The following is a 72,089-nucleotide window of genomic DNA, read 5'->3' on the forward strand; positions in this document are numbered from 1 at the left end:
AAGTGTGTCGGTGCAGTAAACGTCACCTGGCCTGGCAGCGCCAAAATCACCACACTCCGGACACGCTCCTTTTGCTGCGGGTGCGTGTCCATATACGTTCCTCACCTCAGTAGAAGGGACGGGTCTGGTCTGCGGGCAGTACCGGCGTAACATTATGTCGAGCCCACAAGACGCAGACCAGACTGATGTGGACTCTATGATGACGGCCATGTACCAACAGATCCAGGCCTTAACGGATCAAGTGACTCTCCTCTCCCAACAGGTACAGGACCGTACTCTACAGGCACCACCTGCGGCTGCGCCACCGGTGCAGTCTGACTTACAGTAACTTTCACTTCATCCTCAGTTCCGAAGATTCCGGCTCCGAGGCCTTACGCAGGGGACCCCCACGCCTGTCGTGGTTTTCTCAACCAATGTGAGATCCAGTTCGAGATGGCTCCGCAGTTGTATACCACTGGCCGGAAAAAGGTAGCCTACGTATATAGTCTTCTCACAGGTAACGCATTGGCGTGGGCCTCCCCGATCTGGGAATTACGCCCCCTGATATTACCCGAGATTACGCGGCCTTCAGACGAGAATTCCGACAGGTCTTCGACACCCCTGCACGTCAAGAGACTGCTTCTGATTCCCTGCTGGAGCTTACACAGGGACGTCGGCCTGTGTCTCAATACGCCTTGGAATTCAGAACCATAGCAGCTGAGACTCATTGGGGTCAGGAGGCTTTAGTCTCCGTCTTCTGGAGAGGTCTATCGGATTCCCTGAAGGATGAACTTGCTTCTCACCCCAGGCCAGGACTACTGGAGGACCTCATCTCCCTGGCCAATCGTATGGATCAGCGCCTCCAGGTACGCCGCGCTCAGCGTCAGCATTCCCGGTCTACGCCTTTCCGTGCTTCCTTTTCCAGGTTCTCTGCTACCCCGAGACCCGTGTTCTCTCCGCTGCCGGCGCTGGAGGCCCCAGAGCCGATGCAACTCGGGGTCCAGCAACCACGGACATCATTACTTCAACTTCGCTCTACTGGAGAGTCGTGCCATCATTGCGGATCTTCTGAACAGCGTACACGTAACAATCCACCATTTCCGGGAAACGACTAAACCCAGTGAGTACGAAGGGGCGCTCGCTGGGTGCTAAATCTCCTTGTCCCCCTCACGAAAGGGAACTTCCCAAAAGACTGACCATTCCCGTCTCCCTTTCAGGGCCGACTTTCCGCACCTCCACGGCAGCATTTATCGATTCCGGCGCAGGAGGAAACTTCATGGATCAGACCTTTTCTGAACAAAATCAGATTCCACTTTCCAAAAAGAACTCTCCCGTTGCCTTGGTTGGGATCGATAATCAGCCTCTCACTCCGGCTTATATCTCCTTGGAGACCGGACCTATCACCCTTTCTACTCATTCGCACAAAGAGACTCTGGGCTTTGACGTTATTCACGCCCCAGGAACACCGATTACGCTCGGCTTGCCCTGGTTACAGAAGCATAATCCACTTATCGATTGGGTTTCTTCTAATCCTATTAACTGGAGGCCAAGGTCAGAGGAATCTTCTGTGTCTACCGAGCGATCATCATTCCTATTAGGTAATGCATCCAGTTCTCTGAGAGAGTTACCTTCTCCGTACGCAGAATTTTTGGACGTTTTTAGCAAGACACAGTCTGAGCTCCTACCCCCTCATCGCTCCTACGATTGTCCAATTGACCTGGTACCTGGTTATACCTTGCCTAAGGCCAAATCTTACCCTCTCTCGTTGCCCGAGACGGAAGCTATGGACGAATATATTCGTGAGAATCTCAAACGGGGTTTTATACGTCATTCCAATTCTCCTGCGGGGGCCGGATTCTTCTTTGTCAAAAAGAAGGATGGTACTCTCAGACATGCATTGATTTCCGGGGTCTGAACCATATTACGGTGAAGAATCGTTACCCACTCCCACTCATCTCCGAACTCTTTGACAGACTTCAGGGGGCCAACCTCTTCACTAAACTGGACCTTCGTGGGGCATACAACCTCATCCGCATCCGTGAGGGCGATGAATGGAAGACTGCCTTCAACACCCGTAGTGGACACTACGAATATCTTGTGATGCCCTTCGGTTTGTGCAACGCACCAGCAGTTTTTCAGGACTTCATCAATGACATTTTTCGGGACGTCCTCAATCGCGTTGTCATTGTTTACCTGGATGATATCCTCATTTTTTCTCAAAACTTACAGGATCATATCATTCACACGAAGTTTGTACTTTCACGCCTCCGAGAGAACCGGTTGTTTGCTAAAATGGAGAAATGCAGTTTTCATCAGTCCACCACTGCCTTTCTCGGATACATCATCTCCAACAGAGGTTTGGCCATGAACCCAGAGAAACTGAAAGCCGTCGTGGATTGGCCGCAACCCAATTCCCTCAAATCTATTCAACGGTTTTTAGGTTTTTCTAACTATTACCGGAAGTTTATCCATAACTTTTCTACCATTGTCGCTCCTATCACAGCACTAACCCAAAAAGTTGCAGATCCTTCAGCTTGGTCTCCTGAGGCACTTACGGCATTCGAAACACTGAAACAAGCTTTTGTCTCTGCTCCCATCCTTCGACACCCAAACACTAATTTTCCATTCACCCTAGAGGTTGACGCTTCGGATTGTGGGGCTGGTGCGGTTCTGTCTCAGAAATTTTCTCCCCAGGATAAACTTCATCCTTGCGGGTTTTTCTCCAAAAGATTTTCATCGGCAGAGAGGAATTATGACGTGGGCAATAGGGAACTTTTGGCCGTCAAAATGGCTCTTCAAGAATGGAGACATCTTCTGGAGGGGTCAAAAGAGCCATTCACCATTCTTACGGACCATAAAAACTTATTGTACATTGAGAATGCCCGTCGCTTAGGTCCTCGCCAAGCTCGCTGGGCGTTATTTTTCTCTAGATTCAATTTTGTTCTCTCATACATTCCCGGCACTAAGAACGTCAAGGCGGATGCTCTCTCCCGGCAATACTCTTCTGAAGAGAGATCAGAGAAATCCACTGAGTCCATCCTCCCTAAACAAAGAATCTTAGCAGCCGTGGCATTCAAGAATCTTGAGAAGATCATCAAGTCTCAAGAGAACCTCCCGTCCGGTCTTGTGGTTCCTAAAGACTCTTTGTATGTGGAACCCAAATTTATCCCTGAAATACTGGACTGGGGACACGCCGTCCGTTCGGCAGGGCATCCTGGATTCAAGAAAACCTTGGATCTCATCCGTCGTACCTTTTGGTGGCCCAATATGGTTAAAACCATTCTGGAATTTACACGGGCCTGTCCGGTATGTGCGCGTAACAAGATTCCTCGTCAGAAACCTCAGGGTCTTCTCTTACCTTTACCTATTCCGGAGTGTCCCTGGTCCCACATTTCGATGGATTTTATTGTGGAGTTGCCTAGGTCGAATGGCATGAATACCATTCTTGTGGTAGTGGATCGATTTTCCAAGATGGCACACTTTATCCCTCTGAAAGGATTACCCTCCTCACCCGCCCTTGCGGATATTTTTTCCAAAGAGATTTTCCGGATCCATGGGATTCCCACATCCATAGTGTCCGATCGGGGTTCCCAGTTCGTCTCCAAATTCTGGAGAAATTTCACCAAGAGACTAGGTATCTCGTCTTCCTTTTCTTCTGGATATCACCCTCAATCCAACGGACAGACCGAGAGGGTTAATCAATCCCTCGAGAAATACTTAAGGTGCTTCGTCTCTAATTCTCAGGATGACTGGGCAGAATTACTTACCTGGGCTGAGTACGCATTCAATTCTTCCAGGAATGAGTCCACTCACGAGACCCCCTTCTTTATCAACTACGGATTCCATCCGGCTCGCCTACCTATTACCAAAGAATCCTCTGGGGTACCAGCCGTGGACGAACATATTGCTCTCCTACAAGACTCTTGGTCCAGAATACAATCTGCATTACAATAAGCATCCTTGACATCTAAAAATCAGGCTGATCGTCACCGTCGTTCGGCACCCGAATACAAACCCGGGGACAAGGTTTGGCTATCATCCAAGAACATCCGTCTCAAAACGCCTTCCCTCAAATTGGCTCCTAGGTTCCTGGGTCCCTTTTCCATTTTGGAGCAGGTAAATCCAGTTTCTTTTCGACTCCAACTTCCTCAAAGCATGAGAATCCCGAATGTCTTTCACACCTCACTTCTCAAACCTTTTATCTCCAGTAGCCTCTTTCCGGATCACACTTCTAAACCAGATCCTGTGATGGTACAGGGTAACGAAGAGTATGAAATACAGGCTCTACTGGATTCCCGTCTTTCAAGAGGTAAAGTCCACTTCTTGGTCCACTGGAGAGGTTTTGGACCCGAAGAGAGGTCATGGGTACCCCTGAAAGATATTCATGCTCCAGGACTCCTCAAACGCTTTCGAAAGAAGTTTCCATCAAAACCATGGAAGGATCGTCCTGAGGCCGATCCTGAAGGGGGGGGGGTACTGTGAGGATTCAGGGATCGCGGCACCCGCGCCCTGGTGCCTCCTCACCTTCATTAACCCCCGCTGCCGTGGCGCGCGCCCCTCGCTGGCGTCACTTACCTCCGGCGGCTCTGGGGGTTCCCCGCCGTCCTCTGCGTTCTCGCGCTCCTGCGGGACCTTCCCTCTCTCATGCGGCTGCTACCGCTTACGAGCGCGCGCCCATCTCTGTTACAGAGCACGCGCAGGACTCTTTTAATTTATTCACTGCTCCTGCAGTGAGGCTCCGCCCCCAACACATACACAAGGATCAATCAGGCATAAATACCACTCACCTGTATCCTCCTTTGGACAGCCTATCCAGGACAGCTCCATGCACTCCTCCAGGCCTGCCTCCTCTTCCTATTGGTCAGCCACGCTTTATATTGCCTGTCCTGTCATTCAGTCATTGCTCGACATAGTTTCCACTAGGATCACTATTCTGGCATTCTCTCTCTCATTCACTCAGGTTACGACTTGGCTTGGCGGATGTCTTTCTCTGGCTCTCGACCCCTTGCTTGGACAAACGACCTTCCGGAATTCTCCTATCCCTGACCTTGGCTAAAACGGCAACGACGACGGCACTTCTACACCGGTACCGGCAAGTATTGCTAGCTAAACGTCACCTGGCCTGGCAGCGTCAAAATCACCACACTCCGGACACGCTCCTTTTGCTGCGGGTGCGTGTCCATATACGTTCCTCACCTCAGAATAAGGGACGGGTCTGGTCTGCGGGCAGTACTGGCGTAACACTCAGCAAGTATAACGTTAACCCTTACTCACCAGGCCCGGCAACGCAACTACCACACTCCGGGCACGCCCTCACTGCTGTGGGTGGGTGTTATACCCTTACCCACCTCAGTACTGGTGACTGGCCAGGTCTGCGGGTATACAGGCGTTACATTTGTTTTTTTTATTTATATTTTTTTCATCTTGATTTTTGTTATTGTGTTTTTTTTATCTTGATTCTTGTTCAGATAGGCCCAACTCACCCTAGATTAAGACTGCTCTAGGGAAGGCCCCATTAGTTAGGGTCCCTGCCTTTAGTGGTAAACCAGATTAGGGCCACAGCTGCTGCTGGAGCATCTTGTTAACTGTAGTCTGGGACCAGACTGAAGAGAGGGAGCGAATATCACCGCAAGGGTCACTTCAGTGGGAGGTGTTCGGCTGGCGGAGGATATCGCAGGATTGGCTTTACTTCTCCTTGTCAGCGCGCCCGGGTGTGGACACACCCATGAGGTACCTGTTCACCAAACGTGCACCAACACTACTGTACAGTATGGGCAAAGCAGAGGAAGAAACCTCCAAGCCCGACACTACTAGCCTGGAAGACAGCGTGTATCACGCGCTGGCTATATTAACCCCCTATTAGCAAAGCAGAGGAAGAAACCTCCAAGCCCGATGCTACTAGCCTGGAAGACAGCGTGTATCACGCGCAGGCTATATTAACCCCCTATTAGCAAAGCAGAGGAAGAAACCTCCAAGCCCGACGCTACTAGCCTGGAAGACATCTCTTTGTGGATCTCTTCCCTCTGAGCATTACGCCCCTTTCATGTGTTTCGTTTTCACAGGGGATTTGTGTCCTGGGGGTTTGGTTAACCTGGGCACAGGTAGGCGGTATAGACCATATAAGAGTTTGATTAAGACCATTGAAACTACTCTTTGATAAAGCGCACCATGCGAGAAACGCGTTAGAGGTTTCTTTTTTAAATAGTTAATGTCCCATTAAATTTTTGTTATTTTTTCATTTTGGACTCCAGTTCTCGTTTTTTCATTGCTGTGCTCCTAGTGTTTTTCTCCTGCTTACCTGTTACTGTACAGTATGGCGCTGATCACACCTAGAAGGGAGGGTATCTTTTGGGGACACTCAGAGGGTGAGGTGACTCTGGGACTCTTCTTGTATTGTGGACACGGTGTGGGGTACACGGTGGTGGGACAAAGCCCTGCGTGGCTAGTGATAACTGTGATAGCTGTAAACAGTGCCGTTATTATATCCTCTGTGTTGATTAGTTTATATATGAGAGTAAAAGATTATTGCATAATCTGTGAGCTGTTATTATTGGTTCCTGTTCGGGGTTATCTCATAATTGGGATCCTGTGCAGGTGTAGGAGCTGCCACTTTATATATTTGTTAACCCAGGCTCCCAGTGGTGAAGGCTCAGTTCTCAGGTACTGTAACACCAGCACCAGTAATGCCTTCATGCTAGAGGGGAAAAGGGCTACACTTGTTATTGTGTATAGTGTGTATTTTATGTGTGTATTTTTTGCTGATTGTTTTTTTTACTTGTGTATTTTTGGTGATTGGTTATTTTATTTGTGCACTTTTTGCTGTTTATTTTTTTTTTTTTTTTTTTTTTTGTTTTTTGGTTGCCCATTGACTGCCAATGTGTTTATCTATGCCCATTTCGGGCTGTAGATAAATACATTGGCAGGCAATGCACTTTTTGGAAAATACTCATTTTTAATTAATTGTTATGTTTTATATTTTGTATCATGTTTTTAGATAATTGTTATGTATTTGTAGGGCTTGTTTTGATTTCATTTTTGTATTGTTTAGGTGATTTTTTTAAATTGCTGTGTCTTTTTGGTACTTTTTTTGTTTAGGTTGCCCATTGAGTGCCATAGTGGCTAATCCTGCCTCCCGGGTGGGCAGCGAGGGAGGGGGATTAACCCCTTAATTAGTAAAGTGGTTGCTAACCACTAAGTTGATTAAGGGATTTGTGGCCATGAGTTTGTATTTTTATTGTACTGTTGCTGCCCACGGAGAACATGGACGCGGAGGACAGTGATGAGGACGGCTTTCATCCTGGCAGGGGTAAGTACAACTTATATTTTCTTTACGATGGCTGGGTAATGTTTTATTTTGGATGGGCAAATGCACTATTATCCAGATCCAGATCTAGATAATAGTAATGTTGCCCATTATTGTCATGTATGAATTGAGGGTGGTTGTTTGGGGTAGAGGAGGTGGGTAGTAGGGTTGTTTTTTTAATATATATATTTCTTGGGGGTAGAGGGATTGGGTGAAAGGGGTAGTTTCCCCAAGGGTGGGTGATTAGACCTCTCGTGTGGGTAGCGGCAGTGGTTAACCCCTTCATTACCATAGCAGCTACCACCACTATGGTAGTGAAGGGGTTAACTCATCCTGCAACCTTTCCGGCAAGCCTCACCACCCACCATGGAGCAACTACCATCTTAATCCACCCCCTCAACCCCCAATAGACAGGGTATTCTGGTTTAACCCCTCATTGCCTTAGCGGCTAGACGCTAAGGTAATGAAGCTGTTTTTTTTTTATTTGAATACTAGTGTGGGAGCAGGAGGTCTCCGGAACTTAACTGCATTGATTTCAGGTCCGGGGACCCCATGCTTCCTGAGATACAGGCCTTGTTATGGGGTACCAGTATCCCTCTGCAATGTTCAAATCTCCCACGTCACGTAGCCAGGACATTTAAACAAATAGGAGATACCGACACCCCATACAATACGCCTGTATCCCAGAAAGCAGGGGGTCCCCGGACCTGAAATTAATGCAGTCCAGCTCCAGAGACCCCCTGCTCCCACACACTAGTATTCAAATTTAAATAAAATCAGTGCAATCGCCTGTGAGAGCTTTGCAAGGAGAGGTGGCTCTCTCTGTGCAGCTCTCTATGCAGCTCAGATTGCGAGAAGATCACAAGGGAAGAACTTAGAAAAAAGCTGAGTGAAGGTTTCTGCTATGCCGAGCGGTATTGGCATTTTCCTACCTCACGGTTTGAGATGGTTTCAGATTCTTTCTGCCAAACCGTTCGGTGGGAACATGCCACATCGGTCTAGATGGCAGCAAAGTTATCAAACCTAATAGAATAGGCAGATACTGTATAGGCAAAGGAGCCGGTTCGAGCTCTAGGACCGTCACAGTTTAAACATTGATTACATGTAGAGGAATTGCGCGGGTAATAAGTCATACGTACTTAGGACTTTGATCTGCTACGATGCAATTAAAATGTGCCAGATATGTTGAATGTGGAGGATATGAAAAACACTGAAGGGGTCATGTATAACCAGCATAGATAGTCCGAAGGAAGCAAATATCTTACCTCTACGTCGTCACCATGGATGGAAGATGACCCTGCGTCTCCTGTAGTCCCGGTGGGGAGTTTCTGCTACTCTTGCAATGCTTCAACTGGCCAGTGCTTGTATCAAGCATATGATGCAGACAGAGCAATACTGCCAGAGTGCGTACTTCCAATCAGAGAATGCTAGGTAAGAATAAAGCAAAGGATTGGTGGGACTGCAAACCTAGCAAAATTCAGAACTCACCCAATATAGATAAAAAGTATGAAAATGCATTAACTTCATATTAAAATACAGTGAACAAAAATACAAACAGGACAAAAAAGCTCCTCACACGCATTTCAGACCACGAAGGCGCTTTCTCAAGGTACTCCTTGAGAAAGCGCCTTCGTCGTGCGAAACGCACGGGAGATTTTTTGCCCTGTTTTTAGTTTTGTGAAAAAAATGAGGATCTCCCCAAAAAATGAGGCAAAACCTCAAAACAACCGATGCTCCTTCAATGGCAGTAATGAAATAATATTGTGAAAAAGTGAATATAAAGGCGCAAACAACTTAAAAGTGAAAAAATATAATTGTCTTCTTTCCCCTTATATGCTCCTCCTGGATTGTTTGAACATAGTAATGAAATAATGAAATAAAGAGTTTTACACAACAGTCTCTGATTCCTTCAGTTTTAAGTGAGTGTGTGGGGGAGAAAAGTTTTGTGCATGAATCAATCCATGAGGTGTGTTTGTAATGGACGCAGCCAGGGTAGGGGGCTGTATAAGCAAACGATAATCCAAATAATAGATATTGTACTGCAATGTGTCTGTAAAGTACTTACAACGTCTTTGTTGCTTCCCCTGCCGCACCCTGTGTCCCACACCCTCCGTCAGCTGGCTGGTACTCACGATGAGCTGTCCGTGTCCGCCTGTCTGTGCTGTAACAATGAAAGGACCCCCACACAAATTGCTCACAGTGCGTGCTCCAGCCGGAGGTTCAAGTAGAAAAAATGTTGGAAGAGGTGGTCACTGCCTTCCGATAACAGGAATCACCAAGCGTAGTATAATAAAAATTATTATTTATTCATGAAAAAACGAAAGAACACACAAGTAGTGTATACTCTTACGCGTTTCGTCTCAGTTGAGACTTTATCAAAGAGGGTTTTTAGTTTTGTTCAGTGTATTTTTGTATTTTAATATGTTGTTAATACATTTTCATAATTTTTTTTCTATATCGGTTAAATTCCGCATTTTTGGGGGTTTGCAGTACCACCAATCCTTTGCTCTGTTCTTACCTACTAGAATAGGCCCCTAAATATTGATTAGGACAGCTGGTCTACTGTACATGTATGAATAATATGACTGAAATTAATTAATATTAATTAATCAAGTGTATTAAGATTATTGTTTTTGATCATTTGTTTTGTTAACAATTTTTCATCCTGCTGTTACCCCTGTGCTTTTAGTACAGAAATAAAGTTTGAAACTGAGAAAGATCCTGCTTTGGTCCTTTATCGTCAAGCCTTTAGATACACTGCTTTTTCTTCCTCTTCTCCTGAATAGACCCCTATTAGTCTGTGTCAGCACTCAGGTTAGCAAGTGATTGACTATTGCTAACAGGCCAGCATTCATCTCACACAACACCCATTTTACCTTACATAAATGCTGCATTTGTTTCAATGTGAGACCTCATATTCAGGAGAAATTAATTGACAAAGTGTTAAAAAAAAAAAAATGGGTGCACACTGTGTATGCTAGTCCAAGTACGTAGAGCTGCAAGTCATTGATAACACCATGAATTCATTTTCTCAGTGACTGTAATGTTACCGGTGATGGAATCTGGCTTTTCAAATGATAACAAAGCAGTGATTCTGTCTGATTAAAAAAATACTACTTTAAAACCCTACATCATAGAGGTTAACTACATTTTAAAATGTTTTGTTTCCAATTAAAATCATGTTTTTCCTTTTGCGTCTGAGTCTTAAAAATTTTTTGGTGTGTTTGCAGGTATGTTACTAAAGTACTGTCCCGGCCAGCTTTATTCTAAAGCTTGCCGGGTTAAATGCGGGCTAACCGCGGGGCTTGTCTCCGATTTGAATCGGAGTTTCCCGCGTGGCAGCCGCTTCAATAGATAAGCGCTAATGGCGCTTATTATTGAAAGCGCCCGAGGTGCGGGACAACCGTCCGAAAATGGCCGAAGATAGCCGCGTGCCGTCCGCGGGTTAAAAATACCTGCGGAGGCAGCCGCTTTAGATTAAAGCTGGCCACAACTGTAATGTTTCCATTCAGAGGCTTTATATACACTTTGTAATTCTATATTGATACAAAAGTTGTTACATTTTTAATGTAGATATTCTGCATGGAAGTATTGTATACCAAGCCTTATAGAAGGAGGTGGAACTAGCAGTCTAGTCTTAACCAACCGAAGTTAACTTGACTGACCATGAAGAGCTGTAACTATTCAGTACAGGCATACCCCGGTTTAAGGACACTCACTTTAAGTACACTCACGAGTAAGGACATATCGCCCAATAGGCAAACGGCAGCTCACGCATGCATCTGTCAGCACATCCTGAACAGCAATACCGGCTCCCTACCTGTACCGAAGCTGTGCACAAGCGGGGAGACTATGAACCTGTTACAAATGCCGTATTTATATCAGTTATGCATGTACATGATGATTGCAATATAGTACATGCATCGATAAGTGGAAAAAAGGTAGTGCTTCATTTTAAGTACATTTTCGCTTTACCTACATGCTCTGGACCCATTGCGTAATCTAATGCGAGGTATGCCTGTATTATTCGCTGTAGAATTTGAAAATTTGCAATTCATTTGCTGATTGTATGAAATGCATAGAAGTTGTTTATTCTGGTTGATTTTGTGCAATATGCTCGAAAATCAGTTCCTGTTACTCCAAGGGGGCAGGGCCACCAAGAGGGGGGGGGCAAAGGGCACTGGTGTCCCAGGCCCCGTGAGTCAGGGGGGCCCGGCCATCCAGGCCCCTTGCGTGGCCGGGCGTCAGTTAATTAAATAAAAAAATAAAAACTCTGTGGCCCCCGCAGCATCGGGCCACCCCCCCCAGCACCCAGCAACCCCCCCGAACCTGGAAACCCCCCTCAGTATAGCCCCCCACCCCCCATACAAAGCAGGAGGATGCAGGGATTTGGGGTCTGTGTGTCCCGAGCAAAATAGACGCAGAAGGGGCAGCAGTGACAGGGGGTGAGGTTCTTCCTGCAGCCGCCCTGCTTGGGGGTAAGTACCGCATGATCACTGTGCACTGCAACCCTTTCTCCCTTGGCACAGGGTGACCTGGAGCTGACAGCTGATGTGGAGCAAGGCTGGGTACTTTCAGGTGACAAGTGATAATACTTTGCGTGTTTAGTTTCCTGCCACTTGGGTTTAGTGCATTGGGATCTGGGAGGGGCTCTGTTCAGTAGACACACTAGCAATCCAAACTGTTACCTTTATTATATCCAACAAATGATAAAATAAAATATAATATTAAATAAGACAAATAGAAAGACACCTCAGTGCTACAAACAGTTTTGGGACTAGCACACACAGCCCTCCACAGCCTCATCCAGCTGGCTCCTCACTCCCCCCCTACCAGCATCCACCTTCCCCCACCCCTACCGGCATCCACCTTCCCCCACCCCTACCGGCATCCACCTTCCCCCACCCCTACCGGCATCCACTGGACCCGGCCTGATCGCAAGGTAAGTATTTTTTTAAATATGTATTGGGGGGCTTGGGGGAATTTTTATATGCATTGGGGGCTTTTTTATATGTATTGCAGGGCTTGGGGGTATTTATATATGTATTGTGGGCTTGGGGGTATTTGTATATGTATTGGGGGGCTTGGGGGTATTTGTAAATGTATTGGGGGGCGTAGGGTTGTGTGTGTGTGTGTGTGTGTGTGTGTGTGTGTGTGTGTGTGTGTGTGTGTGTGTGTGTGTGTGTGTGTGTGTGTGTGTGTGTGTGTGTGTGTGTGTGTGTGTGTGTGTGTGTGTGTGTGTGTGTGTGTGTGTAAAATTCTTACCCCAATGCAAAAAACTTCCCCCCCCCCAATGCATACAATAAACCCCCCTACCCAATACATATAAAAAAAACAATACATAACCCCCCCATACATATATCTAACCGGGAATGTGTGTGATTGATATATATATATATATATCTCAATCAATCTCTATATATATATAGATATATATATATATATCTATATATATATATATCAATCTATATCTATATACAGTGTTCGACAAACCTATACATTTGCTCGCCCCGGGAGAGTGGATTTAACATCGTGGCGAGCTCCTATTGGCCCAAGCAGCATACGTTTGGTACTAGGTGGCGAGTAGATTTTTTTGTGTGGCGAGTAGATTTTTTGGTGATTTGTCAACCACTGTCGATATATATCAATATATATCAACAGTGGTTGACAAATCACCAAAAAATCTAGTCGCCACACAAAAAAATCTACTCGCCACCTAGTACCAAACGTGTGCTGCTTGGGCCAATATTTACTCGCCCGGGGGTTAAATCCACTCGCCCGGGGCGAGCAAATGTATAGGTTTGTCGAACACTGTATATTTATATCAAGGCACCACCTTGAGAAAGGTCCCACTGGGGGACCGAAACGTTGGTTTATGTGTCTTTTTCAATACAAAAACTTGTGATCAAACTTACCAGAGTGCTGTCTCCTTATCTCGTGCTTCAAACGGTATCGTATGGTTTATATATATATATATACATGTAGAGGTATCAGTACCGTGTTAGCCGAGCTTCAATAATCAAAAAATAAATAGATGATACCGTTCTGTGGCTAACGAAATGCTTTTATTTGTGCGAGCTTTTGAGATACACTGATCTCTTCTTCCGGCGATGTTACAATGAATGAAACTCAATCAATCTATATATATATATATATATATATATATATATATATATATATATATATATATATATATATATATATATATATGTATATATCAATCTATATCTATATATATCAATATATATGTATGGGGGGGTTATGTATTGTTTTTTTTATATGTATTTGTCAGGTGGGTTTATTGTATGCATTTGGGGGGGGGATTTTTTTTGGTATATACAGTATCTTGTGGGGGAATTATGTGGTTGGGGGAGGGAATGAGTGAGCGTGGGGTAATTGACAGAGGAAGAGGAGAGAGAGGATGAGGGAGGAAAAGAGGGAGTAAGAGTGTGAAGCAGGAGAGAGAAATACATGGGAAGGGGGGGAGGGGGAAGAGAGGGGGCTCCTGTGAAATGTGGGGGTGGCGGGCAATACCGCCGACACGGGGGGGGGGGGGGCTGCTTAAAATGTTTGTCCCGGGCCCCACGATTTCTGTTGGCGGCCCTGCAAGGGGGTAATGCAATATACTCCATTTAGGCCCAGTGCTATTTGATCCACCACTTTCGACTATATCTGACTCCAAAAGATTGTTCATGGTCCCAAAGTTCAGCAAAATGTTCGGCCGCTCCTCCTCTTACCGTGCACCCCAAAACTGGAACAATCTACCGAAGACTCTCACATTTTAAACTTGTCTTTAACTGCTACATACGTCTATAATATATAATCTCTAACTGTGCATGCGATATCTTGTATATAATATATACCCAGTTCACTTATGTAACTGTATTTGTAACTATGTATTATTTGTCATCTTAACTCTGTGCCAGGACATACTTGAAAACGAGAGGTAACTGTCAATGTCTTCTTCCTGGTAAAACATTTTATAAAAAAAATTAAATAAATATATTGACCCCTTGTGGTCATTATTCTAGTGTTTATATATATATTGAATTACCCCCTAAATCTCAGAAAATCCCAAGTAATCAGCAAGCATTTAAAATCAAAAGTCAAGGGATTTTATTTGCATTTATTTGTAAATTGGTGTTAAAAAGCACACATTGTGAAATTGTACATCTCTATCAATAACATAATTGTGAAATAGAGAACATTTTAGCTGTACAGTACCTCATAATTAGCCAAAGAAGGGATTGATGACATGTACTGTATGTATTTTTTTATGTACTCTAGTTTTTACTTTTCATGAAGACTAATTCGTTGGATCTGGAATTAAATCGACTCTTTAATGTGGCAGATTAATAGTCAAGGATAAATTGATGGGGAGGGATGATGTAATTATAAGTGCTATCATTTATTTGGCCAAGCTGGTCCAATCAGGGCCTGCTGAGGGATTCTTTTAACCTTAGCCATGTGTAAAAAGGGATATGTTTAGGTAAGAACCTCTTGGGAGAAAGTTAGTAGAATCTACAGTATGGAACAGCATTGGAATCATAAAATATTTTGAATGGTCAAATTTCTGGAAATCATTGTTAATGTCAAATCTGAAAGCATCTCTCCTGGGTTAACCTGAACAGCCTAAGAATTGTAAGTTATGTCTGTTTTATTGCATGGATATTGACATGTGCATGGAATCTGCATCACTTCATATAACCCTGACCTGCTAAAACGTGATATTTCCATGCTAAAATCTAGATTGACCATTACTTTTGAGCTTGGAACAGAAAAGCCCACCCTTTTAACCCTTCATGTTGCATGTATAGTAATCTTTCATCACTAATATTATTTCTAAAATGAGGCATAAAGACAGCACATCAGTACCATAATTTACTCTCATATATTTTGGTACATTTTGGCAAACTTATTACAATGTGACGTTTTCAAAACCTGGGATTTCAGTGAGTTCACATTTTTTTTTTAAAACTTATTCTTTATTTGTTTTTTTTTTAAGAAAAGTGGGGTGTGGGATACAGAACATAAAAAAGGGGAACATGTTACTTGTGAATCACATACATTTGTATCATGTGGATAACACATTCAATGGGGAGACAATAATGACATCACTGTTATGACAGTGTTTAAAGTAATTAATACAGAAAATTAACTGAAAAGACTTAGAAGGGGGAAAAGAAAAAAAAGGAAATGTCATTGCATAGTTACATAGTTACATAGTTACATAGTAGATGAGGTTGAAAAAAGACGTACGTCCATCAAGTTCAACCTATGCTAAATTTAGACAACAGATACTTTATTCTATATCTATACTTACTTATTGATCCAGAGGAAGGCAAACAAAAAACCCCATTAAGTGTAAAAATTAATTCCTTCCTGACTCCAAGAATTGGCAATTGGATTAATCCCTGGATCAACATTCTTCCCATGTATACTTATTTGGTATATCCCTGTATACCTTTCCCATCTAAAAAGATGTCCAACCTTTTTTTGAACAAATCTATTGTATCTGCCATCACAGTCTCCATGGGTAATGAATTCCACATTTTAACTGCCCTTACTATAAAGAACCCTTTCCTTTGTTGCTGGTGAAATTTCCTTTCGTCCAACCTTAAGGGATGGCCCCGAGTCCTTTGTACTGCCCATGGGATAAATAGTTCTTTTGAAAGCTACTTGTATTGTCCCTGAATATATTTGTATTTAGTTATCATATCCCCTCTTAGACGCCTCTTTTCTAATGTAAATACATCTAATTTAGCTAGCCTCTCCTCATAAATTAGAATGTCCATCCCCTTTATTAATTTGGTGGCTCTTCTCGGCACTCTCTCTAGTTCCATAATGTCTTTTCGTAGGATTGGTGCCTAAAATTGTACTCCATATTCAAGGTGTGGTCTTACTAATGCTTTGTAAAGGGGCATAATTATGTTTACTTCCCTTCCATCCATTGCCCGTTTGATGCAAGATAAGATCTTGTTTGCCTTTGCAGCTACTGCATGACATTGGGCACTATTGCTAAGCCTGCTGTCTACAAGCACTCCTAAATCCTTCTCCATCAAGGATTCTCCCAATATATCTCCATTTAATTTGTAAGTCGCCTTTTTATTCTTGCATCCCAAATGCAAAACCTTACATTTATCTGTATTAAACCTCATCTGCCATTTACCTGCCCACGTTTCCAGTCTCTCCAAGTCCTTCTGAAGAGAAATTACATCTTGCTCTGATTCTATTACCTTACACAATTTAGTATCATCAGCAAAGATGGAGACTTTGCTCTCAATCCCAACCCCAAGGTCATTAATAAACAAGTTAAAAAGCAGGGGTCCCAGTACCGATCCTTGAGGTACTCCACTCACGACTTTAGCCCAACCTGAAAAAGTTCCATTTATGACAATCCTCTGTTGTCTGTCCTTTAACCAGTTTTCAATCCAGGTGCATAAATTATTACTGAGGCCAACTTTCTTTATTTTGTACACCAACCTCTTGTGTGAAACCGTATCAAAAGCCTTTGCAAAATCTAAGTAGACCACATCAACTGCATTACCCTGGTATAAATTCCTACTTACCTACTCAAAGAAACAAATAAGGTTAGTTTGGCAAGATCTATCCTTCATAAATCCATGCTGACTATTACTAATAATTTTGTTTTCCATTAGGTATTCCTGAATATTATCCCGTATTAAACCTTCAAGTAGTTTCCCTACTATTGAAGTCAGGCTTACAGGTCTGTAATTCCCCGGGTGTGATCTAGCTCCCTTTTTAAATATAGGCACCACATCTGCTTTACGCCAATCTTGTGGTACTGAGCCTGTGGAAATGGAGTCCTTGAATATTAAATATAATGGTTTCGCTATTACTGAGCTTAACTCCTTGAGAACTCTTGGATGTATGCCATCCGTGCCAGGTGCCTTATTTACTTACATTTTTTCAAGTCGCTTATGAACTTCTTCCTCAGTTAACCAATTGGTCATTAATATGGAGGTTGTGGCTTCCTCCTGTGGCGCTACTATTGAACTTGATTCTTCCCTGGTAAACACAGAGGCAAAGAATTTGTTTAATACCTCTGCTTTTTCCTTATCTCCAATAATCTGCCTACCCATCTCACACTGAAAGGGTCCTATATTTTCTTTTCTCATTTTTTTGTTATTAAGGTACTTAAAGAACTTTTTAGGGTTGACCTTACTTTCTATTGCAATCCTTTTTTCATTATCCATTTTTGCTAATTTAATTGCCCTTTTGCAATTTTTGTTACATTCCTTATAATTCTGATATGATGTCTCTGTCCCTTCTGATTTAAAGAATCTAAACGCCTTCCTCTTCTTGTCCATTTCCTCCCCTACCTGTTTATTTAGCCACATTGGTTTTGATTTATTTCTTTTATACTTATTACCCAAGGGTATACACTGATAAGTGTGCTTTTCTAACAATGTTTTAAAGACTGCCCATTTATCTTCTACATTTTTCCCTGCAAAAACATCATCCCATTGTATTACTACAAGATTAGACCTCAGTTTATTAAAATCTGCCTTTCTAAAGTTTAAAGTCTTTGTTGAACCCAAGTAATCTGTTTTTTGATAATTTATTTCAAATGAGACCATGTTATGATCACTGTTACCCAAATGTTCCAGGAATTGAATATTTGTTATTACTTCTACATTGTTTGATATGACCAAATACAGAACTGCCCCTCTCCTGGTTGGTTCCTCAATAATTTGGGTCATATAATTATCTTTAAGCACCCCCAAAACCTGTTTCCTTTTATTGTAACGCTAATCTCATTGCCCCAGTCTATGTCTAGATAATTAAAATCCCCCATTATGCAAACATGACCCAGTTTTGATGCCTTCTCCATTTGCAAATGTATTTTAGCTTCCTCAATCTCACAGATATTTGGTGGTTTATAGCATATTCCCACAAACATTTTCTTTATACATTTACCTCCACTGCTAATTTCTATCCACAAGGTCTCTACATTTTCATCATTCCCTTCATAGACATCATCCCTTATAATAGGTTTTAGATCTGGTTTAACATATAGACATACTCCACCTCCCCTTCTATTTGTTCGATCCTTCTGAAAAAGAGAATACCCCTTTAAATTAACTGTCCAGTCACGAGTTTCATCCCACCATGTTTCAGTAATGCCTATGATATCATACTGCTCCCTTGTAGCTATTAATTCAAGCTCCCCCATTTTATCTGTCAGGCTTCTTGCATTAGCAAGCATTCATTTAAGTTTTTTTTCAGCCTGTACTATTATCTTATCTGCTCCTTCCTTTCTGCTCCCACTTGGTTTAGTCTTTAGAAGTTTTCTAGTTTTATCTCTATTTACTATGGGTATCTCACTGCTTGTCAAACTTGTACTTTCCCCCATTCTACCTCCATACCACCTTGTATCCTCATCTATTCCATTTAGTTCATTATCTGTTTCATTCTCCTCCCCCCTCCATCCTAGTTTAAAATCTCCTCCAACCTTTTTAGCATTCTCCCCCCTAGCACAGAAGATCCCTCTTCATTGAGGTGCAATCCGTCCCTAGAATATAGATGGCACCTCTCAGAAAAGGAGTCCCAGTGCTCTAAAAACCCAAACCCCTCCTTCCTACACCACTTTCTTAGCCATGCATTAACCTCCCTGATCTCTGACTGTCTCCCTGCGGTAGCGCATGGCACTGGTAGTATTTCAGAAAATACTACCTTGGAGGTCCTTGCCTTAAGCTTTTGGCCTAGATCCCTGTAATCATTTTTTAGGACCCTCCATCTTTCTCTAACTTTGTCATTGGTGACAACATGTACCAAGACCGCCGGGTCAATCCCAGCCCCCCCCCCCCCCAACAATCTGTCTACCTGATCCGCAATGTGCCGAACCCGAGCACCCGGGAGACAACAAACTGCTCGGTTCATACGGTCCCGGCAACAGATTGCCCTATCTACCTTCCTAATATTGGAGTCCCCTACCACCACAATCTTTCTTTGCATCTGAGCATCCTGAGTCCCCACTGTGCTGGAGGAACTATTCCCCTGGCTGCTAGAGGAATTAGTCTCCCCCAGCCTTGCCATTTCTGCCCCAACATTCCCAATATCTTCACTCAACGTGGCAAATCTATTGGGATGTGTCAGCTCAGAAATGACCTGCCTCTCCCTATTGCCCATGCTTCCCCTTCTAACTGTCACCCAGCTACCTACCTGCTCCTCACTAACAGCAACTAAGCTACCTTCCTGCTCCACACTAAAAGCACCACCATCTGCACCACTAGTCGAAGCAAAGGCCTGCTCAGTGAGCTCTAATTCCCTTTCAAGATTGCCAATATCCCTCAATATTGCAAGTTGCCTCTTCAGATCAGCAATCTCTGATTCTAAAGAGACCACATGCTCACACTTCTCACAGCGGCATGCTCCTTGGAACAGCTGCTCCAAGTGCACATACATATGGCAAGATGTGCATTGAGTGGCATTTTCAATCCTGCTCATTCTAGCAACTATGAAGTTTAGAAGTACTAACAGTAAACTGTACTTCAATAAACTATACCTTGTTTAACTGCTTCCTTGTTCAAACTGCTTCTGGTTCTAACTGCACACACTTTAACCAACCAGCACTTCAATCAACCACACAGATCAATCAGTACACGCAAGCTCAGGATTCGTTAGAAGCCTCTGTTTAAATAGGGACACCCACCAGGTGTGTTAGGTTTTCAATTATCCTAGCTAGTGTGTTTTTACCTCACCTATTTTGTGATTTTCAGGATTGGAGAGTAGCCCTCGTAAGATATCTATTTCCTATATAGGTTCTCCATGGTTCCCAGACGTCTATGTATTTCTGTACTGTGTCGTTTTGTATCCCCGTCAGTTTTTCCATAAGACAGATCCTCCATAATCTCGCTTTTACAGCGTGTATGGTCGGCTGCTGTTCCTGTTTCCAGGCTTTGGCTATTTCGCATCTGGCAGCTGTATATATGTGTGTCAGAAGGTTGTTGTCAATTTTTCCAATGTTTTCAATTGGCCTGCAGAGCATTACCTTCCAGGGGTCTAGTGGGAAGTCATACCCAAGAATTGTCTGTGTCATATCATGTGTGGCCCGCCATAGCTTTGTTACCTTCGGGCCCGTCCACCACATATGTATAAATGATCCTTGCAGGCCACACACCCTTGTACACAGTGGGGACATGTTTCTGAAAAATTTGGACAATCGTAGTGGGGTGTAGTAGTACCATTGGTGGAGCATTTTATATGCATTTTCTTTTATTAATACACATGTGGAGCTCTTTGCTATTCCTTCAAATATGTTATCCCACTGCTCCTGATCTAGTTGTTCTCTCAACTCCTCCTCCCACTTTGTCATCATTTTGGTTTTACCTCCGTTTCTGTTTTACCCTCTGCAAGTATGCTGTAGACTTTAGAGATCCGACCTTTTTTGTCCTCCCCTATAAGGCACAAGTCCTCAAATGCTGTGAAGTCACTTTATGGACCTGTCCTCTGTATGTGATCTCTCAATTGAAGATATCTAAAAAAGGCCGAGTCATGAAGGCCAATTTCTCTCTTTACTGTCTCGAACTTTTTAATATCTTTGTTTACCCATAGGTCTTTAACCCTTGTGATTTCAGCCTTGCTCCAGTCCTTAAACGCTGTTGGTTCTGTGCCTGGGATAAAGCTAATATTTTCAAATAGTGGTGTCATCTGAGATTTGAGGTTGAATAGCCCCTGTTTAAGTTTCACTGAATCCGACATGGTTAGTTTGTGTGTGATAGATTCCAGGGGTACCATCAGAGCTGGTCTTTCTTTCTTTGTTAACCATAGTATCATTTCTATAGATGCCCCTGATATCATATTCCACCCACTTTTTCCTCTGTTTATGTGCATGCCAGTGAACCAGTTGGCTTACATGTGCCGCTTGATAATATTGCCACAAGTGTGGCAAGGCTAGCCCTCCTGACTGTTTGGATCTATAGAGTGTGGGCAGCTTTATTCTCGCCTTTTTGTTATTCCATATACATTTTGTGATTTTTCCCTGTAACTCGTGTATGTCCCTAGCTCTAGCCTTTACTTGAAGTGTGTGGAATAGGTACAAGATTATTGGTAGTAAGTTCATTTTGATAGCATTTACTCTGCCTATCCATGATATATGATACCTGGACCATTCTTCTAAGTCTTTTTTCAGTGTTTTTATTAGTGCTGGGTAGTTTGTCTCAAATATAGTGTCATTTGTGTTGGTCAACCAGATTCCCAAGTACTTTATGGCTTGTGTCTTCCACGCGAAGTCAAAGTTTATTTTTATTAGCTTTAGTTGTTCCTAAGTGAGGTTTATATTTAGGGCTTCGGATTTTTCATTATTTATTTTAAACCCTGATAATTTCTGGAACTCTGATAGGTTACTAAAGAGGTTTGGGAGTGAGGTGAAGGGTTTTGAAATTGTTAACAAAATATCATCTGCAAACAATGCCAATTTGTATTCTTTTTGTTTTACCTTAATCCCCCCGATATCTGCGTTCGCCCTAATTTGGGCTGCTAATGGTTCTATCGCCAATGCGAACAATAAGGGTGACAGGGGTTCACATTTTACACAATCACAAGCACTCGCTCATTTCCTTTTACAACTAATAACATGCATATACTGTACATAAACAGAGGCACAGACAGAGTGAATCATGTATGTATGTTTATCTTTGTTTGTATAGCGCTATCCAGGTACATAGCACTTTACTAGAACAGAAATACCCGGGTGCTACCTACTGTATAAATAGTTAAATGTTGGATAAGGGTATAATAACAACCTTGGTAGTGGGCAAAGTTTCCCTCTGTTTCTTTTCCTCCTGTGACTCTAACGACCCCAAAGGAGGATCTACCCAGGATCCTTCAAAGTAAAGGAGACAAGAGAAGGGGATGGGGGAGCACTGGTGGAATGATAGAGTAGGGTACAGTCTGATTCAGGTGTGTGAGACTCTGAAGTGTTAAAGTGGATGTTTTTAAATCTAAAATAGTTTTAAACACTCACACGGCCTTGTGCAAATGCTTGCGCATCAAGGTATCTTTACGTCCTCACTTCTTTTCCTTGTGGATTCGGTCTCCGCCTCTCGTCTGAGCTCTTCCTTTCTTTCTTTTTTGGTGTGGTGTCACCCTCGGAATAAAAGCATATATATATGAACAAAATATGAACAAAATATGTGCAAGGGAACAATATAACCAGAGGTTATAATCTTAAAATTTAAGATTTTTTAAAAACACTCACACGGGCATGTGTGGGTGCGCTCTAAGGGGTGGTATCTTTGGGCTCCAAAGGGTAGTCCCACTGCTCCAAATTACAAAACTTGACTAAGTGGCAAGTAGTAGGGGAGAAGGAAAAGATATGTCAAAGTATTACTACTCACACGGCCAAGTGTGAGTGCACACTTGGAAAGGTATCTTTAGTTGTTCTTTCTATCGTCCTTTGATAGGGAATTATAGCAGCCTCTGATGTTGATTTCTCTCTCCCAAAATGATAAAATAAAGTTATAAGCCCAGGGAGTCAAGGCTAAAGTCTTTATTCAAAATAAAAATAAACAACAAACACACCGCTTACTCAACTAGTGAGCTGCGGTGTGGGATAAGATTAAAAGCCTACTCTATCATTCCACCAGTGCTCCCCCATCCCTTTCTCTTGTCTCACATAGCACTTTACAGCAGTAATACACGTGACATAATATAACATATAATGGGAATAAGGGCTTAAGACAGAAAACAATATGAAAAGGCGTCCCGGCCCCAAAGAGTTTACAATCTAAGTGGTGGGTGGGGAGAATTTACAGAGATAGAAGGTGGGTGTTCTGGTAAGTGCATCTGCAAGGGGCCAAGGTCAGTGGCTAGGAGATATATAGTATCAACCAGCAGAGCTACCCATATGCTCCATTAAGGAAGTGTGTTTTAAGAAAGGTCCTAAAGATGGAGAGAGAGGGTGCTAGTCAGATATTGAAGGGAAGGGCATTCCAGAGGTGTGGGGCAGTAAGTGAGAACGGTTTTAGGCTTTAGATACAAAAGGGGTAGACAGAAGACATCCTTGAACAGAATGCAAGAGTTGGCAGGTGTATAGCGGGAAATTAGGGCTGAGATGTAAGGAGGGGCAGAAGAGTGTATAGCCTTAAAAGAGAGGAGGAGAAGTTTGTAAGTGATACATAATTTAATAGGAGACCAGGAGAGGGATTACAGCAGGAGAGACGCTTAGAGATTAAAGACAGAGTAAAGTGTTTCTAGCAGCAGTACTGTATTTAGGATAGATTGTAGGGGAGACAGGTGAGAAGCAGGAAAGCCAGACATTAGAAGGTTACAATAGTCAAGACGGGAGAGAATGGGGGCCTGCGTTAGTGTTTTAGCAGTAGAGCAACAGAGGAAATGGGTATCTTTGCAATGTTATGGAGGAAAAAGCGACAGGTTTTAGCTACTTTGTGAATGTGTGAGGAGAATGGAGGGATCAGACAAATGTGACACCTAGGCAGTGTGCTTGTAATACTGGATGTATGATAGTACTGCCAACATGAATGTAGAAAGGGCAGCAGGGCCAGACTTGGGAAAAAAGTATGAAGAGCTCCGTCTTTGAAATGTTGAGTTGGAGTCGGTGGAGGACCATCCAAGTTTATATTGCGGAGAGTCTTTGGTCTGCACAGCAGGTGTAAGGTCGGGGTTGAAAGGTAAATTTGTATGCCATCAGCATAGAGATGATATTTGTACCCAAGAGATGTGAGAAGGTTTTTGTGTATGTTATGGTACTGTTTTGGTTTTTTTGGTTGCCCATTGGCTGCCAATGTGTTTATCTATGCCATTTCGGGCTGCAGATAAATACATTGGCAAGCAATGCATTTTTAATGAATTGTTATTTTGTATTTTTGTTACGTGTTTTTAGATAATTGTTATGTATTTGTAGGGCTTGTTTTGATTTTATTTTTGTAATGTTTAGGTGATTTTTTTAAAATTGCTGTGTCTTTTTGGTGCGGTTTTGTTGTTTAGGTTGCCCATTGAGTGCCATAGTGGCTAATCATGCCTCCCGGGTGGGTAGCGGTGGAGGGGGATTAACCCCTTAATTAGTATAACGGTTGCTAACCACTAAGTTGATTAAGGGGTTTGTGGCCATTAGTTTGTATTTTTATTGTAATGTTGCTGCCCGCGGAGGACAGTGATGAGGACAGCTTTCATCCCGGCAGGGGTAAGTAGAACTGTTATTTGTCTTTGGTCTGCACAGCAGGTGTAAGGTCTGGGTTGAAAGGTAAATTTGTATGTCATCAGCATAGAGATGATATTTGTACCCAAGAGATGTGAGAATGTCACCAAGAGAGAGTGTGTAAAGAGAAAAGAGTAGTCCCAGGACAGTCCCCTGGGGTATGCCCATAGACAAATCGACAGATGAGGACCAGGTGTTGGCAAACAAGTCACTGAAAGTACGATGGAAGAGGTAAGGGGAAATCCAGCATAGAGCTCTGTTATGGAAACCAAGAGTATGGAGAATGTGAAGAATAAGAGGGTAGTCCACAGTATCAAAGGCTGCAGAGAGGTCGTGTAATATGAGTAATGACCTTTATCTTTGGCAGCGTCAAGGTTTTAGTTATTTTGGTGAGGGCTGTTTCAGTGGAACAAGCAGTGTGGAAATCTGGAAAGAGTGTAAAGATTAGAGTAGGAGAGTAGGAGAGTAGGAGAGTAGGAGTAAGAGGTTTCCGGAGAAGAGAGTGAATGGGATCAAGATAAAAAGTGGGAGAAGGGGGAGAAGAGATCAGCAGCGACACATCCTCCTCTGTGACAGAGGATACAGAGTCAAAGAAACAGAAGAGATGTTGGAAAGAGGTGTAGAATATGAGGATACAGACGGGATGTTTATCCGAATGGAATCCACATTTGTCTTGAAATAGCCAGCAAAGTGCTAAGGGGAAATTGAGGAAGAAAAAAAAGGTAACAGATGGTGGTCTGAAAAAAAGAGTCAAAGAAGGGGTAGCATAGGTTAGACTTGTGAGTGTTGATTATTGAAGAAAAGTAGGGTTATTTAGCCTGGGAGAGGGCAGAGTTGAAACAGGATAGGATACATTTCTAGTGAAGAAAGTTTGCAAGAGTATGAGTATTTTCTGCAGAGACGTTCAATAGAGCTAGTGCAGGACAGAGCATGCGTGTGTGGCAGTTTAGTCCAGGTCTGGGGTTAGAAGGGTAAAAACGGCAGAGAAAAAGAGGAGCATGTAGATCAAGAGAGGAGGATTGAGCAGAGTTGTAGTTCATGATCAGATTGTCAGTCGGTAGCGGAGCAGAGAGAAGAGAGGGAGAAGAGGGAGGAGCGCAAAGTGGAATAAAGAACTGATAGATTAATAGAGTTCAGGTCTCTGCAGAAACAAGGCGTAGGTGGAGGTCGAGAAGGGGAGAAGTGAAAGAGAAAATGAGATGATAGTCAGAGAGAGGCAGGGTGAAATGGAGAAATCATACAAAGAGGAACACAGACCCTCAAGTGCACATAATGATACAATGTCATTCATTTGAATAGAGATTGTATATATATTTTTATCATTAGAGGCTAACAGGAAATAAAAAAAAGGTCTCTAAAACTCTTCATGATGCTACTGTACATATACAGTAAGTCTGTGAAAGTATCCAGGTGTCATAATGTAGAAATTAATAGGATTACACTATACCAAATAGTAGAACATCTATCACACTCTTAAGGCATTCGCAGTCTTGGGATTTCTGACTTTCTAAAAAAATAACTCTCTGCCACTTAGCTAGAATCTCACCTAGGACGGGATTAGAAAGGAGATTTCCCCTTGATCTACTTTTTGAAATCCAATAGCGCAGAGAACAAATTACTGAAAAGTCTCCAGCTATGATTACCATATCATACTACTGTTTCAATTAGGTATGAATAATTTGTTGCATTACCAACCCTGCATATTGGGAGCTAATTATTTCTTAACTTTTGATTCGCAATTTAGAAATGGCTTGAATTTCAAGTACAGCTATCAATATCTGTATTATTGCTGTTTATATCAGTATGACTAAACATGCACTAAATTATAATTCTTCACCCTGCAGACCCTGCAGAGGAACAAACTCTTGGGGAAAAGCAAGTCTTATTATCTAAATAATTATCCATACAGGGTGGACTGTGCCAGCTTCTTACAAGTCCTCATTAAGTATTTATCAATTCCTTAGAAAGAGTATCTACTGTACAATGAAATTCCCATCAATATTTAATATAGCATTGCCAGAAGCAGTTAATCGACTTTCTTGCTTGTGGTTAAAGTTATATGCTTCACATTTCCTTGATGGAAAGCCTTGAATAAATCCCTGGGTTTCTGTTTTTTTTTTTTCATTAACATTTATTTTATTTACTTCTGTAGTTATTGGGGATCAGCTGTTGAGCTCTGATGCTGAGACACATTTTTATCACCTTATTAACTTTAAAAGCTGCATCTGACACTATTGATTAAAGTATTTTGCTCAAGCTCCTAAAGAAATCTGTGCTGGACTAATATATTACTATCATCTGATAGCGGTGCTTAAATGTATGCCAATCTTGTCAGTTGGTGACTTATTTTATTTTTATTTTGTATAATGAAATCATCAGTTGAGGCTTTTCTCAGCCCTCTATTTTTCGGTCTCTTGACTTCATGTGCTTAAACCATATCACATTATTCATTGAGATTGAAACACTCTTTGCTTTCACTTTTAGACTTTCATCCCCTCAGAAGCTCAGGATAAATTCTTTCAGTTTTCAGCCAGTGCATTATTAGAAAATTTACACTAAGAATTGAAAGTGTAGTTATCATTACTTACTCAACATTAATAATACAGTAGCTGCCGGATGGTTACTACTTTGCATTGAGTCACAGTGACCAAACTGTAGCAGCACCTTTGATATACACAGTAATATAATTGAAAGGGTCAATGACCATCACCTTTCCAGTCTTGTGTACAACATATCTGCTGGGGACTTTTCTTATCTATTAATACAAAGTTCAGTTTCAAGATGAGTCTGTCTACATACCAAGCATAGGCCAGTTTTAAATTATGTGATTCAGCACTTTCAGTGTGTTGTAAGGCCAGCTAAATAAAGAAGTCTTAGGCTAAATAATAAATGGATTCTCCACACCATTTAGAATGAAATACATAAAATATATGGATTCACTCTTACCATATACTCAAGGACTTTTACTAAACCTTTGGATCATCCATCTCCTTAAGCACATACAGTACCATTACTCTGAGGTCCTTCAGTTCCTGTACTACCAGTAGTTTACGCCTCTGAAAATAACATGTACTCACATAATGCAGAGATGACATCAACAAACCGATAAATAATTTATTGATGTAAGTAAGTACCAAACAATTCAACAATTAATAGAAATATGATAGGAAAGTGAAGGTGAATAAAAAGTGGAAGGTTGCTTGCGATAGGCACTCGAAAAATGACTATAAATCCTCATCATGGATCACATTTCAAACCTGTGGGTTTTTTTTTGTCATGCTAGTGCTTTGTTTGAAACACAACGTGAAAACTGAGTATTTCTACTGGGGCCAGTTCATTACAATTTGATAGTCCTAAATAATGGTTTAATATGATAGCGTTAAAAAAAAATAATAATTCAATTCCTCTGTTAGTTGTCAAAATTAGGACTTTTCATTTAACAGGATCAATGTCACGAATTAATTAAATAATTTCAATTCTATCATAACCCTTCCAAGATGTCTAAATTTATTTTTCTTTATTTAAACACTTTACTAGGAGAGACACATTTTAAATGAACATTCTCAGGACTAAATATTTGTTTTTAAAGCCACTACTGTGATCTGACATCTCAAATGATAAAATACATAAAGTATTTTATCAAACAAGTATGAATAAAAACTGCAAATGTTGTTTGATATTTTAAAATAATCTATTTGAATTGAATTTTGTCCGGTCTAAAGGTTGCTAACATATAGGAACAAATGTTATTAGAATAATATTAGCAGTTTTATTGTAAAGGATTGCAGTCCTTTGTGGTTTTGTTAATTAAAGAAATAGCTATGAGAACATCTAGGAAAAATTGTAGGCCAGATTTACTAACTGGTGATTTGACACATCTTTTTGGTCATTAAAATGAATGGAGAAACTGTAAATATGGGCCAATATCGTTTAAAAATCTTGGTTTTATTGAAGACAGTTATCTGCTTCACATAAACATAATATAATACCTTAAGACTATGCAAACAAAGCCAATATTTCTGTTGATGTTTAAAAATGTCCTATTAATATACAGTATGTAAAAAAATAAAATATTTTCACTGAAAGAGCCGCACTGAAATTAATTTTTTAATTAAACTTGGCAACCAATCTTTGAACTAATAAAGAATCTGAATCTGCAGCAGAAACATTACGATTTTCTTCAAATGCTGCATTGTTATAACCTGTTACCTCTTTCTTCCTGGCCAATGGGCCATACTTAGAATTGGTTGTGTTACTAGGCAACCAGTAATCAATGGTGTATCACCGGAGTGATGTTTTCACCCTATAGTTGGTTTTGCAGGTCAGGGACTAGTGAGGACTAAGAGTACTAAAAAAAGGATAGGGGGGTGGGGGGGAATGAAACAGATAATGAACTAAATAGAATAGATGAGGAAATAGCAAGGGGTTATGGAGGTAGAATGGGGGCAAGTGCCAGTTTTGCAAGCAGGGAGACACCCATAGTAAATACAGATAATATTAGAAAACTTCTAAAGACTAAACCATATTGGCGCAGAAAGGAAGGAACAGATAAGATAATAGTACAGGCTGAAAAAAACTGCATGCATGCTTGCTAATGCAAGAAGCCTGACAGATATAAAGGGGGAGCTGGAATTAATAGCTGCAAGGGAGCAGTATGTCCCTATACAAAGCATTAGTAAAACTACACTTTGAATATCGAGTACAATTTTGGGCACCCCTCCTTAGAAAATATATTATGGAACTAGAGAGAGTGCAGCGAAGAGCCACCAAATTAATAAAGGGGATGGACAGTCTAACTTATGAGGAGAGGCTAGCTAAGTTAGATTTATTTACATTAGAAAAGAGGTGGCTAAGAGGGGATATGATAACTATATACAAATATATTCGGGGACAGTACAAGGAGCTTTCAAATGAACTATTCATCCTAAGGGCAGTACAAAGGACTCGGGGTATTTCCTTAAGGTTGGAGGAAAGGAGATTTCACCAGCAACAAAGGAAAGGGTTCTTTACAGTAAGGACAGTTAAAATGTGGAATTCATTACCCATGGAGACTGTGATGGCAGATACAATAGATTTGTTAAAAAAAAAAAGGTTGGACATCATTTTAGAAAGGAAAGGTATACAGGGATATACCAAATACTGTAGGTAAACATGGGAAGGATGTTGATCCAGGGAGTGATCTGAAGGAATTTATTTTTCCCCTTATGAGATATCATTGGATGATATGTCACTGGTTTTTTTTTGTTTGCCTTCCTCTGGATCAATAAGTAAGTATAGATATAGGATTAAGTATCTGTTGTAGAAATTTAGCATAGGTCGAACTTGATGGACACATGTCTTTTTTCAACCTCCTCTACTATGTAACTATGTAACTATGATATTGGACTCCACGTATTTTATTTTTTATTAAAATGAAATTACTTTTAGACAACTTTATTTAGATAAATAAATTGTGAGTTCTTCAACACAGGCAATTTTAATATCAATTTCTCCCTCTATTAATCCACGGGCCTCAAGCCGTAGGAGACACTTTTTTTTTTTTTGCCTGATACACCGGTGCCAATAAGATTATGGACATTGGCACTGAACATTAAGCTTTAGGCATCACTCTGTGGCATTCCCAGGTTGTCCTCAAACTCCATCACCACGGTGTTCATTAGGACTGCAGTGCTGCCTTGGTCGCATGAGTTACTTTCCTCTTCTCACTCTAACCAAGCCCTGACAGGGGCAGTCTCCATTTTTAAATGATGCAGCATTTACTTACAGGAACATTAGCCCATAACTTGAATAACTAAAGAACTCTCAGCTCTGGTTAACTCCCCTTATCTCTTTATACATCATGTTCTACCAGGAGGGCTATGATTAAGGACAATTTTTAGCCAATTATTTGTATCACAAGCCTAACACTTAGCGGTTCACAGAAGGGGGCTACAAACCTCTCTGCAGAAATCAATTATACAGATTCTCTCTCTATAGTTTGAAATGCTCCAAATTTGAACAATCATTTTAAGTACAGTACTTAAAAAATGTCCCTGGGGTATGCTCTTAATTAAAGGAGGTGGATGTGAACTATTAGCCAGTAAAAAAAGTGCCTGCTATCTTTTACTAAAATTGCAGTTCTGTAAAAGAACATTTGAACCAACATTAAGGTAATAGTCTAAAAGAAATCTTACCAATGAAAATAGCAAAGAACATTACTGGTTGTTTAAAACAATACTCAATATATATTAGCTAGGTTAAGATGAGCTAAACAACAATAGTGTGGTCACCGCACTCAAAAAGTTATAAAAGAAAAGCAAATACCAATGGAGTTTTGAGAAAATGCTTAAGTTTATATACAAGCAATAAAACATACACTGGTGGACACTATATAAACAACAATAGCCATCAATCTAGTTAATATGAAAGTGATAAAGCATACGCTTTTAACCATTATATACAACAATGGCCATTAGTCCAAATAGGTTATGCAAAGATACTGTATGACTAGCACACAGAAAGCATATGTACAAGAGAAAGACTATGGAGGATGAACCTAATATATACAAAGCATACTACAGTAACAAACAAGAAAAAGCTAGGGGGGGGGAACTAAACTACCACTATTGGTACCCAACTAATGTGAAAACCTAAACCAAAAAGGGTAAGCAACACTCAAAAAACAGAAAGTAAAACAACCAAATAAATAAACAAGTAAATAGCTATATACAACAATAGAGGTTTAAGGGGGGGGGGGCAACGTTTCAGGGGAATCCACTTTCTTCTAGCCCATTCCCAACAAGAAAATACAAGTGGTACTGCCCTTATCTCAGTTGCAATGAATGTTCAAAATCAACCTTACTGTGAGAATGCTCGGTATAAACTGTAAGAGACAGCTTGTACCTTACTGTGAGAATGCTCAGTATAAACTGTAAGAGACAGCCTGTACCTTACTGTGAGAATGCTCAGTATAACCTGTGAGAGACAGCTTGTACCTTACTGTGAGAATGCTCAGTATAAACTGTAAGAGACAGCCTGTACCTTACTGTGAGAATGCTCAGTATAACCTGTGAGACACAGCTTTAGCCTTACTGTGAGAATGCTCAGTATAACCTGTGAGAGACAGCTTGTAGTTTACTGTGAGAATGCTCAGTATAACCTGTAAGAGACAGCTTGTACGTTACTGTGAGAATGCTCAGTATAACCTGTAAGAGACAGCTTGTAGTTTACTGTGAGAATGCTCAGTATAACCTGTAAGAGACAGCTTGTACGTTACTGTGAGAATGCTCAGTATAACCTGTAAGAGACAGCTTGTACTTTACTGTGAGAATGCTCAGTATAACCTGTAAGAGACAGCCTGTACTTTACTGTGAGAATGCTCAGTATAACCTTTAAGAGACAGCTTGGGGAATAGCATGCGCGGTGACTGAGCATAGTTGTGTAACCCGACAGCTCTGAGCCCCGCTCCACAGATAACGGATATAAAACCCTCAATTTTACAGCAATCAGTTCAAAAACAACATCATCCTAGATATTAAGACACAAGGATGTCTAAGAAACCAAACAAAACCCCAAGGAATAAGGGGCTACCCGAATATTTCAGAGGATCAAGAGCAAGTGCTGCGGCTGCAGAAATGGCGACGATTTCCAACACAGGCTCTGAAGCGGAGGACGAAGGGGAAGAGGGGGATGGCAATGGTCAGGAATTACTCCCAGTGAGGAGATGTGATTTCAAAAGACTATATACAGACCTGAAGACGCTTCTTCAAGCAGAAATCAAAGAATTAAAAAGGAGGTCAGTGGCCTGGGAGAGAGGACAGGGAGACACAGCTAGATCTCACAACAAAGTCAGCCAAAAGAAATGAAAAGAAGACAGGGGATCTACAACAACAAATTAATTAAATCAGAGAGCGACAGGAGGACGCAGAAAATAGAGACAGGCGAAACAATATTAGAATTAAAGGCATCCCTGAAGCAATTGGAGACTGCGAGGATTTAGTTTCTAGATAGCTGAAAAGCCTTTTCCCTGACTGTCCAAAGACTAAGTTGGAAATGGACAGATGCCACAGTGCCCTGTGAGCTAGACCACTGACTTCTGAACAGCCCAGAGATATCATAGTGCGGCTGCACTATTACAGCATCAGAGAAGCTGTACTGCAAAAAACGAGAGCTTTACCTTCAGTAGAGTTTGAAGGTGTGCGCCTAGCTATATACCAAGATATCTCTCCGACCACGCTAGCGAGGCGGAGAAGTCTCATGCCAGTAACGAAAGTGCTGCGTGACAAAGCCATAAGATACCGATGGACATTCCCACTCGGGCTCATGGTGATCCGAAATGGGAAAGCAATCTCCATGAGAGAGCCAGATGAAGGTACAGCATTTTAACTGAAGTTGGGACTAAAAGAGAATACCAACAATGAAGCAGATGAGGCGGCGGCGCCAGAGCCTACCTTGACATCAGCTGGAAGCCCACAAACATCAAGAACAGATAAAGGATGATACACTAAATCTAGACATCTTTGTTAGAAAAAGTTACAATAAAGTTATCAAGTTTAACAGTTGATATGCCAAGAAAATTAACTATCCGAGAAAACGAAATTCCCCCGCACCGGTGGACTTAGAGTCTCTCCAAGAGTGAAAGAGATGGCTACCCAGGCATGTGGAATGTTTTGGGCCCCCTCACCTCGTGGCTGGAACATGGCGGCCGATGGAAAATGGCGATGGCACGATTGCAAACGAAGAGCCAGGCTGAAACGCTGAAACCGGAAGAGAAGGTCAGACGAGGAGAGCGGGAGAACCTGCTTCCATCAGGTACAGAGTCGCAATCCAAGATGGCGGTGAACGGATATGCGTCATCAAGAAGAGGATGTCGAATGGCGGACATCTTGAAGAGGGCGGAAGTAGCGGCTCGACAGGGAGGACACGTCATAGACGAGCGATGGACACAGAGGACCACCCCCAGAGAGAGTGGAGTGCCGCAGTAACATACGAGACTACAGTGGGAAACAAATGGACACGAGCGGGCCCAGCAGCCAGAACACAAAGAGACACTATAGAAGCTGGTCGATAAGCCAGAGAAGGACTCACACAAATTACAAGAGTAGAGGATAGAGTAGGAGGAAAAGACGATGAAAACAAGAGAGATGGATGGTAGGGGTGGGGTTAAGGAAGTGGAAGGGAACAGGATATGGTAAGAGAGTAGGTCTGAGAGCAGATGGAATTAAGCAAGTCGGAGAGCTGAAGTATGTAACATGAGAGGGTTGGAGACGTTGAGGAAGAACGGAGGAAGGACGTGATATAACTAGGTTTAAGGGAAGTGAAGAAAGTGAAGTAGCAGAGGAAAGTGTATACGAAGGGCTAAGTAGGTTGAGAGATAGGATGGTTACAACAGAGACAGAGAAGAAAGGAAGGAATATGGAAAGTGTGGTAAATAGAGGTAGGGAGAAGTAAAGTAAGGAGTAAGAAAAGAAAAATGAGGAAGAAAGAAGTAGGGAAGTTGAACAGAAAAAGAGACAATGTGCATAGTGAAGATTTGTAGAGGGAAGTGAGAAGGATAGATAGGGAGGGGATGAGAGAATCCGTAAGGTCAAGGATAAAGAGGGTCCGGAGGACAATAGAAGGGGGAAGAAAGGTTAGGCAGGTGAACGAAAACCGGTAGTCAAACAAGTGGTGAGAGGATAGATATGTGTAACGGATCGGGGGACTCGCAGTTCCCAGCATGACCCCATCACCCCAGGTTCCACAGTGCCTAGTCCCTCTGCTCCCCTACGTCCCCAATCTCTACTCTCCTCCCTCAGCCGTTCCTCCACGGCACGGTCCGCACGCCCTGGCTCACACTCTGTGCATGCGCGCGGTCCCCTCACCCAGCACGCGCATTCACGATCACGGGTTCCCTATCATGGGTCACGCGCTCCTCGGCGTGCCTCTGTCATCCCTGTCCGTTCCATACCTGGTTCCTCCGTTCCTCCTTCCCCTCTGTCTCCTCTCCCGTGCACCTCCTACGCTGGTCTTCCCTCACGCTCTGGTGCACGCGCGGTGTGTGCGCATAGCAGGGTTACAGAGGGCGCGCGCACCCGCTCCAGTTACTTGCCGCCCCCATGCTCTGTCTCTGCCCCCTGTCGGTTGCAAACTATAACTCTTGATTACCTCCCTGTTTTCTCCTCTGCTCTCTCTGACCTATCCCTGCAAGTACCCACTCAAACCTCTGCTCCTCCCTGCATCCCTATTGGCCTTCCTTCCCATATAACCCCACTCTGTCCTCTCAGTCCTTGCTCTGCATAGCTTTCCTGTAGCTCCTGTGTGTGCAGTGTCTATGCCTAGCTCCCTTGTCTGTTTCAGCCCTGGTTCCTGTCCCTGCCCCTGTTTGGATTCCTTTGGCTTGAACTTGAACTCTGCTTTGGACTTGACTACGCTGCTTTCCCCTGCCCTTGAACCCTGGCTTTCGGACATCACTACGCTGCTCTCTCCAACCCCTGAACTCTGGCACTTGGACATTACCCTCCGACCTCTGGCACCTCAGACTCAGCAAGTATTACGTTAACCCTTACTCTCCAAGCCCGGCAACGCTACTTCCACACTCCGGGCATGCCCTCACGGCTGTGGGTGCGTGTTATACCCTTACCCACCTCAGTACTGGGGACTGGCCAGGTCTGCGGGGATACAGGCGTTACAATATGACAGTAATAAAGCCCAAGATAGACAGCGTAAGAGAAGAAAGTAAAGAAAGGATTAAGACCACAAAGGGATAGATCAAGAGCCGCAGTCAGATATGATAAAATAGGTAATAAAGCCAGTAAGAGAGAGGAGAGGAGAGGGGGCCGACACAGACGGGGTGGTGAAGGCGATTGACATGGACGATCTCATGCCTAAAAAGGAGTGCATAAGGACAGTCCTGTTAAGGTGATTATCATAACTCCGCATATAGAGAGGAAGACGACAGGTTAAAAACAGCAAGCATTTAGGAAGGTTTTATTTTATAGGCAATTATAGGGGCGGGCAAAGGGTAAGGGTGAGAGACCCTGCCACGGAGTCCGTATGCGCCGACGGTCGGAGGAGACGGAGAGATGCCCCCGGAACACCGACAAAGTCCATTGGTCGGAGGGGACTAAGGAGGGAAGAGAAGGAGACAAAACCTGGGTTTGACCCACCCCTGATAGTCTGCGACCAAGGGTGATGAACCTAGGGCTGAGGCGCTTGCGCCCCGGCACAGAGGGCATTACGCTTATATGTTTAATGTGGTTGTCTTTATGTTTTTTACCCAGCCCCCCTATGTGTCCACCTATCCCCCAGCCGACCCTGACCATCAACAGAATGGAGATGAGAAGATCAGGAGCAGAGCGTACAAAAGAAATAGCTGGCAGCACAAGAACTCAGCTTGACTTTGAAGCACAGCAGATGACATGTACAGATGAGTAATGAAATAGTGATTATCTCACATAATGGAAAGGGATTCAATAGCCCGATTAAGAGACGAATTGCATTCAGAGACTACGGCCGTAAGAAGGCAGATATTAACCTCCTACAGGAAACACATTTCTCCAGACAAAATCACCCAAAATACATGGATAAAAACTTTAGGGCATTCTATCTGGCCTCAGCGGCAGTAAAGAAAAGGGGTGTGGCCATTCTGATACATAATAGACTAGGGCTCCACGTTGACGAAACATACACAGACGCCGACGGCAGATACCTTATTCTGACAGAAACACTACAAGGTCAGTTGCTTACAGTAGCTTCCATATATGCTCCATGCGAGCAATCGCCGGAATTTTTTAAGGCCTTCTTTACCAAACTACAAAACGTATCAAGTGGCAATATTATCCTGGCAGGAGACTGGAACCGCGCATTAGACCCACATTTAGATAGATGCACAAGAACTAACCAATCCCACAGACAAGACGTACTAACATTAGTCCAGGGATTAAGGGACTGCCAGATGGTAGACATCTGGAGGGAACAACATCCAGGAATACGGGAATATACCTTTTTCTCGCACCCACATAACAGTTACAGTAGGATAGACTACTTCCTAGTATCAAATAGAATGGTCCCAGTGGTCTCCCACACAGGGATTTACGACATTTCTTGGTCGGACCACGCACCGGTAGAGCTGCGGTGCAATCTAAGCTCAATAGACAGACCCGGAGCGAACTGGAAACTTAATGAGCTTCTGCTGAAAAATCCAGCAACGGAAGAGGAGATTGGGGAAAAGGTGAAGGAATATTTTAGGATCAATGAGGGTAGTGTGTCAGCACACGCCACGTTATGGGAGGCTCAAAAGGCTACCCTCAGGGGAGTTCTAATGAATTTGGCGGCTAGACGAAAAAGGGAAAAAGAGGGTCAGGTTAGAAAGCTGCAGGAGAGATTGGCACAGCTCATTGCCCTTCAGAAAGAAAATAAGCAGGGGGATACTCTGAAGGAGCTATCTGACACCAAAATTAAGCTTAATCTACTGCTATCCTCCCAGGCTGAAAAGGAGTTGTCTTGGTCTAAGCGCAAGTTTTACGACAAAGCCAATAAGCCAGATACTCTACTTGAGAAACAAGCTACGAAACAAGCTTCCAAACTTTCACATTTCCTCAATTCGTACACAAGGAGGGGACCTTACCTCCAGCCCTAAAGAGATCGTGGCCGAATTTAAATGATACTACGAGACTCTTTATAATGGAGATAAGGCACAATTACCCATATTGAGCAGAGAGGAAAGATCAATATTACAAGAGGATTTCAAGATGGAGGAGCGAGTTGAGGTAATAAAGACACTCAAGCAAGCCAAAGCCCCGGGCCCGGATGGCTTTTCAAATCTATACTATAAAAAATATGTTAAGATCCTAGCTCCTCATTTACTGAAATTATTTAATGAAATACTCGCGGGGGCCTCCTTCCGGCACAGATGCTCCAGGCGTCTATCTCTCTGATCCATAAACCTGGCAAGGACCCGGTGGACTGTAAGAGTTACCGGCCCATTTCCCTGATTAATACGGATATCAACATTTTCTCTAAACTATTAGCCAACAGGGTGGGTAGCGTCCTTCCCAGATTGATACACCCGGATCAAGTAGGGTTCATCGGAGGCAGACAGGCGGCAGACAATACCAGACAAATAATAGATTTGATTGATTTGGCCAAAAAACAAATGATCCCGTCAATGGTATTAAGTCTGGACGCAGAGAAAGCCTTTGACCGCATAGACTGGCCCTACCTCAGAGAGACCCTAGGAGCGTTTGGCTTTGGAGGATGCCTGCTAAGCGCAATTTTACCATTATATAAGGGACCCACGGCGAAAGTAAGGCACCAGGGATTCCCATCTGAACAATTCAGTATCCATAGCGGGACGAGGCAGGGATGCCCCCTGTCACCGTTATTATTCGCCCTCTGTATAGAGACCCTGGCAGCCCACATTAGATTATGCCCGGATATTGCAGGTATAACAGTAAAAGACCAGGCACATAAGATAGCACTATATGCAGGTGACGTAATCCTGACGTTATCAAAACCTCTTACCTCTCTGCCCAATGTCTTCGAGATCCTAAGAAAATTCAACCAAATTTCAGGGTTCAAAATCAATCAGACTAAATCAGAAGCCTTCAATATAAATCTACCAAAGCAAGTAGAAAAATGAATAGATCTGAACTTTAATTTTAAATGGCAAACCTCCGCTATCAAATATTTAGGGGTCTATCTCACCAATGTTTATAATTCTTTATATAAAGCCATTTATCCTAAATTGCTCAAGACACTGAGGGAGGATCTCAGGGTATGGGCGGGTTACGGTATCTCCTGGTTTGGAAGAATTCATAGTATAAAAATGAATCTCCTCCCAAGAATTCTTTATTTGTTTCAAACCCTACCAATACCCATAATTCAAGCTGACATCCTCTCACTGCAGTCACAAATCATACAATTTATTTGGAATAAAAAATGCCCACGAATTGGGAAAGGCATCTCCTTTATTAAAGTACAGAAAGTCAAAACATTTACAGTAGGATGGTGTACAGAACAGTCAGTCAGGCCTGCACAACTCCAGTCCTCGAGGGCCGCAAACAGGCCTGGTTTTCAGGATTACCTTGAAAACCGGGCCTGTTTGCGGCCCTCGGGGACTGGAATTGTGCAGGTCTTGTGTACAGTAAGTAAAAACATTTCTTTATTAATACAAGTTAAAACACGCAACATCTCCTTTATTAAAGTACAGAAAGTCAAAACATTTACAGTAGGATGGTGTACAGAACAGTCAGTCAGGCCTGCACAACTCCAGTCCTCAAGGGCCGCAAACAGGCCTGGTTTTCAGGATTACCCTGAAAACCGGGCCTGTTTGCGGCCCTCGGGGACTGGAATTGTGCAGGTCTTGTGTACAGTAAGTAAAAACATTTCTTTATTAATACAAGTTATAACACGCAACATCTCCTTTATTAAAGTACAGAAAGTCAAAACATGTACAGCACAACAGTATGGTGTTATTTAAAAAAATTCTTTATTCATAAAATTTAAAACACGCAACATCTCCTTTATTAAAGTACAGAAAGTCACGCAAATGCGATCCCCACCAGATTGTCCTTCCAGGGCCGATGCCTTTTATGGCGCAAAATGCCATTAATGGAGTCCCGAACAATTTTCCTTAAAGGATCTGTAATTAAAAAATAGCTCCGCAATTCCTCCACAATAGTCCTTCTTAAATTTTCAGGAAGCGCCCATTTTTCACGATTTCCTTCGTAGTTCACATTGTAGATCCACCCGCAGTACACCAAGTAGGACACGTGGTGCTTAAAAATTAACATGGCATACTTCTGGGGTAAACCAGCACTCATCACCCTATACTTCTCCCTGAGTGCCAGTTGTAGCTCGCGCAGGATGATGTCGGGCACCGTATCGATGCAAGCGTATGTACGTTGGGTTCTGGAAGCGGGTATTCTTCTGGGAGCGGGTGTGCTTGTGGCGGCGGGCGAGGGTAGGGTGTCTGGGAGGAAGCTTTCCTCCTGTCTTGGTCGCCGTGTTTTCTCCTGGCGTGGTCTTGACGGGGTTGTCATGTTATCCTTCTCCTCAACGGCATACATGTACACAAATTCTTCTGGTGGAGAGGGTGCGCTTGGTGTTGGAAGGCGGTCGAAGGTCCCATTCATCACATCTATGCCACCCTCCTGCTCCGGCTTTGGAGATACAGGGGCATGAACACCGAGCAAATGTTAGTCTCTATCTTCTCCATCTGTCGATCCATCTTCTCCATCCGTTGATCCATCTTCTGCATCCGTTGATCCATATTTAACATGGTCTCCAAAAGCAGATCTATCTTTACCAGCACAGTAGAGTTCCCGTGGATATCCACACTTAACCCATTCAGCATGCTGTCTAACGAGCTGGTTCTTGTGCATGGCGTGCTGTGGACATCTGGGTGGATGGGTGCTACGGAGGATGAGATGGGGGTTCCATGGAGGGTAGCGGCAGCATCGTCGAAGAAGGATGGAGGAGGTGACCTGTGGATTTCCGGGAGAGAAGCGGCAGCGTCGTCGAAGAGGGATGGAGAAAGTGACCTGTGGATTTCCGGGCGAATAGCGGCAGAGTCGTCTAAGCGTAATGGAGAATGTGACCCGTCGATTTCAGGGGCACCAGTGGCAGCGTCGTTGAAGAGCAGTGGCGAAGATGGGCTGTGGGTTTCCGGGAGAGCGGCGGCAGCGTCGTGGACGAGTAGTGGAGAAGATGGGCTGTAGATTTCCGTGAGAGCGGCGGCAGAGTCGTCGAAGCGTATTGGAGGAAGTGACCTGCGGGTTCGATGGGTTGGCTGCCATTTGTTTTGCGTTGAGTGTACATCACCGTATTTCTTCTTGACATAATAAGGCTTACATGTATTAAAACCCTTAGCTTTTGGGGTCAGCAGAAGGCTTTCTTTATGAGCCTTAGCCTGTCGCTTAGGCCTTGGCTTGGAAACGGCTGCCGCCTTTCGCTTTTTCTGCGTGACAGGCACGGCAGAGATGAGTGGCTTCTTGCGTCCGTAGAATCGGGGTTGATCCATGGAAGCAGATGGCACAATGCAGTATCTGGACAAGGGCAAGTTCAGATAAAGATCATCGAGTGGTGGGCTATGCAAAGTGTGTAACCTTTTATGCATGGCGACGAGGTACAGGTGTTGAAAGTGGGCGTACTCTAATGTGAGTCATTAACGTATAAATACACCATCCATTTTGTGGATTCATTGCACATTGAGTACACATCGACTAAACATCGAATATACATTCTTGTGTTTGTATTGCTTTCTACTCGCAGCAATGCCTATTAAAAAGATTTCAAAGGATCTCAGCATGAGAATTAAGGAGATGTACACGAGCGGACAATGAATTGCAGATATCCAACGCTGGTTAGCTGCTTCTGGCCTCGTTGTGGCATCAACCACCGTGTGCTTTCATGCACACGGAAAAACCAGACAACGCACGAGGACACCAACGGTAACTAACGCGTAAGTATATTTATATAACTATGTAATACAGTATATCTATTATCGTTTATATTGCTGCATATTAATAGAACTATATATTGTGTAGATCTATCTAATTTTATAGTTATTTCGGTATATTTATATAACTACAGTATATCTATTGTTTATATTGCTGCATATTAATAGAACTATATATTGTGTAGATCTATCTAATTTTATAGTTATTTCGGTATATTTATATAACTACAGTATATCTATTGTTTATATTGCTACATGTTAATAGAACTATATACTGCTGCGGCGCATCTTATTCTAACACATCGCCGGTTTTTTCCTGGCTTTTTCCTGGAATGCGACGCACTTCACCGGGAGCATGCCGCATTCATTTTGCGTTCTCAGCCACGGGTCATGCGCGGGTCATGCGCGGTTGACGCGCGGTTGATGCGTTTATTGAGAATGGTTCGGATTTAATAGGTTGCTATTCTTTGCGTGTCCGCCAGATGGCAGATATGCATGAATTGTAATGCGCATGTGCTTCAGTAATGTGTCGACTTTCAGGTGTTTCGTTTAAAAAAGATACCACAGTGTGCTATTGTAAATTGGCCTTGAGACTGAAGGAAGAGTTTGCAAAAATGTATCAATTTAGGCTTTTCATATTAAATAAAGACAAAGACCAGTTTCTGTTACAGTATTCTCCAGAGAGCCGTCGCCATGAGTGTTCAAGTGCAGCCCGTTTTCCAAAAACCCGACAGAAGTTACGCGTATTTGATATGGGCCGCGATTAATGCAACAGATGATAAGATGGCAACAGTTGTTCAAATTTATCAGTATTTTAGCGAAAACTATGACTTTTACAAATTTTTGCCAGCTCCTCATACGTGGAAGCGTGCAATAAGGAAAAGGTTATGTAGAGATCCCTGTTTTTATCGTATTGAACCACAATTTGTTGGAGGGTATTGGTGTGTATCACCGTCTTTTTCCTGTATCTATGATCATGCAGACGGCAAAAGGCGAAAGGTAGTGTTAAAACCAACTAAGAAACGACAGTCGCTGCCAAGCAATGCACCAGCACCAGCACCGGCTTCCAATAACGGTCCCACCGTCAGTGACAACCCTTGCTGTCTATCCAGCAAGCCTGAGCCGGATTTCGCGTGCAGTTTCGATCAAGCTTGCATGTACCTAAGCAATTTCCAGCCTCATCAGCTCACTACAGGTGGAATTGTCCCGCTGCAAACTATCGACGTGGATGATCAAGAACACTGGACAGGCAGTGGCCCGGCACCGGCACCAGCTGAATGGAAAAATCTATGGTGAGTATTGTTGCCGTATTATTTTCTGTGTTTTTTTTATTTCGACAATACAGTATCAATATCGGCACGATTCAAAAGTCAAGCGATTCTCCTGTAAGCAATATCATTGGCTGAGCGGCTTCTCCAGTACTGTGCTGCAGATACTGAACAATTGGTGGAACGCTAGGCGCATGCGCATTGGAACCTTCTTGAAACGCATATGCATGTCATTACATCAACGGTAGGCACATGCGCATGTGAACAGGAGACGCCCCCCGAGAAAATTATTGGTGGGACTGGCTGGGAACTTCTTTAGGGGGCTAACCATTACAGTAAAACTTTTCTTTTTGTTTTTCCTCAGAAAAGAAAACGGCTAATGGAGGGATTTCGATGGATAATATCGCTTTGTGTAACAATGCCTGCACATTGCTGAATCGTATTTAAAAACCCACGTACCGGAGTCTATAGTTTAGTGGCCGTCGTTATTGTGACGATAGCCTACACAGGTCTATTAATATTACACAAAAATAACTGGGTTTGAACTGAACGAGGCTTAAGATATAATAAAGTGATTTTATTCCTTTGGATAGGTGAACACACGAATAATACAGTAACAGACAAGAAGTACACTTACTTAGGGGCTGGGGAATGAGAAGTTTGATGTAGCATTCCTCTCAGCAATCAGGTAATCATTCAGGTGATATCAGGTAACCATATCATCAAACGAAGACAAAGGATATATGGTGGACAGCAGTTTATAAACCTTTTCACTAAATCCCCATTGAAAACAACGGGCTTCTCCGCCATAGACTTTCAATGGTAAATTGCCGCTATTGAAGTCAATGGGGTTTCTCCGCCATTGAAGTCTATGGGAAAAGTCCCGAACTTTCAAGGGGGTCCATACTCCGCCGGGTTGGTCCTGGAGGGTCAAGGATGGTTCTGCAGTGATGCCGGAGCAGTGACTGCAGATACCCCAAACCTTGATCCGCTGGGCCCTCCGGAACCGGAGATATGGAGTACCAAATTTCAGCTTTTTCCACTTAGTCATTTTTCTGAGCCGTTTCTGCCGCCGTCGGCAAAGCCTATGGAGCGACCCGCTCCATCTGGTTAGACCCTTATCGGGGGTCCAGGATTCGGGGACCCGGTTGTGGTCGAGTGGGGGGAAGCCTGGGAACTAGGGGCAAAAATAATTTTATTCCTAAGGGCCCTAGAACTGTTTATTCCCACGCCACTTGACGTTGACCTTGACTTGTAAGTGATCAAAGCTCTCCTATTGAAAATGTATCCGGTTTGCGGTCTGGACGGCAGCCAAGTTGTTCTTCGAAAGTTACCTCGAGGAATCTCCATTGAAGTCAATGGGCCCATTGACTTTCAATGGGAAACCGCCGCTCTCCCTCTCGGATGCCACCTGCTGGTCTTTACAGGAAACAGGACTAAAACAACAAGATTCTCCATTAGAATGCATTGAGCCCTAATGGCGGCCAATGGGGACCTGCAAAATGGTGCCTGAAAAGGCGGGAAAATTTCACAAAGAGCTATAATCATTAAAGGACTATTAACCCTTGTGCTCCCGGATGGATTCTAGTGTGTGTGTGATGCAGACACTGATTAAACCAGAAATTACAATGGAACAGGGGAAACAGGGGAATACACATGTACATGTCATTACAGGGGTTAAATCACTGTTCTGGGTCTTAGCCCAGTTAACCCTTTGACTCCCAGGTGAGGTCAGGGGATGGCCAAATGGGGTGTAACCCCTTTAATCCCGGGCCACCTCAATTCTCCCTCTACACCTTCCCTTCTTAATGGGTGACCTGTGGCCCACTGGCCCTAACGGGGAGTGGGGCACTGCTGGCACCATTAATGAACTCAGTCTCAGAGGGTTAGTCCTGGTGTGAAAGTCCATCAGCATTGCTGTTTTCACTGCCCTTCTTGTGTTGAATGGTAAATTCAAATTCTTGCAAAGCCAAGCTCCATCTCAGCAGTTTGGCATTTTCCCCTGATACCCTCTGTAGCCAACTCAGGGGGGTGTAGTCTGTGATGACCATGAAAACCCTCCCATAGACATAGGGCTGGAGATTTTTGACTGCCCACACAATGGCCAAGCACTCTTTCTCAATGGTGGCATATGCCACTTCCCTGGGGAGCAGATTGCGACTTAGATACACCACAGGGTGCTCTTTGCCGTCGTCCCCCACCTGGCTCAACACAGCCCCCACACAAAAGTCTGAGACATCAGTTTGTATAAGAAAATGCTTGGTATAGTCTGGAGCAGCCAGTATAGGGGCTCCAGCAAGCGCAGTTTTCAGGGCCTGGAAAGCAGTTTCACAGGCAGGAGACCAGGTAATAAGCACAGGCAGTTGCTTCTTGGTCAGATCAGTCAGGGGTTTGGCCAGGGCGCTGTACTGTGGGACAAATTTCTTATAGTACCCTGCGGTGCCCAAAAATGCAATGACCTGTTTCTTGGTTTTTGGAACAGGCCATTCAACTATGGCTTCTACCTTGGCTGGCTCTGGTTTGAGATGCCCTCCACCCACCCTGTGCCCTAAGTACAGGACTTCTGCCATCCCTACCATACGCTTAGTGGGTTTTAAGGTAAGCCCAGCCTCCCTGATCCTATCCAGCACCGCAGCTACATGTCCTATGTGGGATTCCCAGGAATTACTAAAGACAGTAATGTCATCTAAGTAAGCCCTGGCATAGCTCTGCATCCCTTCCAGTAACCTATTGACCAGGCGTTGGAAGGTAGTCGGGGCATTCTTCATCCCAAATGGCATCACCAAAAACTCATAGAGGCCACTTGGAGTGATGAATGCTGACTTCTCCCTAGCCTCCAGGGTCAGGGGGATTTGCCAGTAACCTTTACTCAAATCCATGGTGGTCAGATACTTTGCCCCCGCGAGTTCATCTAGTAACTCATCCATGCGGGCCATGGGGTAAGCATCTGACACCGTCCCAGCATTGAGCAACCGGTAGTCCACACAAAACCTGGTGGTCTTGTCCTTCTTAGGCACTAGGACTACTGGACTTGCCCAAGGGCTCTGGGATGGAGTAATTACCCCTAGGGTCAGCATCTCCTCAATCTCTCTCTCCATACTTGTCTTGACCTCTGCTGACACTCTATGAGCATGCTTATGCAGAGGTTGCAGGTCCCCTGTGTGTACTGGGTGTTTGGTGAGATGTGTGGTCCCTGGCATGTCAGTGAAGAGGGCGCTGAACTGAGCTAGCATGTCCCTGGCTTCTACCTTCTGCCTAGCACTCAACTGTGCCCCTATCTCTACCTGCTCAACAGTGTTTCCTTGCTTTGCCTCCCCTAGGAGATCAGGCAGAGCATTGCTCACCGGATCCTCCAGCAGTGGGCTACAAATGGCCAGCACTGCTCCTGTACTCAGTGCTCTGTACTCTTTCAACATGTTGATGTGGTATGTCTTGTGCCTCTCAGGCGCTACCTGTACAACATAGTTGCACTCATTCACCTTTCGGATTACCGAGTTCGGTCCCGACCAGGCAGCCATCAGCTTGTTCTCCCGAGTGGGTTTGAGAACAAGTACCTGCTGTCCTGGGATGAATTCTCTGCTACGGGCCTGCTGGTCATACCATTGCTTTTGCTTGGTCTGAGCAGCCCTGAGGTGGTCCTGGGCCACCCCCATGAGCATCTCTAACCGGTCTCTGAGATCTACCACATACTGGATCACTGAAGCATCAGTAGCGGTAGTCTCCCCTTCCCATCCCTCACGGAATAGGTCCAGAGGTCCACGTACCCTGCGGCCATATAGTAGCTCGAAGGGGGAGAAGCCTGTAGATTCTTGCGGTACCTCTCGGTAGGCAAACAGCAAGTGCTGCAGGTGAATCTCCCAGTCTTTCCCCTCCGCCTCTATAAAGGTCCGAAGCATCTGCTTCAGGGTCCCGTTAAACCTCTCACATAATCCGTTTGTCTGGGGATGGTAAGGGGTAGTGTGCCGGTGCTGTACACCGCAGGCATCCCAGAGACAATGTAACAGTTCACTCATGAACTGCGACCCCTGATCGGTTAGGATCTCACTAGGGAAACCTACCCTAGCAAAAATGTTCAGCAAAGCTGCTGCCACTGTCTTGGCGCCTCAGGGTACCGGGTGGCAAAATCCACCACCATGAGGATGTAGCGCTTCCCTGACCTGCTAGGAATCATGAGGGGTCCTATCAGGTCCATTGCTACCTTCTGGAAGGGTTCCCCTATTATCGGTAGGGGTCTCAGTGGTGCCTTCACACGGTCGCCCGCCTTACCCACTCGCTGGCAGTCATCATAGGAGCGGCAGAAATTGCTCGCATCTCGGGATGCCCCCGGCCAGTAGTAACGCTGCAATAACCGGGCTCGCATCCTGGTGACCCCCTGATGTCCTGCTAATGGAATAGAGTGAGCTACCCGTAACAATTGCTGTCAGTACCCCTGGGGCACTACTAGCTGTCGCTTACCGGTCAATCCCTCCTCTATCCCCGGGTTCCCTTCTTCTCTGTACAGGAGTCCCTTATACCATAGACAGTGCTCAGTGCCTTCCCCTGCCTGAGATTCAGACGCCCGAAGTCTCACGCCGGCCAGGGTAGGGTCTGCCTTCACTGCCTCCCTAAACTGGGCTCCTAAGTCTGGCCACCCCCCAGTCATGTCATTGTCAGGGGAAGGGGACAAGGTAAGGGGGAACAGTAAGTCAGCCTGTGGTTGCAACTGATCCTGGCTTACCTCCCCGGGCTCCTCTGTGCCCTCCGCTAACGTTGGTCCCAAAGGCTGGGGGACTGGAGCGGCCGCCGCCGGCATTGCCACGGTCTGGCTCCTGGTAACCGCTGCCACTGCAGCGGGCTGGGGCACACGGTCGTAGATGCAGGTCATCGGTCCCAGGTCGTTGCCCAAAAGAATTTCAGCATCCAAACTGGGTAAAACCCCCACCTCCCGCACACCCTTGCCCACCCCCAAATCCAAAAAGATGCGGGCCACCTGCAGGAAACGTGGCTCTCCGTCGGCCACAGTGATCTGCATCCCAGGGCCTGGGAGCAATTCCTCTGGCCGGACCATATCAGGTCAGACCAGGGTCACTGCAGTACCTGAATCAAGCAAGCCGACTGCTTGCCGGTCACCGACTGTGACCGGGGTGAGATGTTTGCTCCGGCTGTCCATCTGCTGCAGGTCTGCGCTGAGATGTCCTCCGCTCCTGGCTGTAGGCACCGATGAAACCGGGATAGGGGTGACATGGGACGTCTCGCTGGGAGTTGTTTCCATGACCGGTCCTGGCTCTTTGGTAGAAGCCACCCGCACGCGGGCTACCGGCTTCGCAGCTGAGGTGGGTTGCCCTCGATAGGGTCCATTGGAATGCAGGGGTTCCGGGCAATATGGTCTGAGGTGACCAGTGCTGTTGCAATTGTAGCACCGGCGCTCATGCCGGAGCTCTCCCGCCTTCTGTGACCCGCTGCCCGCAGGCGGCTTTTGGGTCCACTGGGGGGTACTCACAGCTTTCTTGGCCGGCACCGGTGCGATCGCCTCTTTGGCTGGCGCCTTGGTGGTCATCTGGGAACGGCTGACCACATAGTCATCTGCCATCCTCGCCGCCTCGGTGTAGGTCTTGGGCTTTTTATCATACACAAAAGCCCTCACCGCCGGCGGGCACTGCTGCATGAGCTGCTCCTGAAATATGAGGTCCAGGAGGCGTTGGTAAGTCCTGGCCTCAGAGCCCTCCACCCAATGTAACCCGTACAAAGCCATGCGGGTCACATAACTGACATAGGTCTCCTGAGGGTGCCTCTCCTCCAGCCGGAACTTTCCCCGGTAAGCTTCAGGGGTAAAACCGTGCTGAAACAGCAAAAGTTATTTCAGGTGGTCATAGTCATCAGCATACTCCTCTGTAAGCGCCATCAAAGTCTGTTTAGCCAAGCCGGAGAGTAGCGGGTCCAGGCGTGCAACCCTATGCTGGGGGAGCACCTTGTACCGCCGGCACTGCGTTTCAAAGTTCCTTCAAAACATGTCAATCCGATCAGTGCCCTCCACATACTTGGTGAGACTGTGCTTGTCCAGTTGGAGGTCATCTTTGGGGGGTCGGATCGGGGGGCAATAAGCGGGTCTGTTCACTGCCATAGAGATAAACTGTAGCCGCTCCTCCGGTGTCCCTCGGTCTCCCCACGCTGTAATCAGTGCCAACATTTCAGGGGTAAATAGACTGGTAGCCGCAGCTGCCAGTACCCCTCCTGCTGCACTCCTCCCAGGAGGTGCACTTGTTCCCTCCCCAGGATTCTGCCGCCCAGGCACTGGGTTTAGTCCCTGATCTCTGGGCGGTGGTATAAGGGCAAGCTGAGCTGTCTCCATAGCCTCTGGATGCTCGGCTTCATAGGCTGTGATTGCGGCAACCATGTCCTCAACCTCCTGGTCTGCATATTCCAGTCCATAGTCACGGCACTTTTCTTTTAGCTGAGTTCTAGTTCTCAGGTAATAGATGCTCTCCTCTTCACTCATGGTTCTGGGTCGCAGCAGTGAGTTGGTGTGACAACTTGCGTTACTTGTTGCACTATTGTGTGTTCAATATCTTTAGTCCCAGGAACTTGCAATTACCATCAAGTTCCCACTGGATCACAGTACCCCACAGAATACTGTAATCCAGGTCCAGTTCAGTCACGGCATTAATGCAGTCTTGAATGCCTTTCATTACAGGATCTGTAATTGTATAAAAGCGCCGCAATACCCCCAGAATGGTCTTTCTTAAATTGGCAGGAAGCGCCTTTTTTACGCGATTTCCTTCGTAGTTCACTCTGAAGGCCCAGTCGCAGTACAAAGAGTAGGGCACATGGTGCTTAAAAAGTAACAAGGCATACTTGCGGGGTGCACCAGCACTCATCACCCTATACTTCTCCCTGAGCGCCGGTGGCAGATCGCACGGGGTTGTCATGTCCTCCTCAATGGCATACATGTACACTAAATCTTCTGGTGGAGGGGGTGCGCTTGGTGATGGAACGGGGTCGATGCTCCCATTCAGCACATCCATGCCACCCTCCTGCTCCGGCGTCGGGGAAACAGGGGCATGAACACCGAGCAAATGATGTATACCCGCTATGTCAGCCTCTATCTTCTCCATCCGTCGATCCATCTGTTGATCCATATGTTGCATTCGTTGATCCATATCTAGCATCTGTTGATCCATATGTAGCATCAGTTGCTCCACATTTAGCATGGTCTCCAGAAGCAGATCTATCTTTGCCAGCACAATAGAGTTCCCGGGGATATCCACAGCTTCTTGTGCATGGCGTGTGGACATCTGGGTGGATGGGTGCAACGGAGGATGAGATGGGGGTTCCATGGAGAGAAGCGGCAGCGATGTCGAAGAAGGGTGGAGGAAGTGACCTGTGGATATCCGGTAGAGGAGAAGCGGCAGCGTCGTCGAAGAGGGATGGAGAAAGTGACCTTTGGATTTCCGGGCAAGAAGCAGAGTCGTCTAAGAGCAAAGGCGAAAGTGACCCGTGGATTTCAGAGACACCAGCGGCAGCGGCGTCGGATAGAACTGGAGAAGATGGCCTGTGGGTTTCCAGGAGGGCGGCGGCAGCGTCGAAGACGAGGGGTGGAGAAGACGGGCTGAAGATTTCTGGGACAGCGGCGGCAGAGTCGTCGAAGCGTATCGGAGGAAGTGGTCTGCGGGTTCGATGGGTTGGCTCCCATTCGTTTTGCGTCGAGAGTACATCACCGTATTTCTTCTTGACATAATAAGGCTGACGTCTATGAAATCCCTTAGCCTCTGGGGTCAGCAGAAGGTTTTCTTTATTGGCCTTAGCCTGTCGCTTTTGCCTTGGCATGGAAACGGCAACCGCCTTTCGCTTTTTCTGAATGACAGGCACGGCAGAGGCGAGTGGGTTCCTGCGTCCGTAGAATCGGGGTGGATCCATGGAAGCAGATTGCATAATGCAGTATCTGGACTAGGGCAAGTTCAGATAAAGATCAGCGAGTGGTGGGCTATGCAAAGTGTGTAACCTTTTATGCATGGCGGCGAGGTACAGGTGTTGAAAGTGGGCGTACTCTAATGTGAGTCATTACCGTATAAATACACCATCCATTTTGTGGATTCACTGCACATTGAATACACATCGACTAAACATCGAATATACATTCTTGTGTTTGTATTTCTTTCTACTCACAGCAATGGCTGTTAAAAAGATTTCCAAGGATCTCAGCATGAGAATTAAGGAGATGTACACGAGCGGACACCGAATTGCTGCTATCCAACGCTGGTTAGCTACTTCTGGCCTCGTTGTGCCAGCAACCACCGTGAGCTATCATGCACACGGAAAAAACAGAGAACGCAAAAGGGCACCAAGTGTAACAAATGTGTAAGTATATTTATACAACTTAAAAAAATTTTTTATATCAAATAATGTACTGTATATCTACAGGGAAGAAGAACATAGTTCAATTATAGTGCTCTAATGACCATAGGTGATGAACATGTTATCAATGGCAGTTTCTTGATTGAAGAGGGCTGGATATATAATAAGTGAGTGCTAAGGTATATAGGTGGGCATGCGATTAAGACATTTGTGTGATGTCCTGGTGAGTGTGGTGAATGGAGATAGATTAGCCCGACCACATCACTCCCAATATGGACCCAGTCTAACATACGCCTGTGAACACCTGTAGTATACCTCCCAGTACAATATTGAAGTACAGTGACTCACGTGAACCATGCCCGTTTGTCTTCTTGGATGCGTGCTTCTGCGAGGATGAGTATGAAGTCAGGTGGCCACAAGATGCGAAAGTGCAGATCACAGCAGAACAACAGGACTCCACAGGATAGCAGCGGTGTGATTAAAAAGATACTTTATTGACACATCATGGTGCAGACAGGGATGGGTGCAAAAGATCTCCTCCTCTTACGCGTTTCACGCCTGTACGGCGCTTCGTCAGAGAGTGAAGATAGGTGTGCTGCGTTCCTCCTCTTATTGAGAATGCTGATTGCCAGAAATTGCATTCAGCCGCCATAACCGGAAACCAGAAGTGACGCAACTTGGCCCCAAAACCGGATGTGACGTATCGCAAAGTATGCGATCCAGTCTTGTGTATAAACTATCTGTGTAGTCATGGTAATGATTACGTCATCTCTTATAATGGAGCAGGGGAAAAAATACTGTATCAGAGGGGACGCAGCACAAGTACCTTGCTAACAGCAAATTATGCATAAAAACGCAAGGTATATAAAAAACAAAGATTGATATTAGAACAATATATCAGAGGACATATAGAAAAACCGTGGCATAGATAAATATGTTTGTTCTCAAAACGTAATAGAATACATGCATTTTAGATCAGAACAAAAAGATCAGATATATAGACGCAAATTCATATTGTTCATGTAATATGCACATTATATCTTTGATTAAAGAAACATGTATATAGGACAACAGGACATATGAGAAACATTTACATAGAGAGATTTTATATTTGCAATAAATGTAATATAACTATATTAAAAAAGACATAACACTGAGATATTTATGCATTCGTGGTTATGATATATAGTATACTAAATTATTATCCTAGGAAGTGTTTAAGCTCCCAATCGGTATTTATACCCCCGGGTGATAATGACCAGAGGGTATAAATCCAAAACATTTCTCTTTGGTTGAGATTGCCTTCTCTATTTCCTCCCCTGGTATGTATGGAGATATGTTCCCGAGCGTTAAATGTAAATGTATCAATTGAGCCAAGTGGACAGTCATGAAAATGTTTTGATACAGGTAGGTTTAAATCATTCTTTTTAATAGAACGTAAATGTTCTGAAATTCTAATTTTTAGTGGACGAATCGTCCTTCCAATGTATATGCTGCCACAAGCACAGTTCAATCTATACACTACGTAATTAGTTTTACACGTCATAAAATGATTGATTTTGTATTTTTGACCTGTGTGTTTACTAATTACTTCTGACAGAGGAACGGCATATTTGCAATATGTACAGTTCCCACACTTGTAGAACCCTTTAGGAAGTTTGATGTCTTTTTTTTTTTTTAAACTTTTTTTTTCCTTTATTGGAGACACATACAGAAATTACATACAGAGGGTACAATCAGTGTGATACATAACGATCTGAGTATAGTGGTTCTTGATTGTGAGGTGGGCGCATAGTCTCAATAAATTATTTTGTTGATTTTTTGGTAAGGAAAGCAGGGGGGGAGACTCAGGGGGGGTCGATAGATGGGAACGACAGGAGAGGGGGAAGGAGGGGGGGGAGGGGGCAGGTTAATCCCTCTCTTTCTCTCCGCTTCCTTAGCGCGTAGGCTCTTTGTCGATGGGACCTAGCCGGGGGGTAGGGTTCAAGAACCTGTCCAGGGCTCCCAGGTATTATAGAATTGTGGCATTTTCTGTTTTAACATGGCTGTTAGTTTTTCCATATTCATTACTATATTTACTCTGTTGACCACAGTCCTTCTTGAGGGCGCTTTTAGTTGCTTCCAGGCCGCCGCCACCGAGCATCTTGCCGCCGTAAGTATGGCAGAAGTCAGCCTGGCTGCGGGGGCTGGGAGATCCTCTATTGGTTTGCCCAGCACGTATGTCAGAGGGTCCAGGGAAACCTCCAGGCCCAGGGTTTCATCCAGCAGCCTTTGAACTCTGGCCCAGAACCGCTATATCTCCGGACATGTCCACCATATGTGGGGCATGTCGCCCTTTTGTCCACATCCTCTCCAGCACACGTCAGTTGCGCCGGAGAAGATCTGGCTCAGTCTACTCGGGGTCAGGTACCATTGAAATAGTATTTTGTATATATTTTCTTTTGTAACCGAGCAAATTGAGGTTTTAGGGGCTGCGTTCCAGATGTCCTCCCAGTCCTCGAGGTCTAGCGGTATGCCGAGATCTGTGCACCATTTTTGCATATAAGCATGAGTGGGTGGGGGAAGAGAATTCTCTAATATGCTATAGATTGCTGTAATTAGTCCTTTCCGATATTCTCTCATTCGACAGAGGGACTCAAATTTGGTGAGGGGGGGGAATTTTGAGGTCGGGGATAGAGCTTCAAGGAAATGCCTTGTTTGTAGAAATGCGAATATGGGGAGGTGGGGGGCTGAAAGTTTGTTTTTGAGCTCCTGGAAGGACAGAGCTTCGCCATTCTCTAGCAGATCCGCAACCATGCTAATGTCTAGGTCCTGGAATTGACCGATCTGAGCTTGGGAGCACCCAGGAGGGAATGCAGGGTTCCCAAGTATGGGGATGAGTTGGTAGGGGGGTGAAGTTAGGCCATATTTCCCTCTATTTTTGGACCAGGTAGACCACTTGCATTTCATCGCCCCCAGTCCAAGCTTCTGAGGGAGTTTTTCCTTATGGTCCGGGGACCAAAGCAATACTGGGAGAGGGACAGGGGCTACATGGCTGGTCTCTATTTCCAGCCAGCAGGCGGAGTCCGGGGGGTTGTTCCACACTACCGCCTGTCTAAGCTGGTCTGCATGGTAGTACCTTATCACGTCAGGCACTCCCAGTCCTCCTCTTGTCTTTGCAGCCATGAGTACTGACCGCGGGACTCTGGGTTTTCGTTGTTTCCATATAAAGCGTATAATTTGCGTTTGTATATTCCTAAGGTCAGCTAGTGGGATTGGGACTGGGAGGGTCTGGAAGTAGTACAACAGTCGGGGAAGGATATTCATTTTAGCGGAGACGATTCTGCCAAACCAGGAAATCTGGTATGTATTCCAAGCTTCTAGATGTCTCTTGATCTGGCTAAAAAGGGGGGGATAGTTAGTTTTATATAGCGAGGAATACATTCTAGTAATTTTTATCCCTAGGTATTTTATGTGGGAGGAATTCCATTTATATTTGTAATTTGCTTGGAGGAGTTTCCATTTGGGTTCGGGGAGGGATATATTTAGTGCTTCAGATTTGTCCATATTTATTTTGTAATCTGAAGCTAGACTAAACTGATCAAGCAGCTTTTGTAGGTTGGGAAGGGAGATATGTGGGTCAGCTAAGGTCAAAATGACGTCGTCCGCGAAAAGGGATATTTTATAGTCTTTGTCGGCTATGGTTATGCCTGAGATATCTGGGTACGCTCTGACTTGTGCTGCCAGCGGTTCTATTGAGAGTGCAAAAAGCAGTGAGGATAGGGGGCAACCCTGTCTGGTTCCGTTTCGTATGTGAATCGGGCTGGCTTGTCCTCCTGGCAGCTTCAGATATGCAGTGGGGTTCTGGTATAGCGCACGAACCCCCTCTAGGAATGGTCCTGAGAAACCGAATTTGATCATTGTTTGATCAAGGAAGGACCATTTGATACGATCAAAGGCCTTCTCGGCGTCTAGGCTCAGAATCATGGCCTGGAGCTTATTGAGATGCATGTGGTCGATGATATCGATAATTTTGCGGGTGTTGTCAGAGGCCTGTCTTCCTGACACGAAACCCACTTGGTCTATATGAATTAGTCGGGGGAGAATAGGGTTTAGCCTGTTTGCGAGGATCTATAGAGTTTTAGGTCTGTGTTAAGCAGAGAGATTGGTCTGTATTTACCGCATTGCAGCGGGTCCCTTCCTTCCTTGTGAATGATAGCTAAATTGGCAGCAGAAATTGTGCCTGGGATCGGGGCTCCTTCTAGAAAGGAGTTGAACATGTCCAGAAGATATGGGGAGAGAGACAATCTAAATTTTTTATAATAGGCGTTTGAAAAGCCGTCGGGGCCAGGAGTTTTGGCTATCTTAAGGGTGCTTATGGCTTGTGCCAGTTCTTCCTGGGTGATTGTAGCGTTCAGGACATTGAGTTCCTCGTCGGTGAGAGAGGGAAGCTTGCATTTCACCAGGAATCGTGAGGCCGATTCCACCTCTGCTAGGGCTTGGTTGGGGGGGTGGAGGTTATAGAGCTCCGTGTAGTAATTTGCGAATTCTTGGGCAATTTCTTTGTCTACATAGGTAGTGCGACCCTCCTTAGTATGGATTCTTGTGATTAGAGCTCTTGCTTTTATGCTTCGTAGTTTTGATGCTAGAAGTTTGTCGGCCTTATTACCTCTATCGTAGAACCTCTGATTGGTCCATTTGAGCGCTCTCTCCACTTCTTCTAATTGGGATTACTTTAGCTAAATTCTTGCTTTGTCAAGTGTTCTGAGTATTTTTTTGGAGGGGGTCGTTTTGTGTTGTTGTTCGAGGGAAATTATTTTGTCAGTCAGCTCCTTTTGTGCTTCTATTTTAAATTTTTTTTCTTGTAGGATGCCAATGATATTAGGTCGCCTCTGATTGTTGCCTTATGGGCTTCCCACAGCGTTGATGCTGCGGAAACTGACCCTTTATTTAATGCAAAAAATGAGGTTAATTTGTGTCGAATTGTATCTACAATTTGCGGGTCGTTAAGCAGGGAGTCATTCAGTTTCCAATTATAAAAGGTGTTCTTTACAAAAGGGAGAGAGAGGGTCAAATAGACCGGGGCATGGTCGGACCACGTTATTGGCCCTATATTGGACTGGGAGGACGCCTGGAGAACATTCATGGAACCTAGTAAGTAATCGATCCGCGAGTAAGACTGATGTGGGGCCGAGAAGAATGTGTAGTCCCTCTGGCCCACGTGCTGGGCCCTCCAAATATCCGTAAGGGAAAAATTCTGCAGGATTTCCCTCAATCATTTCGCCTTTTGCTGGTTCTGAGATGTGTGTTGAGCAGAAGGCAAAGAGGATTTGTCCTGCTCTGGCGACAGTACCATGTTGAAGTCCCCGACTACCAACAGTGAGGTGAGCACCGTTTGGTCCAGGGGTACCAAAAGGCCCTGAAGAAATTGTGCTTGGTTTTCGTTGGCTGCGTATATATTAAGTATGGAAAGGGGGTTTCCAGACACCCTCCCTAAGTAGTTGATCCTTTTTATTTGGTTATGTGGTCTACAACTTCGTGGGCTTCCTTTTAACATAAGCATAACTAAAACAACTGTCAACATCTACGTATTGCGACCATGACGGCACTCTGGGGGAGGGGGGAAGGGGGAGGGGGAGGGTTCTGGGTTCGAAGGAGCAACTTGTGTTCTCAACCGTGGGGTAACTTTCAGGGGGGGAGTGGGGGGCGGGAGGGGGGGAGACGGGAGGGGGGGGGGGGGACGGGAGGGGCGGGAGGGGTAGCGTTTGTTTGTAATCGTTTTCATTTCCCTACAATTCGACTGACAAAATATTAAACTGCATTTTTTTGTACAAAGAGTTTCAAAGCAATTGTCATCGACTATGTTTTACAATGTCAGGGCAGTCCGGCGGGTAGGAAAAAGGGGGGGGGGGAGGAAGGGGGGGGGGGGTGGGTGTAGACAATGCCCTTTCTTTGTGACCGTTCTTATTCCTCTGCTATTTGGTGTACAGTTTATTGAGGCGCATTTCTTGCACAATCCTGCTTAAAACCTTTGCCATCATTATGTTCAGTGCTGCTGATGTCACACTGGGGGGGGGATAGAGGGGAGGGGGGGAGTTTGAGGGGGGGGTGGGAAAAAAGTGGAGGGGGGGAGTTTGGGGGGGGTAGGGGGGGGAGGCCGGGGGGGTGGGTAGGGGGAGGGTTTGGCGGTTGTTTGCAAACGAACATAATTCTTGACATTTTGGTTTACAACGTATTAGATTGGATTTTTGTACATATATGTTCATAACATTTTCCATCATTACAACCTCCGAGAGAGGAGGGGGAGGGGGAGGGGGGTGGTGGGCGAGGGAGGGGGGGTGGGTGAGAGAGGGAGGGGGGGGATGCTTAAGGTGGTCTAACGGATATGGCCAGGCAATGCTTTACGTACCTCCTCTTAGCCCTATGCGCAGGGCATCCGCGCCGCGTAGGGAACCCTGGGCCTACATGGAGCAGTTCTACACGTTGATGTCATTGCATCTTGCCTTTTCGCTCTCCTAAATGTGCCAGGCAAGCCAACAGGTTGTTCTACTGCTACTTTCGCTTTGGCAGACTCAGGGAGGTGATTGCAATCGGAGTGGGGGGGGGGAAGAAGGGGAGAGGAGGGGGGGAGTCCCGGGGAGGGGGAGAGGTGGAGATTGGGGGGGGAGAGGGGAAGGGTAGCTGGGGGGGGAGGGGAGGGTGGGGGGGGACTGAAAGGGGGGGGGTTTGGAGAGGGGGAAGGGACCTCGTGGGGCACAGTCTTATTCCCCTAGGGTGGCGGGGGTTTGCCGAATCGAAGGGAGAGAGTACCCGACGGGAGAGGCCTGGGGACATCTGCCGCCCTCCTCTACCTGGTGGGGGGGGTAAGGGGGGGCTCCACGCATACGACCTGATTTCCATGGTTGCCAGCGGGGGAACGTCCATTGTTCGTGTCAAGGAGTCCGGGAATGCGCCACTGTTAGAATCTTGGGGTGTCTTAGGGACCGCTATTGGGAATCCAAGGAGGGGGGGGGGACCCTCCTCGAAGTGGGGGCGTAAGGCCTTGATGGGAGTTGTTCCTCGGCTCTGGGACTTTAAGATCTTCGTCTCCCTCCGGGAGCCGGGCTTCATCGGATCACGTGGGTCGCGAGGGCAGCTTCCGCTATCCCCGATGGTCCGGCTCTGCGGAAGGATCGGGCAGCTCTCGGCGCCATCTTGGAAAAGGTCCTCGGGAGCGGCTCAGAAGCAGTGACGGCTGGACGTCGCCCGGATCGCGGTGTCGTCCAGTGTGAGGAGGGAAGGAGGAGAAGGTAAGGAGTGAGGGAGGGAGGGGGGGGATGCGTGTGAAGGGGGAGTCCGATTGGGTATGGGGGGGGGATTGTGGAGAGGGAGAGGCAGGTGGGAGAGGGGGGAGGTGAGAGAGGGGGGGGGAGAGAGGGAAGGGGAGAGAGAGGGGGGGTGGGGGGGGAGAGAGGGGGAGAGAGGGGGGGAGAGAGGGGGGGAGAGAGGGGGAGAGAGAGGGGGGAGAGAGGGGGAAGAGGGGTACAGGCAGCTGTGTCGCCTCTTCGGTGGTTCGGGGTCTGAAGCAGAAGGGAGATTTCTTAGGTGGGTTGGGTGTTTGGGGAGGCCATCTGGTCTTTTAAGTCTCAGGCTCCGGTTCACTGGATCCGCTGGTTGGCAAGTCTTTTGGAGGTCCGGGGAGTCTCGGGGGGGTCAGGTCTTGTTCCTCGGGGGGCCCTCTCCTCGTGGGGTGGAGATGCCGATGACTTTGAGGAAGTCATTCGTGTCAGAGGGATCCGAAATGGTGTAGAAACGTCCATTTCTCGGGACGATAAGCTTAAAAGGGAATCCCCAGCGGTAGGATATCCCTTGCTCGTGGAGGAGGGCTGTAAGGGGTTTCATGTCCATGCGTTTCAAAACCGTGGACCGGGATAGATCACTGTAGACTTGGACAGTGTGGTCGTCCATTTTAATATTTCACGCGCTTCTCGGTGCCGCCGCAAGCTTTTCTTTAGTAGAATATACGTGATACCGGACGATCACAACTCGGGGGCGTTTGGGATCGGGGGATTTCGGGCCAAGGGCTCTGTGTGCTCTGTCTAGTTGTAGCTCATGCTCGGTCAGGTCCGGGACTAGGCTCACAAAAAGTCTTTTAAGGTAGGACTGGAGGGACTCTGGTGTGACTGATTCCGGAATCCCTCTGAAACGTAGGTTTTGCCTACGGTCTCTATTTTCCTGGTCCTCAATAGAGCTTTTAAGGGCGGCGATCTCGTGCCCCATTCGGGCCATGTCGTCTTCCATGTTGGAATGAGCATCAGAGATGGTGATGATTTGGGCCTCCACTGCGTCCGTCCTTGTGGTTAGAGTGCTCAGATCAGCCCGTATGTCCCTCAGGACCTTTTCCAGGTCCTCTATAAACCCCCGTCGCATCTTCAGAAGCAGCTCCTCAAAGAACTCCTTGTTGAATTCCTGGTGGGCCGGGGCCGCTTGGCTCAGAGTTGCGGCCTCCGCGGCATGCTCCTGCTCCTCGGCGCCATCTTGTGAGTCGGAGGACGGCTCCAGCGGGCGCGGGTTGGGCTGGAGAAACTTAGACACGGGATTCTGAGCTTTTGTCTGCTGCTTTCCCGCCATGCCTGAGGTTTCGGGGGGGGGGGGTGCTGGCCACTTTTGGGGGGTCTCTCCGTTGTTTGGAATGCGTTACTATATCTCTTCATGGGGAGGGTGTCAGGAGCTCTTCTCCTAACCTGCCATTCGCGGTGACGTAACCGGAAGTCTCCAGTTTGATGTCTTTTGATTCTGAAACAAATAAACTTGGTGATAAATGATAGCCGACAGTACTCTATCTAATATTTTTGTTATTTCTGTAGATTTATATTACAACAGTATATATATTTTTTCTATATATATTACAACAGTATATATATTTTGTATATTTATATTTATATTACAACAGTATATATATTTTTATATTTATATTTATATTACAACAGTATATATATTTTGTATATTTATATTACAACAGTACTGTATATATATTTTGTATATTTATATTACAACAGTACTCTATATATATTTTTTATATTTATATTACAACAGTATATATATTTTGTATATTTATAGTTATATTAAAACAGTATATATATTTTGTATATTTTGTATATTTATATTACAACAGTACTGTACAGACATACCCCGCATTAATGTACGCAATGGGACCGGAGCATGTATGTAAAGCGAAAATGTACTTAAAGTGAAGCACTACCTTTTTCCCAATTATCGATGCATGTACTGTACTGCAATCGTCATATACGTGCATAACTGATGTAAATAACACATGTGTAACAGGCTCTATAGTCTCCCCGCTTGCGCACAGCTGCGGCAAAGGTAGGGAGCCAGTATTGCTGTTCAGGACGTGCTGATAGGTGCACCTCTCCTCTCTCAATGAACTACTGTACTGTACACAGAATGAGGAACAAGATAAAGACGAAAAAAATAATATTACTATATCTATCTATCTATCTATATATATATAGATAGATAGATACATATATATATTATACATTACAGTATATATTATTAAATAATATTCTTATAAATGTGCATTATTCATGTTTATCCATGTTTTACAAATGTTTTCTAAATGTTTATCCTATTTCAATCTGCCAGAAGAACTTAATAAAGACTGCATTATGTATTATTTATATTTTTTGGTTCCTGATAAAATAAATATTTATTTACATTCCTGCTAATCATAATCATGGACAACACCCATCCCTCCCCCCCCCACACCCACAGTACACCAAAGAATAAGAATGAATGAAAAAACAACATGAATCAGTTAATGTTTTTTTTAACTCTCAATTCTCACAATGCTGTGCAAATCAGATTTACATTTCAAATTTGAGAAGGGATTTTCCAAAGCGTTACCGTAAACAAAGCATCAACGGGTTGGGGGGGGGGGGTGAGTCATGGGCAGTCAGCAGCTAGCTCCCATCTCAAAAAGGATTACACGCAGGCACAGTGAGGCTTTTTGTAGCTTGGCTATGGACGGATTAAGAACACAATGTCAAGACTCAGAAAATGAATGACTCTGTGGAGAGGGGGGTTGGGTGAGTCATGCGCAGTAAGTAGCTAGCTCCCATCTCAAAGAGAATTACACGCAGGCACAGTGAGGCTTTGAAGCTCGGCTATGGACGGATTAAGAAAACAATGTCAAGATTCAGAAAATTAACGACTCTGTGGAGGGGGGTTGGGTGACTCATGCGCAGTAAGCAGCAAGCTCCCATCTCAAAGAGGATTAGAGTACACGCAGGCGCAGTGAGGCGATTGACGCTCGGCTAGGGACGGATTAAAAAGACAATGACTAACTTCAGAAAATGAATGACTCTGTGGAGGTGTCTGTCGAGAAGAGTTTGTGTGTGCGTGGGGGAGGGATGAAGGATTAGTTGTGCAGCAGTTCAAAGAAATTACATAGAGTAGAGTACAGTACAGTAATTTCAAAAGGCAGTTCATCATAATACTGTAATTTGATCCCTACACCCCCAAATACAGTACATAAAAAGCACACAAATCAACCATGTGCAGGCAAATGCACAGATTGAATATCGTAACATCAAGATTGTTTTTGCATGCTTGTGGATAACATAACAGTTAAAAAAATCATAATTTAAAAAAAATTTGGGGGGCACTCAAGCAAGCAGTGGTGGGTGAAGTTACAGGCGCATGAGCAGGAATCAACTAGCTCCAATCCGAAAGAGGATTACACACAGGCGCATAGAGAGGTGATGCTCTGTGCAAATCAAATTCGAGAAGGGATTTTCCAAAGCGTTGCTGTAAACAAAGCCTCAAAGTTCCAATCTCAAAAAGAATTACACGCAGGCACAGTGAGGCTTTGTAGCTCGGCTATGGACGGATTAACAACACAATGTCAAGATTTAGAAAATTAACGACTCTGTGGAGGGGGGTTGGGTGAGTCATGCGCAGTAAGCAGTTAGCTCCCATCTCAAAAAGGATTACACGCAGGCGCAGTGAGGCTTTGTAGCTCGGCTATGGACAGATTAAGAACACAATGTCAAGACTCAGAAAATGAACAACTCTGTGGAGAGGGGGGTTGGGTGAGTCATGTGCAGTAAGCAGCTAGCTCCCATCTGAAAAAGGATTACACGCAGGCGCAGTGAGGCTTTGTAGCTCGGTGTAAGGAATCCGCTCCTGGCTTTGATTATAGCTTTTGCAGACTTCTGCATTTGCAAAAGCTTTCTCTGGCAATCAATGGCACATGTGCTGCCTCTCATTGCAGCTTCTGCAGTGCTCCATCATTGGAGGAATACTCACACACCCTCCTCCTGTGATTGGATCTCCGCCCTTTATATCCTGGGCTTTGGCACTGAAACAGTGCCGAGCATAAATTCCTACCCTGGATGTTACTGTCTCTGCCACAGGCCACCCTGGATTGTATCCTTGTGTACTAACCTTTCTGGTTCTTGTCCCTAGTTCCTGAGGCCTGCTGCTTATTCCATGTGGGGGCCCATTCCTGACTTCTCTGCTGAAGCGTTGTTTCCTGAGGCCTGCTGCTAGTTCCATGCGGGGGCCCGTGCCTGACTTCTGTGCTGAAGCGTTGTTTCCTGAGGCCTGCTGCTAGTTCCATGCGGGGGCCCGTTCCTGACTTCTGTGCTGAAGCATTGGTTTCCTGACGCTGCCCTGCGGTGTACTTTGGCCAGCCTGCTGTCTCCCCATGCTGAGACCGGCATCATGGGCCGAGGCCGCTCCTCATGAAGAGGCCACTCCCGCACTCAAGCTCCTAAGCTGAAGCAGGGAACTCCTGACTACCTGTTGCCGAACTCCTGCTTGAATAACGACGATGCTGCCTTCTCCAATCCTGAACCTGCTACGTATGACTACGAACTGCGCACTCCGGATCAGTCTGCGTGGACTAAGGTCGGTGATTATATAACCCCACCTCAGCCCCACGGTCCGGTCCCGGTTTGTGGCGAGCACAATCGTAACACTATGCTCGGCCCCACAAAACCGGACCGCGCCGTGGCGGGGGTTGATAAATATTTTACTGTACCTATGTCCCAGGCTGCGGACCATTCCCTGTTTGGAAGACCATACCTGTTTGAGACACTGCCTCTGCCTGAGAGTGCGTTCTTGTATGAAGGTTTAACCCCTCAGGAAAGACTGATTCATAAAGAACTCCTTACTAGATCTCAGCAATTTAAAGAGGAAAGAAAGTCTCAACAGGCCCTGCTATCCCAACGGTCCCGGGTTTTTTCCTTCTCAGAACGAAAGACTCTAGATCAGATTCTAGATGCCGCCTGTGTGTTATACCAAGATTTTGACTTAATCATAAGTGAGTGGGATCCTCTTCTCGCTGCCTACTGCACCGACACACTTTATTCGAGCAAATACCCAGTATGTACCTGGCAGATACCTGGAATGCGCCGCTCCTCACCTCTGACAAGCCCCGTTGCGTTTGCCTTCCCAGCCTGGGTTCATGCCTGGCTGACGGGCGGCTGATCTGTTAAATGATAATGATTAGGATTTAATAGGCTGCAATGCTTCGCGTGTCTACCAGATGGCATAAATTCATGAATTGTAATGCAGTATATATATATATACTGTGCAGTATTGCAGCCAGCGGGAATAAAATGCTTCAATCCCTGCCTGGAAAATAACCCAATGCACTCGGGCAGAAAACAGTCACAAACCTCAATACACCCGGGTATACCCGAATTCGTGGGACTAGCCGAGCTCGAATAAAGTGTGTCGCCAGTGTACGCACTTTCTAATCACAATTTCTATGCTGCCAGTCCTGTTACAAACCTGTGGGGTTACCACCCTCTCTTAAGAAAGGCCAAACCATCTCCCTGTCACTCCCCGCTAAGGAAGAAGCTGCCACGGTCCCTAGTCCTGAGTTAACCTCCCTGGGTTCTGTCCCCGAGTTCATTCCTGTCTTAACCCCTGCTAGTCAGGCCTATGAGTCCCCCACTGTAAATCCCTGCATCCCCCAGGTCAGTGTGTCTTCCCTAGCACCAGAGAATGAATCCTGTTTGCCCTCTCTTTCTAACCCAGAATTTCTAAGCTCTGTTCCCGAGGTTATTTCTGTTTTAACCCCTGCTAGTCTGCTATTTGAGGTCCCCATTGTTAACCCTTGTATCCCGCAGACTAATGTGAGGTCTCTAGGGCAAGAAGCTGAAAACCCTATGTCCCCACTCTTGGAGACTAGCGTATCTTTTCCTGATTCTCAGGTACAGCCTAACTTAACCCTTGAAGTTTTTCCTATGTTAACCCCCGCAGGTCAGCCCTATGAACCTCCCCTGGTAAATCCCTGTAGTCCGCCAGTCAAGGACACCTCCTTAGTTTCAGAGGATGAACCCCTTATGTCCCCTGACTCAGCTAAAATTCTCGGGGCTACGCCCCCTGAACTTTCGGCATTAATACTGGCTCCAGTTAAAAGTATTCTGGAACCATTTGTTTCCCTAAGCCTGTTCGCAGAATCCCCACTCCTAGGTATGTCGCTGACCCAGTCTGTCACTCAGAGAGCTGAAATCCCTGCTTCTGATCATAGACCCCTTTTCGTGGAATCTGTAGTCGTTTCTGATGTCCCAGACACTCTTTCCCAAATACCCACTTCAGAGACCAGCACAGTTGTGGTTGCCCCCCTTGTACTGTCTGTGTTCTCCTCTTCTCAAATCCTAGGGTTAAAAGCGAGCAGTACATATTATGCCCCTTTCCAAGTGACCCCTTCTGAGATCAGCGTATCTGCTGTTACTCCCTTAGTACAATTACAGTTAGGGCCCTCCTTTTTGAAGGATCAGGTTTTCAAATGTAAAACTCCCTTTTCCCCTGATTTTGTAAACCTGCAGTCCCTTCTCACTGTAGTTAAAAGTTCTCCAGCAGCCGCTGAGTTAAGCTCTGCCGCTGCTAAAACTTCTTTTGTAGAAGCAACCTTCCCTAGCTCACTTCCATTTGTCCTATCTATTATTTATGTCCTTGACTCTAAGTCTGTCTCCTTGGGACCGGTGACAGCTATTAGCCTCCCTTCTACGGTCCCTCAGGCTATCACTTCAGAGATCAGCTTATCTGCCCTTGATCCCTTACTATGCTCTGAGTCTCCCCTTATGGCTTCTAGGGTCTCCCCAGCACTCCCTGTGTTAACCCTTTGCTTCTCTCTGACCCATGAGGTAGAGCCTGACTGCCTGCTCTCCACCTCTGCGGTAGCCTATCACCTTTACCAAGATTCCTGTTTTGCAAGGTATTTCTCCTATTAAGTCTGTGATACCTGAAATTCATTTAATTGGCTCTGTTCTAAGACCCCTATCACTGAGTCTCCTATGGAGTCTGATGCCCTCACTAGGGATTCTCAGGGACCCAATTCAAAACAAGCACAATGTTCTCTGATCTTATTACAGTAGCTAGTTCAGTTCCTGCTGGTTCTCAATCACCCACTTCAGTGACAAGCAAGATGTCCCTTGTTTATATTGGAAAGTCTACCCCAGTTTCTTTCACGGATCATACCACAGCCTCCGGGATGATTAAAGATGACTTTAAGTCTGGGATGCCCACTCCTTTTATAATACTGTTTCACGCTGATTCGCCCACAGTATTCGGGGTATCCACTACTGACTGTATGTCTACTACCACGAACTCAGGGGTATCGCATTTGGAACTTTCCGTAATACCCGCTGTGTCCCTTTTTTCAAAAAAACCCATCTTTAAGATGGACTTATATTTCCCTGTGTCTCCCACAATACTTGGGGTACTTACTATTGACTGTCCTGTCGCAACACTAGGGAAACCTCTCAGGAAGGTGCCTGGAGCTACTGATGTTAAGAACCCTATGTTTAAAACAGTAATATTTCGCATTGCTTCTCCCACAGTATCATGCGAGACCTTGGTACCTGGGACCTCCACTCCTAAGCCAAGCTCTAGTTCTCTGTCTTCCTTCTCTGTGTTGGAGGTACCCAGCGTTAACCCCAAGCCTTCTATTCCTAACCCGGTTGCACCGCTTACCCGGCTTCCTGCTTTCTCGGATAAGATCTGTTTTCTCACATTTCAAACAGAGTCTTTACTCGCAGGTTTCTGTGCGGTGTCTGAAGTGCCCTTTCTGGATTGCATGTCTTCATTCTCTAGGACGAAGACACTCATGCTGGACCTCATTGCCTTGCCTAAGGTGTCCATCCCTGTTCTTGATGGCCCCACTATTGGTTTGGACGTGCTGTCCCCTACTGTCTCCATGATGCTTACTATGCCCTTCGCCAAGACCATAACTTCGGATTTGATTCCCCCCAAATTTCAGAGGCCAAAGGAGGCGGATCCTGCAACTGCATGTACCACAACCAACAATTACGTAAACACTACTACCAGCTCTCTCGAATTGCTTAGGATTACAAGCCTGGTTCGTATCAAGACTACTGCTCCAATATCTTTCAGTGAACCCGCCCGCCCTATACCCTCGCTAACCACCACCCTGAATTCCTTGGGAGCTAAAGACTCTCGCAACTTCTTACATGCTGATTCCACCAAGGCCATTGTCTGCCCCGAATTCCCCAGTGTCATTTTTGTCCGACAATCAGTGTCCTGTGTCTCGTATTCTTGGATTATTACTATGCACCGGACACCTGGCTGCTGCCCTTCTGATGTCCCTATTCTGTAGTCCCCTGGTCCCCTTGCCCATGTACCAAAAACTGCAGTGCCACCACTGTCCCTTGTGGCACTCGCCAATGTACAACTGGATTTTGGACCTAAATCTCGCCTGAGACACTTCAGGAACAACTCAATGTCTCCCAGACCTATGAATGGTCCTGTTCACCCAGGCTTCTCACCCAGTGGTGGGGGTACTGTAAGGAATCCCAACAAACTATGGGCTTTCAATGCCACCTCTCGCCTAAGGAGGTTTAGGAACAATTCCATGTCCCCCAAATCTGTGATGGATCTTGTTCGTCCGGAGGTCTCTCCTGAAGGGGGGGGTACTGTAAGGAATCCACTACTGGTTTTGACTTTTGCCTTGCAGACCTGTGCAGTTGCAGGCTTCCTCTGGCAATCTATGGCACAGGTGCTGCCTCTCATTGCAGCTTCTGCCCTGTGCTTCATCATTGGAGGAATACTAATCACACCCTCCTCCTGTGATTGGATCTCCGCCCTTTATATCCTGGGCTTTGGCACTGAAACAGTGCCGAGCATAAATTCCTACCCTGGACATTGCTGTCTCTGCCACATGCCACCCTGGCTTGTATCCTGGTGCACTAACCTTTCTGGTTCTTGTCCCTAGTTCCTGAGGCCTGCTGCTAGTTCCATGCGGGGGCCCGTTCCTGACTTCTGTGCTGAAGCGTTGTTTCCTGAGGCCTGCTGCTAGTTCCATGCGGGGGCCCGTTCCTGACTTCTGTGCTGAAGCGTTGGTTTCCTGACGCTGCCCTGCGGTGTACTTCGGCCAGCCTGCTGTCTCCCCCTGCTGAGACCGGCGTCATGGGCTGAGGCCACTCCTCATGAAGAGGCCACTCCCGCGCTCAAACTCCTAAGCTGAAGCGGGGAACTCCTGACTACCTGTTGCCGAACTCCTGCTTGAAAAACGACGATGCTGCCTTCTCCAATCCTGACCCTGCTACGTATGACTATGAACTGCACACTCCAGATCAGTCTGCGCGGACTAAGGTCGGTGATTATATAACCCCACCTCAGCCCCGCGGTCCGGTCCCGGTTTGTGGCGAGCACAATCGTAACACTCGACTATGAACGGATTAAGAACACAATGTCAAGATTCAGAAAATGAACGACTCTGTGGAGAGGGGGGGGGGGGTTGGGTGAGTCATGCGCAGTAAGCAGCTAGCTCCCATCTCAAAAAGGATTACACACAGGCGCAGTGAGACTTTGTAGCTCGTCTATGGACGGATTAAGAACACAATGTCAAGATTCAGAAAATTAACGACTCCGTGGAATTTCAAATACTTGAGCTAGCCTTTTGTGTGTTCGTGGGGGAGGGGGATACAGGGTACAGCTGCATGAAATTCAAAGATAAAGACATAATTTAATTTCAAAAGACAGTTCATCATAATAATACACCCCCAAATACAGTACGTAAAAAGCACACAAATCAACCATGTGCAGTCAAACGCACAGGGTCGCAGTCAAAAGCTACAGCACAGATTGAATATCGTAATACAGTAAGAGGGTTTTTGCAGGCTTGTGGAGAAAAAAAAATTACAATAAAAATTTATTTTTTTATTTTTTTTGGTCACTCAAGCAAGCAAGCAGTGGTGTGCGAAGTAACAGGCGCATGCATAGTAATCACTTGCTGTCAAGCAGGAATGTGATTGAAACCAGACACACGTTCAAAGGAATGGTGTGGTAGAGATGTACTGCATTGTAGAGAAGATAAGAAGTTGAAATACCCTGCAGTGCAGTTAATTATCCTGAGCGAGGGGAGAGCGCTGTATATGCCAAAATGTGATACTGTTACAGTACTGTACACGCCAATGCGTTTCAACAATTTTCAAATGAGACATACTGTACAGTCCAAGACAACAGCTCGCAAACGCCCCCCTGAGTTTTTCACGGCATTGCAGTATTGCAGACGGCAAGAATAAAATGCTAAAATCACGAGCGCTAAAATAACGCAGTTCACTCCGGGCGAAACAAACAGAAAACCGCACCTAACCAAGATAATCTGAGAGCCGCGGATCTAGCCGACTTAGACTCAGGTCGGCCGCCACTGTATTGTGTAGATCTATCTAATTTTATAGTTATTTCGGTATATTTATATAACTACAGTATATCTATTTTTATACAGTATTGCTGCATATTAATAGAACTATATATTGTGTAGCTCTATCTCATTTTATACTATTTTTACTGAAAATTATGTGCTGTGCTTTTGGCCTACTGCACTGTAACTTACCGGATTGCTGTTTTTCTGTACATTGTAGGGAGACAACTCTTCTGTTCGACAAAATAAGTGAAGAGAATGATGTGAAGAGTGCATTAAGGGTCAAATACACTCTGCAGCAAAATCACAATCTCACTGTATCCGAAACCAGCATAAAGAAGATGAGACACAGAATTGGATGGAAATATGGATGTGTGAGGTTAGTACTGGACAGTACAGGAGGTTAAAATGTTGTTTAAGAAACTGTAATCTACCTATAAAATTATTCCTTGTTATTACAGAGCGTACCCTATGATAAGGGACATAACAAGATCAAGAGAGTGGTCCAGGCCCAGGCATGGATCGACAGTGGAGAAACTTTCCAGGATTGCATCTTCACTGACGAGTCTACTGTTTCGCTGGAGAGATTTGCCACCTTTGCATTCCACAAAAAAGGTCGCATATCTATGAAGCCGCATCCAAAACACCCAGTGAAGATGCATTTGTGGGGTGCCATCTCTAGGCGTGGACCAGGATGCATCGTCATCTTTGAAGGTACAGTAAAATGTATGTCACACGCTTTTGCCTTACGCACTGTACTGTATTAGTGTGCAGTTTTTTGAGCACTTTTCTTTTCTTGTTACAGGAATCATGAATAAAGCTTTCTTCCAAGAGAAAATTGTGCCTGAGATTGTGGAATACATCACACATGAGTTCTCGGATGGTCACCGTTTCTACCAGGACAACGATCCAAAGCACACCACGTCAACAGCGCATATTCTTGAGCGCGGCATCAACTGGGTGAAGACGCCAGCGGAGTAAGTGCGGTAACCGTGTCTCATTTTTTCCCACTGTTTTTACTGTGTACTGTATCTCTTTAACTAATTGTCCTTTTTTTCCCCTTCCAATGACAGATTTCCAGACTTCAATCCGATCGAAATGGTCTGGCATCAGCTGAAGGACCATATCCGAAAAGTCGTGAAACCCTCCAAAAAGGATGAGTTGGCGCAAGGCATACTGAGTTTTTGGAACGATATACTCACCGTGGAACGATGCAATAAAGTATGGTATAGTACTGTACTGTAGTATTGTAAGTACAGTATGATAAAGGTAAATATGGAACAGATTTTTTCTTTCCTAGTAGTCAGAGTATACAGTAGTTCCAGTACAGACTAGTTTGACAGTACTAACTGCATACTGTAGTCCAATATTGAGTAGCTATACAGTATACAATGCCATAATACAGTATACACCTAACTGCTCAATTTTATTCTTTCCAGAGAGAGCAGCACCAGCCACCTGGTTACAAAGTATTTAACAGTAGTCACAGTATACAATAGTTCCAGTATAGACTAGTTTGACAGTACTAACTGCATACTGTAGTCCAATATGGAGTAGCTATACAGTACACAATGCCATAATACAGTATGCACCTAACTGCTCAATTTTTTTCTTTCCAGAGAGAGCAGCACCAGCCACCTGTTTACAAAGTATTTAACAGTAGTCACAGTATACAGTAGTTCCAGTATAGACTAGTTTGACAGTACTATACAGCACACAATGCCATAATACAGTATGCACTTAGCTGCACTCATTTTTTGTTTTCTTGTCTTTTCAGAAAAAAAGGATGGACTGGGGGTGGGGGGGGGGGGGGGGGTATCGTGTACAGTCTGTGAACTGTTTGTACAGTTAAGTGTACAGTATTTAAACTGCAGTCATGATGTACACAAAACCTCTGCTCTCTCAATGAACTACTGTACTGTACATAGAATGAGGAAGAAGATAAAGATGGAAAAAATTATATTATTATATATATATTATTATATATTATATATTATTAATTAATATTATTCTCAATGTGCATTATTCATGATTATCCACCGGCCCTCAATTTTCATCTGACAGAAGAACTGAATAAAGACTGCATGTTGTATTATTCATGATTATTCTTATATTTATTTTTTTGGTTCCTGATCAAATAAAATAAATATTTCTTTACATTCATGATAATCATAATCATTGACAACCTCCCCCACACCTACACCAAAGAAAAAGAAAGAGTGACAAAAAGTGGTAATTTGCTGCATCAACAACATGAATCAGATAATATTTTTTTTAACTCTCAATTTCACAGTGCTGTGCAAATCAGATTTACATATCAAATTCGAGAAGGGATTTTCAAAATCGTTACCGTAAACAAAGCCTCAAAGGGTTGGGGGGGTGGATGGGTGAGTCATGCGCAGTAATCATCAGCACGCTCCCTTCCCAAAGAGGATTACAGAGAGGTGACTCTAAGCAACAATAGGAAAATTAGGCACGCAGGCGCAGAGAGGTGATGCTCGGCTAGGGACGGATTAAAAACACAATGACAGGCTTTAGAAACGGAATGGCTCTGTAGAGGTGTGGATAAGAGGCAAATCCTTGAGCGAGCCTTGTGTGTGTGCGTGGGGGAGAGGTTACAAAGTACAGCTGCATGAAGGATTAGCTGTACTGCAGTTCAAAGAAATTGCATATTTTCAAAAGGCAGGTCATCATAATAATTTGATCCCTACACCCTACACCCCCAAATACATAAAAAGCACACAAATCAACCATGTGCAGTCAAACGCACAGTGTCGCAGTCAAAAGATACAGCACAGATTGAATATCGTACAGTAATATCAAGATGGTTTAGGCAGGTTTGTGGAGAAAATAAAAATAAAAAATGAGGAGAGAAAAAAATGTATTTTTTTTTTGGTCACTCACTCTTCAACTTCGCAAGCAAGCAGTGGTGAACTTACAGATGCATGCGCAGTAATCATCAGCTAACAAGCAGGAATGTGATTGAAATCAGAAAGACACACATTCAAAGGAATGGTGTGGGAGAGGTGTACTGCACTGTAGAGAAGATAAGAAGTTGAAATACTGCAGTGCAGTAAATTATCCTGTGTGTGTGCGTGGGCGTGCGAGGGGAGAGCGCTGTATATGCTAAAATGTGATACTGTTACTGTACTGTACACGCCTATGCGTTTCAACAATTTTCAAATGAGACATTCAGCACTGCAAATGCATGTATAAATATGCAAATTTACAATTACTGCGCGCGCAAACGCAGACTGTGTACTGATGTAGGTTGAACTGCTAAAGTATTAGACTTCGAAGACAACAGCTCGCGAACGCCCCCTGAGTTTTTAGACGGTATTGCAGTATTGCAGACAGAGATAATAAAATGCTAATATTACAAGTGCTAAAATACCGCAATACACTCCGGCCAAAAAAAAAATGCATCTGTCCGCGGTTATCAGAGTTGCGCCGCTACGGCCGCACGAGGCTAAAGGCGGCCGCCACTGTATAAGAGACCGCTTTAGCCTTACTGTGAGAATGTTCAGTATAACCTGTAAGAGACAGCTTATATTTACAGTGCGAATGCTCAGAATAACATGTAAGAGACAGCTTGTATTTTACTGTGAGAATGCTCAGTATACTCTGCAAGACATAGGGCATACTTGAAAACGAGAGGTATTATTTACTTATTAGCCTTACTGAGAGAATGTTCAGTATAACCTGTAAGAGACAGCTTGTACTTTACTGTGAGAATGCTCAGTATAATCTGTAAGAGACAGCTTTAACCTTACTGTGAGAATGCTCAGTATAACCTGTAAGAGACAGTTTGTACGTTACTGTGAAAATGTTCAGAATAACATGTAAGAGACAGCTTGTACTTTACTGTGTGTATGCTCAGTATAACCTGTAAGAGACAGCTTGTACTTTACTGTGAGAATGCTCAGTATAACCTGTAAGAGAAAGCT

The sequence above is a fragment of the Ascaphus truei genome, chromosome 1 (assembly GCF_040206685.1).
Source record: "Ascaphus truei isolate aAscTru1 chromosome 1, aAscTru1.hap1, whole genome shotgun sequence".
NCBI lineage: Eukaryota > Metazoa > Chordata > Amphibia > Anura > Ascaphidae > Ascaphus > Ascaphus truei.